At 45.7% G+C, this 52,861-nt stretch overlaps 2 protein-coding genes and 1 pseudogene across 2 annotated transcripts; all 3 read right to left on the bottom strand.

Annotated features, from left to right (window-relative positions):
* Positions 1-4,742: 4,742 nt before the first annotated feature.
* LOC101066838 (odorant receptor 131-2-like) lies at positions 4,743-48,291 on the bottom strand (annotated as a pseudogene).
* LOC115252784 (uncharacterized) lies at positions 18,866-20,263 on the bottom strand. Its single transcript, XM_029848912.1, has 2 exons — positions 20,226-20,263; positions 18,866-19,972 (listed from the first exon to the last, which is right to left on the bottom strand). Exons 1-2 carry the CDS (start codon positions 20,244-20,246, stop codon positions 18,875-18,877), a joined length of 1,119 nt encoding a protein of 372 aa, XP_029704772.1. The 5' UTR covers positions 20,247-20,263; the 3' UTR covers positions 18,866-18,874.
* On the bottom strand, positions 21,978-23,764 carry LOC115252785 (uncharacterized). The gene is made up of 6 exons (XM_029848913.1): positions 23,531-23,764; positions 23,204-23,425; positions 22,614-23,089; positions 22,494-22,514; positions 22,187-22,383; positions 21,978-22,103 (listed from the first exon to the last, which is right to left on the bottom strand). Exons 1-5 carry the CDS (start codon positions 23,639-23,641, stop codon positions 22,353-22,355), a joined length of 861 nt encoding a protein of 286 aa, XP_029704773.1. The 5' UTR covers positions 23,642-23,764; the 3' UTR covers positions 21,978-22,103; positions 22,187-22,352.
* Positions 48,292-52,861: the final 4,570 nt, after the last annotated feature.

Here is a 52,861-nt window from a genome sequence, read left to right as displayed (position 1 = left end):
ACCCAAAAAATAAATGCAAATTATATTAAGGGTTCAGTGTTGGTTAAGGGTTCATTGAACACTTTGAGATTTATTTAAAAACTACTAAAAGTCCTTAACAGGATTAGAGATCCTTCCTACTTTGCAAATCATCATGGTGTTTGAATTCAGAAACATTATTTTTGTGTGAGTGAAGTGTTTTTAAGGAAAACCTTTAAAGATAATGGTGTGTCATTTGTCATATGTTTGATTTGGAATGATTTTTCACAGAAGCAGAAAAGTTATTTGTCCTCACAAACTCTAGAACGTCGCTTATTGGTGGTACTCGTCATGAAACTTGCCAAAATACTCTAACTCTCACTCTCCAAATCTCTGTCTCCTCACAACCCAACAATTTTGAAGAATATTAATGCATCTTATATAGCTGATATGCCATCAAACCACTCAAATCTGTCTCAGAATGCAGTGAAACGCCATGAGCCAATGACACACACTGAAAGGCTGAGCCATTGAAAGGCTTCAAAACATTTTGAAGCAATGAAGCGCGAAGCGAAACAGCGAACGTCATCGGTCACGTGACACTGGTGTTTTGATACAAGCTCCGACACAGTGTTTCGAATCACTCCGCTTTGGGAAGAGTGACACAAGCTCCGAAGCCTCGGTATCATTTGCCCATCACTACCTTTATGGTGATTTTCAGTTCGTAGATTTTCTGTTGTTACTTTGCTAGAGTTGTTTCCGTTGCTACTTTGATTGATTCCTTCGTCTTGCACCTTTTGTTATCAATAAAGAGCCATTTCTACTCTGCATCTGGGTCCAGGCCTCACTGCCCATAACATTCTTCATCTGTGTTCCTGCTGTTCCTCCTCACTGTTTCATCTGTTCTATTTAACAGCTCTATGCAGAACATCACTATAGGGACGTTGAATATCAACAGTAGGAGGGATGGACAGAAGAGAGCTCTGATCTTTGAAGTGGCAGCACAGAAAAAGATTGATGTACCGTTTCTGCAGGAGACACACACAAATGCTGCAGATGAGATAGACTGGGCTCTATGGTGGCAAGGACCTCACTTTGTCAGCCATGGCACCAGCGTTAGTGCAGGTGTCTCCATCTTCTTTAGAACATCTTTAAATGCTGCCATCCTGACCGTCACAGAGGTTGTTCAGGGTTGACTCTTAGTGGTCAGAGCAAAGATAGAGGACACTGTGTTTTGTTTTGTTAATATTTATGCTCACAATTATTGGAACGAGAGGGTGCTTTTGTTTATTTTACTTGAAAAGGTTTTGGTTTCGAGAAATTATTTGCAGGATCATTTAGTTGTAGGTGGGGATTTTGAGTGCACCACTGACTTCACCCTGGATGCTAAAGCTACACTCATAACAACCGAACTTCACGCGGCCATTAGCCAACAACAAACCGGCCAAATGGAGACTGCATTTATTGTTGTGGGTGATTTCAACTACACAAACTTAAGAACAGTGCTCCCCAAATTCCACCAACATGTTTTTTGCAATAGAAGAGGGAGCAAAATCCTGGACCATGTTTACAAAAAAATGGCTGGTGCCTATAAGGCAACACCCCTCCCCCACATAGGACAATCAGACCACCTTTCTTTGTTCCTCACCCCCAAATATTCACCCCTCATCAACCGTGTCAGGCCATCAGTGAAGACCATCAAGGTGTGGCCGGCAGGGGCAGACTCTGTACTCCAGGATAGGTTTCAACACATAGACTGGAGTATGTTAACTCCCCAGGCCAGTTGTGGCACACCCATTGATATTGACAATCTCACCTCTTCTGTTCTGGACCACATCACCACCATCATAGACAGCATCACAACCACAAAGCAGATCACCACGTACCCCAATCGGAAGCTATGGATGAGCAAGGAGGTGTGTCTCCTGCTGAGGGCGCGTAACACTGCCTTCAGATCAGGGGAGGCCTACAGCACAGCCAGGGCTAATCTGAGGAGGGCATCAAAAAGGCCAAGCACACTTACAAATGCAAGATAGAGGGTAACTTTTCCAACTCTGACCTGAGGCATTTGTGGCAAGGCATCCAGGCCATTACAGTCTACAAACCCAACAAGTCCCCCCCCACAGCCATGGACACCACCTTCCTGAATGAGCTTAATAACCTATACGCACGCTTCGAGAAGGACAGCAACAGCACAGACACTGCTTCCAGGACCACTGTCAGCAGACCACCAACCCCTCTGTCACAGCTCCATTCCCCCAGTTCCCTCCTGTCCCTCTGCCTCAGTAATTTTCCACTCTCCCTGCCTCTGCTCCACTCTACCTGCCAGCCACTCCCACCCCATCAGCTCAACTCCACTCACCTGCAAGCACAGCTGCAGCTTATTCCCAATCAGCCCTGCTTATAAGCCTCCCCTGCACTCTCACTCCTTGCCAGATTGTTCTTCAGCATTTCCATGCAAGACTCTCCAGCACTTCTTACCTGCCTGACCTCCTGTTTCCGAACCTGTTTGCCTCTGAACTGCCTGCACCGCCTGTCTCCCGGTAAACTCACCAGCCTTCCGTCACTGACCACGACTTCTGCCTCAGTGTTTCTGGTTCCTGTCTGCTCACCTGGGTTGGATATTGGCCAAGTTCTTGAGAAGGTGATGGTGACTCAATTACTGGAGCACCTGCAGAGGAACAGCCTGTTTGAGATGTTTCAGTCAGGCTTTAGCGCTCATCACAGCACAGAAACGGCACTTCTTAAAGTTACTAATGATCTTCTTATAGCTTCAGATCATGGACTGGTCTCTATGCTGGTTCTGCTGGATCTCAGTGCTGCTTTTGATACAGTTGATCACAGCATCCTGTTACATAGACTGGAACATGTGATTGGGATTAAAGGGACAGCACTAGACTGGTTTAGATCATATTTATCTGATAGATACCAGGGCTAGCCATGGAGTTCCTCAAGGTTCTGTACTTGGACCAATCCTCTTCACCTTGTACATGCTTCCCTTAGGGAACATTATTTGGCAGCATGGAATAAATTTTCATTGTTATGCTGATGACACTCAGCTTTATTTATCCATTAAACCAGAGGAGACAGAAAAGTTAGTGAAGCTCCAGACCTGTCTTAAAGACATAAAGTCCTGGATGTCTTCAAATTTCCTCCTTAACTCAGGAAAAACTGAGGTCATGGTGTTTGGTCGTCAACCTCTCAGGGATAGATTAGCTCACATGATCACTCTTGATGGTATCTCATTAACATCTAGTCTCTCTGTGAGGAATCTTGGAGTAACTTTTGATCAAAATCTCTCCTTCAACTCCCACATTAAAATAGTCTCTAGTAGTGCCTTTTTTCACCTGAGGAACATCACAAGTATCAGAAAGTTATGATGCTGAAAAGTTAATTCATGCATTTGTTACTTCCAGGGTGGACTATTGTAATTCTTTATTATCAGGGTGTCCAAACAACTCTTTAGGAAGCCTCCAGGTGATCCAAAATGCCGCAGGTAAGAGTTCTGACAGGTATTGACAAAACAGATCACATAACTCCTGTACTGGTGTCTCTTCATTGGCTGCTTATGAAATTTAGAATAATTTTTAAAACCCTTCTTTTGCCCTACAAGGTCCTCAGAGGCCTAGCTCCATCCTACCTGGAGGAGCTAGTGATACCTTATCAGCCCAATAGACCGCTCCGCTCTCAGAATGCTGGTTTACTTGTGGTTCCCAGAGTTTCTAGGAGTAGAATGGGGGGCCAAGCATTTAGCTACCAGGCCCCCCTGCTATGGAACCAGCTCCCTGTCCAGGTACGGGAGGCTGACTCCATCGCTACTTTTAAGATCAGCCTTAAAACCTACCTCTTTGAAAAAGCTTATTGTTACTAATTCTGTAGTTCCAGTTACTATCTTAGATAGACAAATTACCATACTTAGGGGGTCGTCTAATCGTTAGGTCACATCTTAGCTATGCTGTTATAGGCCAAGGCTGCTGGGGCTGTATTTTTGTGTGTGTTTCTGTGCCTCTCCTCTCCTCTCCTCTCTCTTTACCCAGCCGGCCATCAGCAGGAGGGTCCCCCTACATGAGCCTGGTCCTGCTCAAGGGTTCTTCCTGTTAAAGGGGAGTTTTTCCTTGCCACTGTTGCTTGTCTGGGGTTAGGCCCTGGGATTCTGGAAAGCGCCTTGAAACAATTTTGATTGTATAAGACGCTATATAAATAAATAAAGATTGATTAAGTGGAAATGGCTGGTGCCCCAGCTGTCATATAGGGGAAGAGTTCTGATTGCCAATAACTTGGTCGCCTTAAAGCTTTGGCAGTGACACCACCTAGAGGCTGGATAGAAGAGTTTCAAAGGACCATTGTGATCTTCTTCTAGTCTAACCAGCATTGGGTGAGAGATGCAGTCCTCTATCTGCCTGTGGAGGAGGGAGGTCAGGGGCTAGTGGACATTGCGGCAAAGATGGCATCCTTCCAATTGAACTAGGCTAAGAGGATGCTTTATAATTGTGGCCCCAGCTGGCTGGACACAGCTCGGCTGCTGCTGAGGAGTTGTGGCCAGCTGAGTTATGACAAGCAGCTCTTCCTCCTTGATCAAGGCGGTGGTGATATCACTGGCCACTGCACTTTCTACTCTTCAGTGCTGCAGACCTGGAAGATCCTTAAGGTTAAATGGACAGCAGATGCGATCCCAGGTCTCTGGGTGTTTGAGGAGCCACTGTTCTTTAACGGCTTGCTCACTCCGCACTCAAATGTTGCAGTCTGCCAGACTTAGTACCTGTCTTCATGAGGCTGGCATTGGGTCACCTGCTGATAGCCAGGGACTCATCGCTGCACCCACACAGAACAAGGATAAAGTCTAAACAAACTCTTTATCGGGTCTGTATCAAGCTTTTGAACCTGGCCTCGCTGTCGGGATACAGGGAGTCGAGGTGAACCAAGGTCTTTGGTCCAGATGTCTCCCCAAAGGGCAGGTGGAGGTGCCTCTATAAGCTGCCTATTGAAAAGCAGACCACTGACCTCCAGTGGAGGGTCATACATGGAATAATAACCAGAAACAGGTACAGGACACATCTTCATCCAGAACTGGGGGAAGAATGTGTTTTTTGCTCACAGGTGCAATCTCAAGAGCACCTTTTTGTTGAATATAGGCATTTCACTGCACTGTTTGATCTTTTACAGGGATGGGTTGAGGGTTTTGGGGAGGTTTTTTTCTTTCAGTTTATTTATTTTTGCACCAAAATATAGGTTAAAACTGAAGCTAGTCCACACTCTGATCAATTTTCTCTCTGCCTCTGCTCAGTTACCCATTTGGCTAACCTGCAGAAATACGATGAATGGTGTGACGGTCGTGGAGCCAGTAGCCATGCTGGAGAAAATGGTGAAAGCTCAACTGAGAGTGGAACGGTCCTATTTTCTGTTAATAGATTGTGTTGAAACTTTTATAAATAAATGGGCCCTTGGGGCGCTTTGCTCCATAGAGGAGCATGGCCAGCTTTTCTTTTTCCTTTTAATTCAGGTATGTCAGGCAGCGGATGAGAACCCAAGAGCGACACCAGAGTTGGGTTGAACACAGCTTTATTATCAGGAACCGAAGGCAGACAGGATATTCCGGGGAACAGGCAAAGCAGAGTCGTCAGAAACAGGCAGGGTCGGACCCAGGAAAACAGGCAGGTAGGACTGCCTAACACTGGAGAGTCATGTGGAACAATCTGGGCAGGGAGGCAGCGTAGTGCAGGGAACTACCGTATTTTCATGACTATAAGGCGCACCTAAAACACTGAGATTTTCGACGGTGCGCCTTATATGGTGCGCCTTGTGTGTGTGTGTGTGGACTGAGTTCCAAAATCTGCTGTGTGCCTTTGGTAGGTGCACTACGGTAAACGCTCCGCCAATCGATTAGCGGCACACCTACGCATAAGGATCCCCTAAAATGGCGCCGGTCAAGTGAGACGCGTATGAGGCTTACTTTAAACTACAGGCCATCGAATATGCAGCTGAAAATGGCAATCGAGCAATCTTAGTGTTTTCGCTTTATGAGGCAGCGGCATCTCTCCATATGCGCAAGGACAACTGTTGCGCAGTGGCTGCCCGCGGATTATCAGGAGAGGGTGGCCATCTTCCGCACCTACTGCCGCGACAAGATAACCGCGCCCAGCCACATCACCAACATGGATGAGATCGCTCTGACTTCTGACATCCCTTTGACCCACACAGTGGAGAAAAAAGGGACCAGCACGGTGGCGATACGCACAACGGGGTACGATGAGTCGTCGTTCACAGTGGTTCTCAGCTGCCATGGAAACGGACAGAGCGCTGGATGACGGAACGCGAACACAAAGACTATGAGACAGCGGCGGGCAAGTTATGCCACCATATGCGGGTGGATTGTAGACGCATGGGCTATGATACCGTCTTCATGTATTGGTAGAGCTTTCACAAAATAAACGCTGAAGTGGAACTGATCGGTGAGTCTTATTCAGATAATGATAATGAGATTTTTATTTGTCTTCCTTGTCAGGTTTTTTTTTTTTTCTCCCCGATGGAGTTGTTCACACATCGGCGCAGCCAGCTTTCGACGGGAGGAGTGGACCAGTGGACGTCTATCTGAGACTACACGTGAGTGGACAAGGGGAGTCAATTAAAAGTGAAAGGGAGCGGTGCCGTAACCAGGAGCTTGGAAAAGATGGCTGGAGTTATCAGCTCGATTGGCCCCTTTGATGATGGCTTTGAGCAATGGAACTCGTACACGGAGCGTTTTGCTTATTTTGTGGCAGCGAACGAAATTGATGATGTCAAGCTAGTGCCCACTTTTTTGAGTGTGATCGGACCAAAGACTTTTGATTTGCTTCGAAATCTTCTACAACCTGATAAGCAAGGAAGTAAAACTTACGAGCAAATTGTGGACACGCTCACGGCACATTTTTCGCCCAAACCTCTGGTCATCGCGGAACGGTTCAGGTTTCACGGACGCAGTCAGGAAGAGGGGGAGTCTGTCGTCATGTTTGTGGCAGCTTTACGTAAATTAGCTGTACATTGTGAATTTGGAAATGTCCTAAATGATTCATTAAGAGACAAACTTGTGTGTGGATTAAGAAATGAGGCAATTCAGAAGAAACTTCTCACTGAACGTGATTTGACCTTGAGAAAGCCATTAATATTAGTGTCACTATGGAAATGGCATCTAAAGAGGTCCAGCAGCTGCACGCCACAGGGAGGGTGCACAAAGTTGGCACTACCAACTCAAACCCTCAAGGCCCATGTTTTCGATGTGGCAAGTCTGGCCACTTAGCTTCTACATGCTGGTGTAAGGAAATGACCTGCCGAAGCTGTGGGAGGAAGGGTCACGTGGAACGAGCATGCAGAAACAAAAATGGTGCAGGAAGAGGCCCAAAGGCTGAAAACAAAAAGGACAATGCAAAGTTCAAAAAGAAAAGACATGTTCACACAGTTAAAAGTCAAATGGAGGACAGTGATTCCTCAGAAGAGGAATTGTCTGCTAAGATTAACACAGTGAAAGTGTTGAGTGTGGATGAAAGGTCAGATGGGTTTTGGATTAATGCTGAGCTGGAGGGACATTCTGTAAAAATGCAAATTGACACGGGGTCAAAGGCGTCCATTGTGTCTTTCAAAATCTACAAGAAATGCCTGAAGCACCTTCAGTTACGACCTTCAGACACGGTTTTCAGAGCCTATACTGGACACCCAGTGCAAATGAAAGGGATGACGGATGTACTGGTGCACTGTAACGGTCGGTCAGAGACACTTCCCGTCTACGTCACCAGGGATAACCTTACCGCCATCATGGGGCGCACCTGGTTAAGGAAAATCTGTCTTGACTGGCAGGAGGTACGGAAGCTATCAACTCATTCGACACAGTTGCAGTCGATACTGGAAAAACATGACCAGATCATTCGTGATGAGTTAGGTAGCATGAAGGACATTACTGTTAAGTTGCATGTCAAACAAATCGAAGAGCACTTGACCTTCTGAAGCCCACGACACTGAGGGAGACAGTTCAAGGTCAGCAGGAGAAACAGGTACAATGCAGAGAATGGCGGTCTAAGGACAGAGTTTTCACATCCGGTGAAACGGTGTTGGCAAAGAACTACAGTGGAGGACTGAAATAGATTCCAGCTACTGTCATTGCCCAGACCGGACCAGTTTCCTACACTGTCCAGACAAATGATCAACTGCTGACGACTTCACCTGTTTCATCAGAGTTGTCTCCAGAACGTTCATTGGATGTACTTGATCCACCACCAGTTTTCACACACACACACACACACACACACACACACACACACACACACACACACACACACACAGGTGCAGCAGTCCACCGTTCCAGAGACAGTTACGCCTGCTGCAGATGCTGCTGGAAATGAAGCAGAGGCACCTGTTGTGGCATTAGCTTCTAGAGACACTGTACCACACATGGACAAGAAAACTGATGTTCCTGCAGGGTGCCGATATCCAGCAAGAGAGTGGCGACCTCCTGTATGACTGGATTTGTAGTATAGTTTAGACACTGACCCAAACCACCAGGGGCAGAATAATCCCCTTGGGTACAGTCTGGGGTTTGAGGTAGTCTACCCTCATCCCTACATAATAGTTCAGAAGTAATATATATGAAAAAAATTCTTTACTTTCGTGTGCTCCTGTTAATAGTGTAATGCTGAGTGAACTATGTTATGGGGTTATATGGTACTCATAGCTAAGGGGAATGCATTATTTTTTTTTAATGTGTTTCATATAGGACGTTTGCTTTAAGAGGGGAGGAAATGTTATGTATTTTGGCTTATAATTGGACCCGTAGTTGGCATGCATCACGTGCACTGGCAAAGACAAAAACATACATATACCAGACTTTTAATGCAGACGAACACTGTTCGAAAAACTCTTGATGCAAGTATTAATTTGTACACAGTAGATGACAAATTGAGGCCCAGTGGTACCAGTTGCAGCAGCAGCAGGTTTTTGAAGCGAAGCTTTACCTGACTTGATGCCAACTTTTCTGCAAGTCACATTAATAAAGGAGAAGGAGGTGGCCACATGACTCAATCTTCTGGTAGAATGTTTTTCAGAGGATGCAATTCTAGCAAGAAAAATTATGCTTGGGCCCAATATGCACAGCCTAATAGTCTGAAGGTTTTAGCATGTCCATCACAAAGAAAGGTGTAGGATAGTGATGTTGTCTTCAGATACAAAACAGTTGTTTTCATAATATTTTCCTTTTAATATACAGTATAAATGCATAAATGTTTGAACACCTAATCAGCGACACATAAAAACATTATTCAAATTCTTCTTAATTAATTCTTACACAAATACAGTCAGCTGCTCTGATAACAATAACTACATACATACATACATACATACATACATACATACATACATACATACATACATACGTGTGTGTATATATATATACATACATACATACATATGTATATATACATACATACACACACACACACACACATATATACACACACACATATATATATATATATATTTGACCTTTATATATATATTTGACCTATATTTGACCTTGAGCTGGAAAGACTGAGATCGTGAGTCGGCAGCAGAGATAGTAAAAGAGGACAGGTCTGATTAGTTGATCTCTGTTGGATTGCATTACCTCTCGTGTGTCACTGCCAATCCGCGTGTTCTTTAAATGAAGACTTCAAGTAAACAAATGCCAATTTCAAAATGTATTTAACAAATAGAATCAATTCAAGATACAAATACAACAGAGCTCCGGGCCAGTTCATAACCCTGCAAACAACAGAGTCAATTGTCAGGGCATGAAGTCTGATAACCTAACTATCCCTTGACCCAGTCTTTTATAGAAAGACATATGTACATTATTGATGCTAATTCAGTCCAATCCAGTCCTTCTTCTTGGATGACCTCATCTTCTTCTTCCAGCCTCATTTGGTGTTGGTGCAGTCCTTCTTCTCCATTATCTTCCCAGATGGCCAGGTCAGAGTTCATTCCTGCCGAGGAACTTATCAATCACCAGTAAACTATGCTGGCACGTTTTACGATGGGGGTCTACCACTTCCTGTCTGAGTATCTCATCCTGGCTCCAACTGTCTAAACGGCATCCATGTCAAGGAAGGGTCAACTGACTTGCTTATGCTTATTCCGACTAAAGATTATATACTATCCCTAACTTCTAAACTAACTGTAACATAAAACAAAAACATATAGTATAACACATGCTAATAAGATAAAAGATGCTAACAAGAAATTCTCTTCATCTCTTATGCCATAAATGAGGGCACTGAGACATCTGGGAAGGATAAAAAAACACACATATAAAACATTTTGCAAACTGACAAGCACTATCCTTGTTACAATTCTCGACAATGGTGCAAGTATCGGTTTAAACACAGTGGAGGACAAACTGAGTCCGAGCTGTACAAGATGCAGCAGTATTGTGTTACAAGCTTTCTGAGATGAAGTCTTGTCTGTGGAAGCTAACCTGGCTGCTACAGTCACACCGATGTAGGAGAAAGCAATGGCCACCCCAGCTGATGCAAACAGAAGGCAGGTGTACGCTCTGTCATAGGTATCATGGGGACAGGGGACCAACAAACAGAGTTATACTTGAGCAATATACTTCCATCTGCAGGCTCTCCATTTCTGGATAATCTACCAAACTAACTTGAATGAGACCACTTAGCAAACTAAAAGCCCAAATAACAAATATCATCAGCCCTGTGTTTCCGATGGTGATGACAGCAGCGTGCCTCAGGGGGTAGCACACAGCTACATACCTCTCCAAAGACATCACCACCAGAGGAGAAATGTCACTTGTGAGAACACCAACCACACTGAGAATACCATGTAGAGGCGGAAGTACAGTTCATGGTTATGCAGTTCATATTATTAAAATGTGTTAAGAAAATGCATAATTCAATAATATAAGCACACAGAGATTTAATAGTTAATCATTTTATTTATAACTTTATAATGGTTAAAAGGGTTAAAATGTCTAATTGAATTCATGTTGTTATGTGATTTCGTATCTGTTGATAAAATTTGTGCTTCTCCTTTAAGACTGCATAGAACATAATTGGAATATAATTTGCAAAATGAAAATAGCCACAAGAAGAGCTATACTGGGCCAACTTACAAAGAAAAGGAACGAACTGTATGCTTTAATGGATGATGATGTGAATGCAGAAAACATTGAAAAGGAACTGTTGACCAAATACGAAGAACTGCTAAAGGATTTCAGTGAAATAAATGAGCAGGTTAAAGACCAATTTTGCCAGGCTGGATGTGAAGAGAATATGAACACAGATCAAAGGGACTGGTTCGAGCCAAGAATTAGAGAGCACACAGACTTTGTGCAAGAGGTGAATTCATGGACACATGCGGCTAAGCTACGCCAAAAGGAAGCTAACAGGCTTAATGATGAGATAAAACCTGAAGATAGTGTGTCAGTCACATCCAAGAAATCTAAAAGGGCCAAGTCTGTCATTGCTGCTTCAGCAACATCGTCAGCTCGTTCAGAACGCTTAAAGCTGGAGCTAGGAAGAGCTGCTCTGTTAGCCAAGTCAGCTATATTGAAGAGGAGACAGGCTTTAGAGCAACAAGCTTTAGAGTTAGAGCTACAGCTCAAGGCTGAAAAAGAAGAGTTAGAGCTACAAGCCGGGCTCGCCGCAGCTGCAACTGGCCGTGTTTAAAAAAATATGAAGGCTCAGAAGCGTCTGACAGAACCGAAGGAAATAAAGTGAATGTTCTAACCTTTACTGCAGCAAGGTGTGATGTCAACTACAGTACAAGTCGTAACAGTGGTGGTCAGCATAGCCACACAACAAGAAGAGATGCATGTGACCATGTCATACAAGCTCCCGTATACCCTGTGGACAGTTCTGTGAGTACAGATAATCTGGTTACCGTCATGCAACACCAAAACGACATCACTGAAAGCCTAATAAGGCAACAGAAGCTCTCTAGATTGCCACCACAGAAAATTCCTGTTTTCAAGGGAGATCCAAAAGAATATTGTCTCTTCATGAGTGCTTTTGAACATAACGTAGAGAGCAAGACTGAAAATAGCAAAGATCGTCTTTACTATTTAGAACGACACACCATTGGACAGCCTAATGACTTAGTGCGCAGTTGCTTTCACATGGACCCACAACAGGGCTATCCTGAAGCCAAGAGACTTTTGAAAGAACGCTTTGGGGATAAATACAAGATATCCATGGCTTATCTGGACAAAGCTTTAAACTGGCCCTTCATAAAAATAGATGACAGCAAGGCACTCGAGTCATACGCCCTCTTTCTCACAAGCTGCAGTAACGCACTGGAAGACCTTGAGTACTTAGACGAGATGGAAAATGCTGCCAACATGCGCACAATCATTGCAAATCTCCCCTACAGACTGAGAGAGAGATTCAGGAGTGTTGTCATAGACATTCAGAAAAGACAAGAACTGTTGGATTGCAATACCTCTTGTGTGTCACTGCCAATCCGCGTGTTCTTTAAATGAAGACTTCAAGTAAACAAATGCCAATTTCAAAATGTATTTACAATAAAATTATTTCAAGATACAAATATTACAGAGCTCTGGGCCAGTTCATAACCCTACAAACAACAGAGTCAATTGTCAGGGCATGAAGTCTGACCGCCTAACTATCCCTTGGCCCAGTCTTTTATAGAACAATATATGTAAATTATTGATGCTAATTCAGTCCAATCCAGTCCTTCTTCTTGGATGACCTCATCTTCTTCTTCCCGCCTCATTTGGTGTTGGTGCAGTCCTTCTTCTCCATTTTCTTCTCAGATAGCCAGGTCAGAGGTCATTCCTGCCGAGGAACTTATCCACACCAGTAAACTATTCTGTCACGTTTTACGATGGGGGTCTACCACTTTCCTTCTGACTGTCTCCTCCTGGCTCCAACTGTCTAAACAACATTCATGTCAAGGAAGGGTCAACTGACTGCTTATCTTTATTCCACTGATTAAACATTCTACTATTCCTAACTTCTAAAGTGCTTATAACAGAAAACAGAAACATATGGTACAACACATGATAATAAAATAAAGACAATTCTCTTCAATCCCCCTTTTGGCCTAGCCTACGCTAGGCCAATACTAACAATTCATTGACCGCTCCCTTTGCTGTAATCAAGAATAATAGAAGTTTAATCATGGTGCCATCTTCTTTAGATGTTCCTGGATCTGTCCAAGCATTCTCTGTGAATTACCTGCTGGGGTACATTGATTCCAGTGATACCAATGTTAGGGTTAATATGTGATGTTCACTCTGCAACAAAGGAACCAGTCCACCTGTGCTCTGACCACTTTCACTTGATGACTCTCAGAAGAACCCAGTCAGCTGTGTGTTGAGTTCCTGGATCCTCACTGACTGTTGTTACAGAGGTTGCCTGTTGGGAGAAAACTGAGAAAGTCATTTTTAGTTGAACAAAATAAGATTTATATTTCATAAAAGTGCTGGGCTGGCCTATGAATTTTCTGCTCCTGGTCCCAGAAAGAGAACACCCCACTCGAGCTCAAAGGGGGTGAATCCTGTTCGGGAGCTTAACAGAGCTTCTTACTGACATCAAGGCTATTGGAAGCGCCTGTGTCCATTTCATTCCACTGTGAGCACATATCTTGCCAATTTTGCTCTTCAGTGTTTGATTCATTCTTTCTACCTTTGCCTAACACCTTCTTTACTTCTTGTAAATCTTTCTTCTTAAAATGAGTTCTATTATCAGACCTAATTTGTTTGGGGAAACCGTGTGTCGGATTAATAAAAAATTTAATAGCTATAAAACTTTTTGCATCTTCTACTTCCACGGGAACCGCCTCTGGGCAGCCAGTGTATGCATCCACTGCCACCAAGAGGTATCGGAACCCATTGACTGGGTCTATCATATCGGTGAAATCTATCATTTTCCTTGCCCTGCCACGGAAACTTGCCCTCATGTGTTCGAATTGTTGATTTTACATTAAATTGTGTGCATATTGAACATTCTCTGCATCATTTGTGGTTTCCCGCAGTGTGTCAGGCTGTGGGCCTCTTCCAGAACGGCATCTAACAGATCGGGCGGGAGAATGGGTCTGCCGTCTGGGCCCCGCCAAATTCCTTCAACTTTCACAGCCCCCCTTTTCCTTCCAAACTGTTTTTTCATGTGGAGAAGCATCTTCTTGATCACAACTAAGTCTTTCCCTGCTGTATCTTGGAAGGATTTCGTGAACTGTTTTCTGTAACAACAACAAATTGTAACTTAGTTTATAACCCGCCGCCTTCTTTGCTGCCTGATCGGCCGCCTCATTACCTTTTTCCCTCTAAAGAGTTCTCCTTGCTGTGACCTTTGCATTTTACGACTGTGACCTCCGCTGGTTCCATGAGTGCCTGTGTCAGTTGCCTCATATCTGCCTCATTTTTCAAGAGAGCCTGATGCTGTGTTAAAACCTGCCCGCAACCATTGACAACGTTCTACCTGGATAGCTCCCACTACATACGCTGAATCTGTATTGATGGTCACTCTCTTTCCCTTTGATATTTCTAATGCTCTAATAACTGCCTTCAATTCTGCAAGTTGTGCTGGCTCTTTACCTGTTATCTTTCCTGTTTCCACTTCCTCAAAGTCCTCTTCTGATTTTCTAACTATTGCATAGGCAGCTTTCAGCCCCTCCTGTGTGTGTCTGAAACAACAGCCGTCTGTGATTAGTATTTCATCTGGATCCTTTAACGGCTCCGCCTTGAGGTCTACTCTGATTCTTTCACCTTTCTTCACTTTCTCCTCACATCTGTGTGGTTCACCCTCTCCCATACCATCTGCCATATTTATCCCTTCATGAGTGTATGTTATGTGTGGTGCAGTTAAAATCTTGTCCATCCTGGTCTGCCTAAGTGAGGTCATGGTGAATGCTGCTGAGCTAACCAGTGATACCACACTATGTGTTGTAAGAACTGTCAGAGCATAACCCATCACTAAATGTGCTGTTTTTTGTAAAAGTTTTGCTACCCCTGCTACATGTCTTACACGTGGTGGCTGCCTGTTTTCAATGGGGTCCAGCATTATACTTGCATACATTAATACTTTCCTTAAACCCCCTTTTTTCTGAAAGAGAACACCATTTACTGTATGTTCTCCTTCAGAAACATCCAAAAAGAAAGTATCATTGTATTCCGGAACTGCCAAATTTACAGCTGTAGTGAGTGCCTGTTTAAGAGTAATGAATGCTTTCTCTCCCTCAGTTGTCCATGTTAGCTGGGCTGTCAAATTACGTGTTCCCTGTTCATTCACCATTGCACATAGGGGCGTAGTCTTTTCTGAATATGTAGAAATAAAATGTCTACTATAGCTTGCGAGACCCAGAAATGACAACATTTCCTTTACAGTCTCTCATACCACTCATTCTGTTCAGCAGTAAAGTCAACATGCGCAGCCACACCTTCAGGCCCAACACACAAACACGGTGATGTAATCATCCAGAAAATTCCCTATAACTTTTCTCTAAATGCATCCTGATACACCTCATTATTCTCACGGTCGTAAAATAGGGTGACATGATAGGGATCAAATGGCGGGGCAAAAGGACTTAGCATCGACAACCAGGACCTCCAGCTCTGAAACAATGCCACAACACCGACACCAGGTGAGGTCTCTGGCTCAAGTTCTCCCAATAAATGTCCGCCCACACCCCCTGTTCTGGAGAGGGTGTCGGACTCATCAGCATTTGTCCCTTCACACCTTGGTGTGAAATACAGCAGTTTAGTTTCAGTCCATTAGGAAATTGCACCACCAGACCTTTGTCTCCACACAGAATAGCTGCTCCTGTCCTCACCAGGAGATCTCGTCCCAACAGGTTGATAGGGCAATGTGGTGAAATCAAAAAAGAGTGCAACACAGTCTGTCCGGCAAAACGAGTCATTAATGGCACCAAAAACGGCAGTCTCTCCGGTCTCCCTGAGAACCCCACAAGCTCGACGGTGTCAGATGAGATCGGCTCCGGTGATAAATTCCATGAGATGGTGGAACACTGCCTGGTACCTCCGGGTAGTTGTGATATGGACAGTCCCTTTGCCAATGACCATACCCTTTGCAGGCGTGACACTGATCTCGGCCTAAGTACCCACCTATCAAGCCGTATCCCTGCCCGCCACGTCTCCCACGCATGCCTCCTCTAGGACTGACCCAATACGGGTTTATCGGAGCAAAATCTTGTTGCGGACCTAACTGATCTGACTGCACCTGCCGAGAAAACTGCTGAACCATCTGTTTCTCTTCCTTTTGTTTATCATTAAGCTTTTTTTCAGTGCTTCATCTAACTGCATTTTTAGGAGCTGTTCCTGGGCTGTCATCACCTCCTCTTTCTTTCCATGTTGTTTAACTTTAAATGTGTTGATGTGGTGTGAAAGATGTCTCTCCCAGACATCCGCCGTACTGCCTGGAAGGTCAGGATTTCCTTCCATGGCTTCTTTCACTGACTGTGGAAGTCCTAAAATTATTGCCTGATGGAACAAAGTGGTGTGTAGATTATCTGAGCCAGGATGGCACCCTGTGGCACACATCCATTCCTCTTTACACCTCATAAGGAACCCATGTGCCGACTCACTTTCCTCCCACTTAAATCTTAAGTTCTGCATTGCTCCTGGAGATACTGGAAATATCTGTCTCATAGCTTCACCAACCCTGGTTGCACAAGGGCCAAAACGTGCAGCGTTAGGTCTGTCTTTAATACCTACTGCTACCTCGACCTTATCCAAATCCCAGAGAGACACTTGTCTCCCTAAGATTCCTCTAAAGTCTCCCATCGCCAGCTGCATGTTCCGTGTTAAGCTAAAAAGGCTGGACATCCACTTGCCGCCTCCCTCTGCAGGTGGGGGCATCTTATCCACCAAACAATTAATGTCTGTGATAGCAAATGGAACATATACTGGTTCCTGTCCTCCTCTTTTCTGTATCAGAGGGGCCTGTAGCTGCGGCATTCCTGAAACGGGCCCCTTACTCCTCGTGTGTATTCCTGTTTGACCAACCTCCTCATTGTTTATGGCCCCTGTCAACGGTACACCTCTATACTCACACTCACTCTCTTCCCCTGATTCTGATTCATAATTTTCCATACTTGAACCTGGATCTTTTTCATATAATTCTGTCTGAGGTTCAACAGGCTCTGTTCCAACATTTATTGGGGAAGTTCCAATTCCCCAATAAATGTAGCTGGAAGTTTGAGGGTGTCTGTCTTACTCTCGCTCTCCTCTTTATCACTGCCATAAATCAGTCTTGCCTTCTCCTCCCTGGGAACAATCATCTGTATAAGATGGGGAAGAAGGGGAAAAAAGGGGAAAAAAGGGGGAAGAAGAGAAGGAAAGACAGAAGTTCGAATCCCACCCGGACCCAAAAATGATAGAATTATTTTTGTAGGAATGGTTTGTAAAACTTTTAATTTATAACAAAGAGAATATGTATGTACAATTGTAAACTTAATACAACTATGAAATAGGATGTAAAACTTGCAGTGGAACTCAAAGGGCAGAACAGCCCACAGGGATAAGTACCGTATTTTCACAACCATAAGGCGCGCCGTATTATAGGGCGCACCTTCAATTAACAGCCTATTTTAGAAATATTTTCATACACAGGGCTCTCCGTGTTATAAGGCGCATAGCATAGAAACTGCGTAGTGCCTGTGGTTTCATGACGCGTTCACTAGATCGAGCTGCGCTAAAAGGAATGTCAATAAAACAGCCAGATAAGTCAGTCAAACTTTATTAATAGAATACAAACCGTCGTTCTCACAACTCTATTCACTCCCAAAACGAATAAACAGCTGTTTTATTTTTTTTCCCGAGTGACGTAGTGTTTTCGCGTAACACAGTTCGTTTAATAACAGCGAGTTATAACAGGCAGTGCAACATTTTTTATCACAAGTGGAGTTTAATAAATCTTCGATTTAGTGCAACATTTTTATCACGTAGTACCGTTGCGGTAAATCAAACGTTAGTGCAAACACAATATACGGTAACTCGAACTCTCGAAGTAGTGCAAAGCGATAGCAATAGCAATATAACAACGTTGTTCAAACGGTAATGTCCATATTCACAGTATGACCAGCCTTGTTAAGTTGTAAACACACAAAAGAAACACGTAAAGATCACTTTATCAGTTCATTCCTCATCCAGGAATCCCTCGAATTCTTCTTCTTCGGTGTCTGAATTGAACAGTTGTGCGAATACGGCGTCCAACATGGCCGGCTCCGTCTCGTCAAAGTCGTCATCAAGGTCGGTGTCGCTGGTGTTGTCTGGCATTTCAGTGACAATCCCTGCCTTCCCGAAAGCTCGGACCACGGTCGATGCCCAGGCATTTACGATCCACTGGCAGATAGTGACGTATGACGCTCGGCGCCGTCTCCCCGTCTTGGTGAACGTGTGTTCGCCGTTCGTCATCCACCGCTCCCACGCAGTTCGCAGTCTAGCTTCGAATGCCCCGTTGACACTAATATCTAGCGGCTGGAGTTCCTTTGTTAATCCACTTCTTGCTTTGTTTCCTCGGAAGCTCCGTTGAGTCTTCTTTACCTGGCGCAGGTCGTCTTGTTGCTTCCTCCACTTCCGCACCATTGATTCGTTCACGTTAAATCCTCTTGCCGCTGCTCTATTTCCGTGTTCAACTGCGTGACTGATAGCCTTCAGTTTGAACTCTGCGTCAAAAGCGCGTCTCTTGCGAGGAGCCATTTTGGGGTCTTTACAGACAGAAATGGTTTGGGACTGAATTTACTGCTGTTACCTCGGCCACGCCTACTGACTACGGTAGCCGCGATTAACCAATATTACCGTAATCCATACAAAAGGCGCTCCGGGTTAAAAGGCGCACCGTAGATTTTTTAGAAAATTCTAGGCTTTTAGGTGCGCCTTATAGTCGTGAAAATACGGTATATTAAAAGTAACAAGATCACATTACTGCCTCATCTGCTTCAGCCACTGTTCTTTGGTGAGGGCCTCAGTGTTTGGACAGTATATTTTTCCTTTATACTGGCTGTGGCCAGTCTCCACCGTCCTGAACTGTCCGCAAGCTCTACAAGAATTAGCAGTGACCGTCCGGTTATATTTTCTTTTTTGTTTCCCATCCGAGACAGTGGAAACATGGGGCTCTGGAGCAGGAGAAGTGTTATCAGAGGCAATGGTCAGCTGTGGTAACAAAACAAACTGCGGCACTACAAACTTCGGCAGAATGGGCCTCTCTCTGTTGGGAGCTGAGGAATCTGGAGCTTGTGTGACCGAGGACTGAAAGAGGGTGGCTGATGGTCCACTGGAGGCAACTGCAGGATCAATTCGCCGTACCCTCGGTTTTGCCTGTCCAGCTGTATTTGCTGGCATATTGTAGGTGTGCAGCTGGTAAGCTGGGGGCTGGTGTTGGTACTGTGGCAGAGAAATAGGTTTTGTTTTTGCACAGGGCAATGGGTCAGCTGCCACTGGCCGTGCGACTGGCAGTTGCACACCTTGCAAAAGAACAGACACCTCCTGACCCTTCAGCCGTTGGTTATACCACTGCATTAGGGTGGTCTGGTTCACTACAACAAGTTGAAGGGTTGTCTGCTCCATTAGCGTCCCATTGCACAGAACCAGCTGCCGGATCTTTTTGTAGTCCTGTAAAATTAGAGACCATCGAGATATGCTGTGTTGTCCTCTTTTTTTGGGGCTCGTGTGAATGTTGCACAGCCTCACGAAGATGGTCTCTATGAGGCGACAGCAGTTTGGCCACTGAGCTGGTGAACCACTTGAGCCAAGAACACACCGTTTTGTGCTTTCCACCCCAGGAGTGAACACAGCCTTCTTTTTAGGAGACCTGAAGCGTCCAGTTAGCAACCGGTCCTGATGCCTTGCAGCATACACAATCCTGTCTTTGTCAAATTTGACAAGACTCTGCCACAAACCCAGAATGGTGCTAACTTGCTGATTGTTCAGGGTCAATCCTGTCTGCTCTCGTAGCTCCACCAAGTATTCAGCCAGTTCATCTACTCGGTCCATTCCAGGAATGTTGCGGTTGTCTACAGCCTGGAAAATAAAAACTGATATTTAGGTTCTGTGGCATCACAATTTCCTTGTCACTACTTAAATTCTTGCAGACAGACAGATGTCAGGGACCCGACGAGAACCCAAATGCGACACCAGAGTTCGACGGAACACAGCTTTATTATCAGGAATAGACAGCAGACAGGATTCACCGGGGAGCAGGCAGGATAGAATAGTTGGGGAAGTTGGAAGGTGATCTATAGATCGACTGAGAATTTATTTATTTATCACTTACATCCTGTTGTGAAGAGGACATGGAAGAAGGAAGCTGGGGCTGAAGCAAAACTGTAGATGACTGCACGGCTGAAGGTGGAGGAGGCACTGCTGAAGGTGGAGGAAGCACTGCTGAAGGTGGTGGAGGCACTGCTGAAGGTGGAGGAGGCACTGCTGAAGGTGGAGGAGGCACTGCTGAAGGTGGAGGAGGCACTGCTGAAGGTGGTGGAGGCACTGCTGAAGGACAAAGAACAGCTGGAGGAGGGTAGATTTCTTTGATGGGATTAGAAACCATCAGATCCACAATTGTTGCTTCACTTCCCAAAAAATCCTCAAATCCCTCATCTGGATCTTTTGGCTCCTCAACATCTAAGTCCTCCATCAACTGGGATGTCTCCTCAGAATTGGGGTGCATGTCTTGTAGAGGTTCATTATTCTGCCTCAGCAAGTACTGCACCCCAATGAGTTCTCCTGACAAATATTAAATTGGGAAATTTTGAATAACAGAACCATCCCAAACTCAAATAAAAACAATGCACACAGGCACTTTTGACACTACCTGTGTATTTTGCAGGTGGTGAAAACCCTGGAATAAGTTTCCTGCCAAACACCTTCTCGTAGTTGCTGTTCACACAATGAACCAACTCACCTGTGTACGTGCGCAAAGTTGAAGGTTCAGATGTGACAGCAGCAGTGGCCCGGTCTTGATTCCAGCGACTGAGTCCTTCCAAAAGGTAGATTTGGTAGTTCAGCAGGTTCGCACTGTTCCCTTGAGAAACAAGTAAAGGAAGTAAAGTGTAAGAGATTCCTGATAAATGAGAAAAAGTGAAGAGTTACACACAGAGAACACTATTTATAAGGTAATAGTTAGTCAGAACCCCAAATCACTGTGGCTCATAGGCCAACAACTTTAAAAGCAAAACACCATTAAATCCCCTGGCCTGAATTCTCATTATAAAGAGTGATCATGAACATTTAGCACAAACCTGGAATGAATCGATTCAAATGGCAGTGAAACGATTCCAGAGACGTGGAACCCCTGGCACAGCGGAATGTTTTTAATACCACTCCTCCCTTTCTAGTGCTCCCAGTCTCCGTGTATAAAGCCAAGCCAGGAGGGTCCTGGATGCACCTCACATGCCGCCTTTGGATGCGCCAGATGTGCTGCATCCTAACAGTGTCTAGAAGAGGAACACCCAGTGCATCATTCCCCTTGCCAGTCATGAGCTCCGTAAGAAGCTGATCAAGGAGTTGGATGGATGTCTCCTCTCCACGGGTCCGTCTCCTGCAGTGCAGCGCAAGCTCATCTTTTGTAATATGTTTGTCCAACTCCTGGTCAGAGAGAGCGGGCCAGCCCTCCTGCAACAGTTGTGCCTTCTTGGCCCTTCTGAGCTCCGCCACATCTGTTGCATCCCACTCAAATATGCAGGCTGACATGCGTGCCATGAAGGTGGGGTACAGCTGATGTGCATCAGTAGTACATCCCACTGCCAAACGACGCATGAAATGCCAAATGTCTAGACGGACAATCAAATTTGGCCACCGCCCAAATTTGGCCTTGATCTTGGTCTCGCCCACCTCTTTACAGCAGCCGTTGTCCACATAAAGTGCAACAGGAGGATCCATACCTGCGCTCTGGTACCTGAGGAAGTCATGTTGGTGCATTTAGTTTTTCATTCTGAATCCATCCATAATGTCACTTTCATTTTTTGCAATTCTGTTAAGCATTTTAGAACTCGTTCTTTTAAATAGCTAATAGTTCATGGCCTGCAGCCATAAGATCCAATGCTGGACCCTCACTGGCTGTTAGGACACTAATGAGTACCTGACCCATTTCGTTCCCCACAGAAGTCAGCCACCGGGCAGTGCCCTTGGCAGTTCCACTGAGCTTCTTGGTGATCTGAAAATTCAAAAACCGTCAGAACATTTATGTAAAGATTGAGTGTATATTATTTGGAAGATGAGAGCTATTCAAATTCTAACCGTCTTAGTAGAGTCCATTTTTAAAATGCATCCATAGACTGAAGTTATCTTAGCCTTAATATCCTCCAGCCTGTTCAGGATATCTTGACTGTACACAACAAGGAGCCACTTATAGCTTGGTAACACCGCTGATACTGGGGGCTCCTGGAAATGTGGTTGCAGCAGTCTAGAGGCATCCATGAAAGCTGCACACTGTGCTGTGTACCGAGCAACCCGCTGGAGCCACTCCTCGCTGTGGTTCTCCTTTAACTGGAGAATAATCCTTGATGGACTGTTCCCCAGGCCACGCTCACGCAGCTGACGGATCACTCTGATGTCACAGGCATATCTTTAAAAAGGAAAAAAAAATATTTTCTCTTTCTCCAAACTACATTTTGATGTGTAAATATGTGTAGTGAGTGCATATGTATGTATTTGTGTCGTGTACCTGCGTGTCAGGATGACCCTAAACTCTGAGCGGTGTTCCAGGTCCAGCTGCTGGAGAATTGCCTGACTCCATGACAAGTGGCTAGTTCTGCACTTGGTGCATATCAGGGTCTCTGTGACCAAGTTGTAATAGCGGTCGACATCAAGGACCTGGCGCACTCTCCTGTGAAGACCACCGCTGGCCAGTGGATGCCCATTACATGCTGGCTTTAAGCAGAGCAGCCGTACCTTCCATAGCCTGTACGGCATCCACAGCAGCAGAGACTGTGCGAAGAAACGGCAAGGGGTTGGAGCCTGGTGGTACACCAGAGATGACTGTGGAGGGTAATACCACAGCTGAAGCTGGTCACGCAACTCCAACTTTCCACCTGAACCAACCCTGAACAAAGCTGATGACACCCACTTGTGGTCCTGCTGTGGCATTGTCTTTGGCCACAGCAGTGGGAGAGCAGCAGAATGCTCTGGCTGAAAGGGGTTCTGTTAAAGTACAGCAAAACAAGGAGACCTGCCTTTTAAGACTCATCCCATGCAATAGTTTAAGGCAAAACAAAAGTATCATCACTTTTATCTATTGATGTTGACTGTTTTTACCAGGTTGCTCACAACAGTATGATCCGTCACAGGCTGAGCAGGTGCTGGTCGCTGCACAGATGGTGGTAATGGGGGAGCAAGGAAGGTGTCTGGGGATGCAGAAACAGTTGGACGAGATGGGGAAGGTTGATGAGGCTGCTTTGGCAATGGGACAGGATCAGGAGATGGGTAGATGGCTGAAGCTGCCCCAGGACCCTCATGTCCCGATGCAGTCACTGGTACCTATGGGGTTATATAGATGTGACATGTTATTGTACATGTTATTATTTGCTACTGTCATACATTTGTATGTACATGCCAAACTTCATAATATGTTCTTATATTCACCTGGGAAGGTTTTCTGGAAACGTTCAGGTTTGGCTTTGCAGCTCTCACATGTTTTCCACCAAACCTTGATCTTTCAAACTTAAAATAACATATATCAAACTCATAAAACATATATCAAAATCAAAAGCCTTGGAAATTAGAGGCAAAACGTTGCATCGCTATGTCATAAGATGTTTTTATGCTTGAAGAACATTTGGAGTAAGTAACTTTGACTAGAAATTAATATCAGTATGTTAAATTTACCATTGAAATATTTATCCTCGACTTTATTGGAGCAGTGGAGACATCAGTAGAGCTGACTGGACTTCTCTGCGGAGGAGGAAGGGTGACTGATGTGTCACCTGCATGGGTTGTTTCTGGAACAACAGAGGGTATCTGAAAAATACAGCACATACAATGAGTCAGTCAGGCATACGTATGTTAGACTGAATTAAATAATTGCAAGAAAATGATTTGGAGGCTTCATTTACCACAGAGAACGAGTGTGCAGGACTTGACACTGCCGAATCACCAGTGGATGCAGATGTGCTCTGGCCAACAATGCATGTTGAGGCAGCAGCAGCAGCAGGAAGCTGAAGAGTCACAGAAACCATCAAGAAATCATCATTTGCCCAGTACTAGCACATGTAAATTAAATTATCAAAAGAGTGTGAGATTAATACTGCGACTACTATTAACACTAATTCATATCAACAATTGTCTTTAATGGATGGTAATTATCATCAAACAGTTATTTTATTGAAACTTCACCACTGTGCTTGATTAGTGCCGTTAGTGCCTGTGGGATCTGTATTTTAAAGCAATAAACTACGTTAGGGTGTTTTGGTTAGTTGAAGATTACAAAACCCAGAATAATATTACCTCCTGATACATGTAATGCCATTCTTCAGGTGAGGAACAGACCATTTATCTTCATGACCCACTGACAGAGCCCAACCGATCCAGGTTGAAGTTAAGCCAATGTTTTTAATATGAAATCAAACACTACAGTCCTCCCAGAAAATCACACACAACCAAAATAAAGTCGAAAGTGTCAATGTCGTATGTTGTTATTGCGGCAGTTTTGCCCAAAGTAATGAAATAAGTGCTCTTTAAGTAGTGTTGTTTAAGGATTTTAATATTTTTCTTTCCAGCATTCTCTAATGTTGCCTGCAATAAAAAAGAAAAAACACACTAGGTACCTTAAACATCCCCAAATCTAACATTGTTATGTCTGTGTTATTAACCCCCACCCCCCACTACTGCTACCCCCACCCCCCACCCCCCACGACTGCTACCCCCCTTGTCAAAATCCACGGATGATGTCCGGAATAAACAGCGGGCAGATTTTTAAATAATAAATCAACTCGAGGATCGATTGACTTTTCCACAGATTGAGACCGCAGTTTAATTTAAGGCGGGACGTCGAAAGATTGAATCGCGCAGATGATTGGCTGTCGAAAGATTGAATGGCGCATATGATTGGCTGTCGAAAGATTGAATGGCGCATATGATTGGCTGTTGAAAGATTAAATGGCGCATATGATTGGCTGTTGAAAGATTGGATCGGCGACACGACTGGCTGTTGAAAGATTGAATGGCGCATATGACTGGCTGGGCTTATACAGCTTTTCGCGTAGCGCCAATCCTCCTGAGAGATCAGCTCTTTTCACTTGTTTTGTTTGATTGCTAGATGTTTTGAAGACGTTTAATGCAGATTTTTGACTGCCCTGTTTTTTAAATGTAGTTTGTTGGGAGATTTTAGGGCAAACCACCTGAGCTTCCTCTCTAAATTCATTTTTTCCGAACTTATCTCCAACCTCTCCCTGTCCCTGTTTGATCATTCTAATCTGTCTCCAAAGTTCCCACACTGTCTCACGTAACTCCTGTATTTGTTCATCTCTGTCCACATCTAACTGACCACTATTAGTAGTCAAAACTGGCAATTGATATGGGGGTAAGGAAGAGGTAGTAGGTAATGATGGGTAAAGAGTGGTGTTAAGTGTCAGTGTCTGGTTTGGATCTTCTAATGGAGGCTTCTCCACATTGGGCACTCGTGTAACCCCCCTAGATCTGCAATAGTGCACCGCTGCATATGTCACAGCCACAACATGTATCCTTCGACGCTTATCTTCCAACTCCTTACCCTGTTTTTTCCATGATTTTCCTGCTATAAAACCTAATTTTGGATTATCCAAATGATCTTGTAATCTAGTGTGAATTTCTGACTCCCACTTACACAATGCTTCAGCTAAATTAACCTTCACCTCTGGAGGGGGAAGTATCTATTGCTTCCGAGCTTTCTTCCACAACTTTTTTATTGCATCCAATTCTCTCTCCCTGTCCTCTTCTTTCATGCCACTCACCACCTGATCAAGAGTCCACTTCCACTGTTCTTCCACAGACCGAGGATAGGGAGAACATTCTCCTTGATCCCAACATGATTTACCACATTCCAGTTTCATCTTTAACTATGCTCCCAAGTGAGATTGAATATGAATGACTCCAACTGTCAACTCAATGCCTCAGTGAAACAAGCTTCTAGATCAAACTCCGTTGATCCGGTTCCACTCTGGGGGTTAATTCCCAAGGACAAAGAGCCTTTTAATTCACGTTCACTCTGTCACTTTTCCAACCCACACACAAACACAAATCTCGGGCGTCGGGAGTGTCCATCCCGTCAACTGCGCTCCGAGTCCAAACCCAATTCTTTTTCATATACAGTGCACTGCATACAGCAATACAGCACTGTACTATTTCCGGTTTACTCTAACCGTCTATTCCCTGTTTTTTCAACAGTACTTCCGGCCTCTAACCATTCAACTTTACGGACTCTAACCATACTTACGGACTCTAACCATTCAAATTTACGGACTCTAACCGTACTTACTGCAGTCGTTTCAATATTTGCAATATTTGTATCTGGAATTTATAACTAGGACACTTCAATTGACAGTGACGACAAATTTTTGGAAATGGCCAATGTGCAGAACTTTTGATTAAACAGGTGTCTGCTTACCTTTTATTAGGGATCCCTTTGTCGTCAGTTGTCCTCCGAAGTAACCGTTGTTGAATTCTTTGCCTCAGATGACTTTTCTGTCTTCATCACGTCGGGGTCACCAAATTGTTGGATTGCAATACCTCTTGTGTGTCACTGCCAATCCGCGTGTTCTTTAAATGAAGACTTCAAGTAAACAAATGCCAATTTCAAAATGTATTTACAATAAAATTATTTCAAGATACAAATATTACAGAGCTCTGGGCCAGTTCATAACCCTACAAACAACAGAGTCAATTGTCAGGGCATGAAGTCTGACCGCCTAACTATCCCTTGGCCCAGTCTTTTATAGAACAATATATGTAAATTATTGATGCTAATTCAGTCCAATCCAGTCCTTCTTCTTGGATGACCTCTTCTTCTTCTTCCCGCCTCATTTGGTGTTGGTGCAGTCCTTCTTCTCCATTTTCTTCCCAGATAGCCAGGTCAGAGGTCATTCCTGCCGAGGAACTTATCCACACCAATAAACTATTCTGTCACGTTTTACGATGGGGGTCTACCACTTTCCTTCTGACTGTCTCCTCCTGGCTCCAACTGTCTAAACAACATTCATGTCAAGGAAGGGTCAACTGACTGCTTATCTTTATTCCACTGATTAAACATTCTACTATTCCTAACTTCTAAAGTGCTTATAACAGAAAACAGAAACATATGGTACAACACATGATAATAAAATAAAGACAATTCTCTTCAGAACGACGGACAAGATTCAAAGATGTGGTAGCATTCATCAACACGCAGGCAGAAATGGCATCAAACCCTGTGTTTGGTGAAATCCCACGACAAACAAAACACCAGACAGACAATAAGACTGGGAGGACCGGCGGAAAGAAAAACATCACAACACTGGCCATCGAGGTAAAACCACAGAAAACTGAGAAAGGTGTTGTGGATGGAAACAATAAAACTCAGGAGAAAGGAACACACGTGGATAAAGCCTTTAATAAACCTTGTATCTTCTGTCAGGGAGATCATACAATGGAACAATGCAAAAAACTTCAAAAAATGTTGCACAAGGAAAAGTTGGAGTTCCTCAAGGGCAAAGGACTCTGCTTGCTTACAGCAGGACACATGAGTAAGGCTTGTGAAGAAAAGAAAAGCTGTCAGATATGTTCAGCGACACACCCTACACTCCTTCACATAAAGCAGAAACCCAAAGACTCATCAAGGGAAGAGGCTTCGAAGATGGAGCTTAAAGACGAGTCTCCTAAAGTGGTCAGCGGATTTATGGATGCAGGGGACACGGGCCTCCAGACTGGGGCCGGGGGCGCTGATAGCATCCTCGCTATCGTTCCTGTGAGAGTAAAGGCAAGGAAGGGAAACAAAGTGCTGACTTGTTATGCATTCCTGGACCCAGGAAGTAATGCTTCCTTCTGCACTAACAAGCTGGCAAATGACCTTCACCTGCAAGGAAAAAATGTGAACATCCTACTCACTACCATGGGAGAACAAAAGACAGTCTCCTGCAAGGCTGTACCAGACCTAGAAGTGAGCAGCCTGGAAGGCGACGACTTTATCGAGCTCACAGAAGTTTTTGTACAAAAGGTTATCCCTGTGAGTAAAGAGAACATTCCGACGCAAGAAGACGTGGATAAGTGGCCACATCTGCTAGGTGTACGAATCCCTTCAATCGAAGCAGATGTCGGTCTTCTGATTGGGACTGATGTGGCTAAAGCCCTGGAACCAGAGGAAGTCATCCGCAGGGTCAAAGATGGACCGTACGCAGTACGTACAGCACTAGGATGGACTGTAAACGGACCGCTGCGTGAGAACATCAGAAGTCGGACAAAATATGGATGCCCACAGATCAAGACAAATCGCATTTCAGTGGCTCGACTGGATGAATTATGGGCTCAGCAATTCAAGTGTGATTTTCCTGAGAACGCTCAGTCAGAGCATTTGGAAATGTCCAAGGAAGATCAGCTGTTCATGGATCGAGTCTCTGAGTCAACCAAGCTGGTCAATGGTCACTACTCAATCAGGTTGCCGTTGAAAAACAAAGATGTGAAAATGCCCAATAATAGAGCTGTGGCAGAGCAACGAGCGCACAACATGAAGAAGAAGCTTCAGAGGAACCAGACGTTCAAAGACGACTACGTCAGCTTTATGAACGACATGATCAACAAAGGCTACGTTGTAAAAGTACCAAATGAAGACCTAAAATGGAGTGATGGAAAGGTGTGGTTTATTCCGCATCACGCTGTTTACCACCTTAAGAAGCAGAAAATACGAGTGGTATTCGACTGTGGCGCTTCTTACCAAGGAACCACACTCAATGAACAACTACTTCAAGGGCCTGACATGACAAGCAGTCTCATCGGCGTCTTAACAAGGTTCCGTCAAGACCAAGTCGCAATAATGGTGGACGTAGAATCAATGTTCCATCAAGTTAAAGTACCACCAGAAGGCGCTGACCTTCTCAGGTTCCTGTGGTGGCCGGACGGCGACGTCTCACAAGAGCTGCAAGAATACAGGATGGAGGTCCACTTGTTTGGCGCCACCTCCTCACCAAGCTGTGTGTGTTATGCTTTGAGAAAATGTGCTGAAGATAACAAGAGCAGTTTTGATGCAGCTGTAGTGGAAACGGTTTTGTGTAACTTCTATGTTGACGACTGTTTGAGATCAATTGCATCCGAACAAGAAGCAGTCAAGTTATATCAAGACCTGAAGGCCATCTGTCAAACAGGAGGATTCAGACTAACAAAATGGATGACCAACAACCAGACTGTGTGGTCAAGTTTCCTACAAGAGGACCGGGAAACAGAAGTCAAAACCCTCGACTTCGACCAGGAATCACTCGCCATGGAGAGAGCCTTAGGCGTACTGTGGTGTATCCGGTCAGATCAGTTTAAGTTCCACGTCAACATCCAGCAGAGGCCTCTCACCCGAAGGGGAATCTTGGCAATGATGAGTTCAGTCTACGACCCACTGGGGATGTTGTCTCCAGTCGTACTGCCTGCCAAAAATATTCTCCAGGAATTGTGCAGACTGAGAACAAGATGGGACGATGCTGTGTCAGACCATCTTGCACAACACTGGTCAAGGTGGATGGAAGAGCTTCAGCAGCTCACCAACTTTGGAGTGGACCGGTGCTTCAAACCACCAGAGTTTGGAGAAACAGTGGAGGCTCAACTACATCACTTCAGTGACACAAGTGAAACAGGCTACGGTGTTGTCACTTACCTGGTCCAGAAGAACAGCAGCAACCAAATACACTGCTCATTCATCATGGGGAAGGCAAGGGTTGCCCCTCTTAAACCCATAACTATCCCGCGGCTGGAGCTGACAGCGGCTACCTTAGCTGTTAAGGTGGTGATGAGAATTGTCTTTATCTTGTTGTTATGTGTTTCACCATATGTTCCTGTCTTCTCTTAGAAGTTAGGCAAGGTAGACTCATTAGCAAATGTAATAAAGAACAGAGACATTCCATTCACAGGATTGTTGTTTGTTCCACTGTAATCTCAGGACCAGTCAGGCAGGGGGTGTTAAACAATCATTGTAAACAGGACATCAGGCTGGGGTTGATGATCGTATTTGCATGAAGAATGGGAACTTTGATCTGGCCACCTGGGAAAATAATGGAAAAGAAGGACTGTACCAACACCAAATGGGACGGGAAGAAGAGGACGAGGTCATCCCAGCAGGGGATCTGGATTGAATTGCATGAACATTGTGAATTTGCATGTGTGTTACTATAAAAGACTGGGCCAAGGGATAGTTAGGTTGTCAGTCTTCATGCCCTGACAATTGACTCTGTTGTTGCTAGGGTTATGAACTTGCCCGGAGCTCTGTAATATTTGTATCTCGAATTGGTTCTATTGTTAAATACATTTTGAAATTGGCATTTTTCTTCTTGGAGTCTTCATTCAAAGAACACGCGGATTAGCAGTTACATACGGGAGGTATTGCGATCCAACAGTGGACACCATAATAAAGAAAGAACTGCAGATTCCACTGTCAGATTCCAAGTTCTGGACAGACAGCACCGCTGTACTCAAGTACATAGCAAGCGAGAAGAACAGATTCAAGACATTTGTGGCGAACAGGGTCGCTATGATCTTACAAGCATCAAGAGTGGGGCAATGGAGCTACATCAACACACGGATGAATCCAGCTGACTACGCTTCCAGGGGTCAAAGGGTGAGTGTGTTCACACAGAACAAAGTATGGATCTCAGGTCCCGCTTTCCTCAGCAAGCCAGAATCAGAATGGCCAGACCAGTGTGTTCACTTGGAGAAGCTTACAGTGGTAGATCCTGAGGCCAAGAAAGGCATACTTGTTAACGCTACTACAGTGGAAAAAAACACTGATGTAATGCAACAACTAACAGAACACTTCTCTTGCTGGATACGGCTAAAAAAGGCGGTGACATGGCTCGCTCGAGTCAAAGGGACGCTGGTGAACCTGTCAAAGAAGAGAAAGGAAATGAATGAATCATACAAGGACCAAGAACAAGTGAACAAAGAAATGACAAGCTATAAGAGGAGTCTCAAACAGACTTACCTGACTCTGGACGATCTGCAACAAGCTGAGCTGGATATCATCCGTCATTGTCAGCAAAGGAAGTTCCAAGAGGAAATGTCTGCTCTTCAGAGAAAAGAGCCCGTCAAGAAAGGCAGTCGAATCTTCAGACTGAATCCAAAACTTCAGGAGGGAATCCTTCGTGTTGGAGGAAGGTTAAGTCGAGCATCCATGCCAGCCGAAGCCAAGCACCCGATGCTCCTGCCTAAAGACCATCATGTGGCTTATCTGATTCTCCAGGATGCACATGAGCGACTGGGACACAGCGGACACAAATGCTGTCTCGCTGTACTATCTGTCGAAGACAACAAGACAACATGGTGCATCAGGCACACAAACGATGGCAGACTTACCGAGAATTAGACTTGTACCGGATGAACCACCTTTTACCAGAAGTGGAGTGGATCTCTTTGGACTAGTGATGGGACGATGATACCTCAAGGAGTGTATTGACACACTACACAAACTGTGTCGGCACTGTATTGATACTGTGTTGGTCACCCGATAGTGACCCCTGCAGTAGTTATAAAATTATTGCAGGTAAAGGAATTCCTTGTTTGCTAAACTGAGTTGGTATGTAAAATATAATAAATTTGAGTTACAATTTTTTACTTATGTACACACATTCTTTGTTAACTCAACTGTTAAATCATATGAAATAATACAAAAAAGTGATTAGTTTATGAATTTTTATTGAGGAACAAAAGTTTTTGGAGTGTCTTTGCTCCAAGGCGATTTCTCCTCTTAAACACCAGCTCCCCAGCCTTAGAAAATACTCTTTCACACGGTGCAGATGACGATGGTGAGCAGAGAGTTTTAAGTGCAAGTTGATGCAGATGTGGATATGTTTTCTGGTTCTCTCACGAGTATCTGCCAATTCTTCATTGCTATGCCGAGCTCTGTAATGCCTCAGCATTGATGAAGTGCTCTTATTGATGTAAGAGAGCTCTGTGGAGCAGAGCTGACACTTCACCTACAATAACATAAAAAGTTACAAACAATTCAAACCACTTACCAGAACAGAGTAAAAACTAAGGTGGTGCATTGCATTCACTTGTTAAAAAAATAGACACCCTATAAAATGAGTAAAGCAACTGTAAGGCTTTTTAACTGACTATCATATGTATCACAGGTCATTCACTTGATAAACTGATAAAGTGAGTGCAATGCGCCACCGTAAAAATAGTATATAACAGTAAACAATGCTGAAAGGAGAAAAAAGATTTCCCTTGTTTGGAGTCACAAGATCAAAATTATTCCACACTGGGGAAAACTTCTTAGAACGATCCATTACCACGCAACTGCAAAACTCCATCCAACAAACCCACGACATGTCGATACAGTTTGTTTCCTTATAAACACACTTTGGCGCGGCACATCCAAACGATACAATTCCTGTATCGGTCACGTGATTCTTTCTTAAAGCGATACACGCACCGATACGGGGTTTCACTCTTGAGCTCTCGGCACAGTGCTGACGCACCAGTGTCGCTCGTCCCATCACTACTTTGGACCATTCAATGTAAAACGAGGAAGATCCTATGTAAAAAGATACGGAGTTATCTTTACCTATCTTGCAAGTCGTGCAGTCCAAATCGAAATGGTGACATCACTGGAAACAGACTCCTTTATTCATGCTCTGCGTCACTTCATCGCAAGAAGGGGTCAAGTGAAAGAAATGAGATCCGACAGTGGGACTAACTTTGTCGGAGCTGACCGCGAGCTCAGAAAGGCAATAAAGGAGTGGAATACTTCACAAATTAAGAACATCTTGCTCCAGCATTACATCAAATGGATATTCAATCCTCCATCCGGATCTCACCACGGAGGGGTGTGGGAGAGAATTATCCGCTCCATCAGAAAGATCATGGTTGCTACGCTGAGAGAACAAAGCTTGGATGAAGAAGCTCTTCAAACGTTCTTCTGTGAATGTGAGGCCATTCTGAACAGCAGGCCTATTACCATGCCTTCAAACGACATGAACGATCTGGAAGCCCTCACCCCACAGCACTTGCTGCTGCTGAAGACTCAACCAAACTTACCACCGGGACTCTTCCAGACAGGTGACAATTATGCACGCAGAAGATGGAGGCAGGTCCAATACATGAGTGACCTATTCTGGAAGCGCTGGACCCGAGAGTACTTGCCTCTACTCCAGAAAAGAAAGAAATGGAACCACCTATCACGGAACTTCATCCCAGGTGATGTAGTCTTGATCATCGACGAGTCAGCACCTAGGGGATCCTGGCTGATGGGAAGGATCATCAAGACTACAGAGGATGAGCATGGAATGGTCCGCAAGGTTCGAGTCAAGACAAAGACTAATGAGCTTGAGAGGCCAATAACAAAGCTCTGCTTACTGCAAGAAGCAGCATGAGAAGGACTGTTATGTACCTGGTTGGGTGATATTTGCTTTGTGTTACTAAAAAGAAAGACTTTTTTCAAATAAGTTGTAATTGTTTCTGCCCTAGAAAGCAATTAGGGGCCAGGTATGTAGAGGCAGAAGTACAGTTCATGGTTATGCAGTTCATATTATTAAAATGTGTTAAGAAAATGCATAATTCAATAATATAAGCACAGAGAGATTTAATAGTTAATCATTTCATTTCTAACTTTATAATGGTTAAAAGGGTTAAAATGTCTAACTGAATTCATGTTGTTATGTGATTTCTGTTGATAAAATTAGTGCTTCTCCTTTAAGACCGCATAGAGCCAGGTGTGCCTGTTTACCGTGAGCGGGCAGTCAGTGCTTGAGAGCTGGAGAAGCAAACGGTTTTCTTACCTCTCTCTCTCTTCCATCCATCCATTCTCTACCGCTTATCCGGGTCGGGTCGCGGGGGCAGCAGCCTAAGGAGAGAAGCCCAGACTTCCCTCTCCCCAGCTACCTCCTCCAGCTCATCCGGAGGGATCCCCAGGCGTTCCCAGGCCAGCCGAGAGACATAGTCTCTCCAACGTGTCCTGGGTCTCCCCGGGGGTCTCCTACCGGAGGGACATGCCCTGAACACCTCACCAGGGAGGCGTCCAGGGGGCATCCTGACTAGATGCCCAAGCCACCCCATCTGGCTCCTCTCAACGCGGAGGAGCAGCGACTCTACTCCGAGCTCCTCCCGGATGGCAGAGCTTCTCACCCTATCTCTAAGGGAGAGCCCAGCCACCCTACGGAGGAAGCTCATTTCAGCCGCTTGTACCCGTGATCTTGTTCTTTCGGTCATTACCCAAAGCTCATGACCATAGGTGAGGGTAGGAACGAAGATCGACCGGTAAATCGAGAGCTTCGCCTTTCGGCTCAGCTCTCTCTTCACCACAACGGACCGGTGCAGAGTCCGCATTACTGTGGACGCCACACCGATCCGCCTGTCGATCTCCCGCTCCATTCTTCCCTCACTCGTGAACAAGACCCCGAGGTACTTAAACTCCTCCACTTGGGGCAGGATCTCCTCCTTTACCCGGAGAAGGCACTCCACCTTTTTGCGGTCGAGAACCATGGCCTCGGATTTGGAGGTGCTGATTCTCATCCCAGCCGCTTCACATGTGGCGGCGAACCGATCCAGTGATAGTTGGAGGTCACGGGCCGATGAAGCCAACAGGACCACATCATCCGCAAAAAGCAGAGACGCGATCCTGAGGTCACCAAACCGGATCCCCTCAACACCATGACTGCACCTAGAAATTCTGTCCATAAAAATTATGAACAGAATCGGTGACAAAGGGCAGCCCTGGCGGAGGCCAACCCTCACCGGAAACGAGTTCGACTTACTGCCAGCAATTCGGACCAAACTCTGGCACCGATCGTACAGGGAGTGGACAGCCCGTATCAGCGGGCCCGACACCCCATACTCTCGGAGGACCCCCCACAGGACCCCCCGAGGGACAAGGTCGAATGCCTTCTCCAAGTCCACAAAACACATGTGGACTGGTTGGGCAAACTCCCATGCACCCTCGAAGACCCTGCGGAGGGTGTAGAGCTGGTCCACTGTTCCACGGCCAGGACGAAAACCACATTGCTCCTCCTGAATCGGAGGTTCGACTATCCGGCGGACCCTCCTCTCCAGTACCCCTGAATAGACCTTACCAGGGAGGCTGAGGAGTGTGATCCCCCTATAGTTGGAACACACCCTCCGGTCCCCCTTCTTAAAAAGAGGGACTACCACCCCGGTCTGCCAATCCAGCGGCACTGCCCCCGATGTCCACGCGATGTTGCAGAGTCGAGTCAACCACGACAGCCCTACAACATCCAGAGCCTTAAGGGACTCTGGGCGGATCTCATCCACCCCCGGGGCCTTGCCACCGAGGAGTTTTTTAACTACCTCGGCAACTTCAGCCCCGGAGATACGAGAGCCCATCTCCAGGTCCCCAGGCCCTACTTCCTCACTGGAAGGCGTGTTGGTGGGATTGAGGAGGTCCTCGAAGTATTCCTTCCACCAATCCACAACATCCCGAGTTGAGGTCAGCAGCACACCATCACCACTATACACAGCGTTGACAGTGCACTGCTTCCCCCTCCTCAGACGCCGGATGGTGGTCCAGAACCTTTTCGAGGCCGTCCGAAAGTCGTTCTCCATGGCCTCACCGAACTCTTCCCATGCCCGAGTCTTTCCTCGGCAACCGCCGTAGCTGCACTCCGCTTGGCACGCCGGTACCCATCTGCTGCCTCAGGAGTCCCACAGGCCAGTAAGGCCCGATACGACTCCTTCTTCAGCTTGACGGCATCCCTCACCGCTGGTGTCCATCAGCGGGTTCGGGCATTGCCGCCACGACAGGCACCAACCACCTTGCGGCCACAGCACCGGTCAGCTGCCTCAACAATGGAGGCACGGAACACGGTCCACTCGGACTCAATGTCCCCCGCCTCCCCCGGGACATGGTCAAAGCTCTCCCGGAGGCGTGAGTTGAAGCTCCTTCTGACAGGGGACTCTGCCAGGCGTTCCCAGCAGACCCTCACAACACGTTTGGGCCTGCCAGGTCTGTCCGGCATCCTTCCCCACCATCGGAGCCAACTCACCACCAGGTGGTGATCAGTTGACAGCTCCGCCCCTCTCTTCACCCGAGTGTCCAGAACATGCGGCCGCAAATCCGATGACACAACCACAAAGTCGATCATCGATCTGCGGCCTAAGGCGTCCTGGTGCCAAGTGCACATGTGGACGCCTTTATGTCTGAACAAGGTGTTCGTTATGGACAATCTGAGACGAGCACAGAAGTCCAATAACAAAACACCACTCGGGTTCAGATCAGGGGGGCCGTTCTTCCCAATCACACCTCTCCAGGTCACACTGTCATTGCCAACGTGAGCATTGAAGTCACCCAGGAGGACGAGGGAGCCCCCAGAAGGGGCACTCTCCAGCACTCCCTCTAAGGACTCCAAAAAGGGTGGATACGCTGAACTGCTGTTTGGACCATAGGCACAAACAACAGTCAGGATCCGTCCCCCCACCCGAAGGCGAAGGGAGGCTACCCTCTCATCCACCGGGGTAAACTCCAATATACAGGCACTGAGCTGGGGAGCAACCAGAATTGCCACCCCTGCTCGTCGCCTCTCACCATCGGCAACTCCAGAGTGGTAGAGAGTCCAACCCCTCTCAAGAAGACTGGTTCCAGAGCCCTTGCCGTGCGTCGAGGTGAGGCCAACTATATCTAGTCGGAACTTCTCAACCTCGCGCACCAACTCAGGCTCCTTTCCCACCAGAGAGGTGACATTCCATGTCCCTAGAGCCAGTTTGTGCAGCCGGGAATCAGACCGCCAAGGTCCCTGCCTCCGGCTGCTACCCAAAACACAATGCACCCGACCCCCTTGGCCCCTCCTGCAGGTGGTGAGCCCACGGGAAGGGGGTCCCATGTTGCCTCTTCGGGCTGCGCCCGGCCGGACTCCATGGGCAGAGGTCCGGCCACCAGGCGCTCGCCAACGTGCCCCACCCCCAGGCCTGGCTCCAGGAGGGGGCCCCGGTGACCCGCATCCGGGCAAGGGAAACTTGGCACCAAAGTTGTTCAGCATCATTAGGGGGTCCTCTCTCTCTCTTCTATAAGTAATTAGTTGCAACAAGTGTGTTAGCCAACCCCAAACGTTTCGTAATTTTGTGGAAATAAACCTGGAGATTTTTTATATTTTTTCTTCACTACAAACGTTTCCTGAGTGGATTTGTGGAACTACACAGCTGAGCTACAGACACCGCCGGTGGAATGCAACTTTTTGCTAGCATTAGACTGATGAGTAAGCCACTGCTAGATCTCAAGCTAATCAAATCTCTACATACCACACACAGGATAAGACATTTTTATCAAACGAGCAGCCAAAATGTAGAGAACCTGACTCATTACCATCTGTATACTGTCTGCAAAAAGGAGGTTAAACAGCAGAATGTAACGGGAGGTCTCGCAGAACACTGCTTTACTCCTCAGGCTGAACAACATGATTCCATTGATGTAGAGGAAAACACAGCAGGGTACTGTAGTCAGACTGGAAAACATCATTCTCTCTAGTAATCCCTGATACTGCTGATCAACAGTGACATTAAATAAAGACTGAATTTCATCCATTTCAGAGAAAATACATCAATTAAAACTATAAAATTGGAAAACTCATTAAAAGTGATTTCTCTTACACAATGTAAATAAAACTAACCTATGAACAGGATGAAACACCTGACAGCATTCAAAGACCCATTTCTTCTAGTGAAGGTGCCAACTTTGTCGTTTCTACCTTTATCAAATACTCTGATCCCTTCTTTACCTCTCAACACCATAAATGATTTCTGTAATCACACCCACATCACCACGTGACACAGTTGCATGACTGCATGATGAGTTTAACAACCATTTGGGAATAGGCTACATTTCATACAATAAAACTAATTTTCAAATGGATGTTTGATATCCTCATTCTCTATCCGAGATAAGGTCTTTTTACATGGGGAACTTGGTTAACTTTGAAGTGTGAATTGACCTGAGAATGGATGGGTTTGCCCACGGCTTTATGGGGAGGATAAGGGGTATTTTGCAAATTTCTGTGTTGCTAAAGAATATCAAAATATTGGCATTGTAATATTTAGAAACTTATGTTGAGACCAACATCAAACTGCTGCCAATAGAGAGGTTGCTGAGCCCTTTTTGACATCTAACTGTCACGTCCAGTTCTTTCTCTAGGGCGGGGATGCTCACACTTTTTCAGCATGCGAGCTACTTATGAAATGACCCAGTCAAAATGATCAACCCATTGTATTTATTTACAATTTATTGAGGATTCTTACAATTTATGTTGATGTACTTTGCATAACCACATATGTTGCACAATACAACATAATTAGCTATGTACAGTTTTTGCCATTACCTGAGTTCACTTTTGTACTGAATTGAATCAGTCAAGGATGCATAGTCTGGACAGTAGCTGCTGACAGCCACATTTACAAATGTTTATCAGTCATAGTGGAATGATATTTGGACTTATTTAGCTTCATATGGGAAAAGGCTGACTCACATTAATAAGTGGAGCCAAATAATGCAAGTCAAGGAGGTATAACATTTTCTCACGTTGGGGTACTTTCCCTCTCCTAGTAAGTTCCAGAATTGTCCATGAGCTCTGGACTTTAGTTCAATGTCGGCTTGTAGTGTCAGGTTCCCAGTTTTTGGGAACTCTTTTGCAGGGTTTCTCCTGGGGGGGGGCGTGGTGGAGCCATGCCTCAGCCGCAGGTGGTGCCAGGGACTGGTGCACCTGCAGACGATCGGTAATCAAGCCACCTATTTATGGACTGTTCTCACGGTTGGCCAGCGTTGGCGTGTCTTGTCTGTTTCGGAATACCCTGGCTATACCCTCCTGGACTATCGTGAGACTTTTTCTTCGTGGATAACTTTTGAACCCGGTTATCGGATTATTGTTTGTCTTCATCCTTCGTGGACTGCTTTCGACCCCGCTCGGGATTTTTGTTGTAAGTTTACATTCCCTGTTTTGATGAAGAACTGAGTTGTGGTCTCCACGCCTTTTTGAGTTGCTCAACGTTCTATAAACTTTAATAAAGCTTCTCGGAAAACGATACGCCACTGTGTTCTGCCTGCTTTCGGGTCCTGATACAACCGCTCGTAACATGTAGTGTCAAAATCCTATTTTTCATTTTTATACCCTATCTTAAGTTTAAGAGAAAAAAACAAGGGCGAAAAATTGTCGGTAACAAATTGACTAGCTTGTTAGCTTTGCTGCACTTGGAGCCGTTGTCTGTGCATGCACAGTGACCCAAGTGTCAAAAAATTCAGATATCATCTGACTGGCTGTCCTATAGATCAAGCAAGTGACGGGATGGATGATAGGTATACGACTGTTTTTTGTTTTTTTGTTTTTTTTTTACTGTCTCCCGATCTATCAATAGTAGCTTGGTAGATTGCGAGCGACGTATTGAGCACCCTTTCTCCAGGGGGTGTGGTGGATTCCTATTAACCGTTCGCTGGTGACTGTTAAACCTGCAACAGGTTATCAATCAACAGCTGCTGCCTTCTGTGCACCAGCATCTGATTGTTTCATTTGCTTTGTGGTAAACGTGGGTCAGCCGTGTCTTCTCGTGATTCGTACCTTCGAGTAACTTTCTGTTTTCTCACGCCTCTTCCTAGGTCACCACTGAAGAGAATTGTCTTTATCTTGTATTATGTGTTTTACCATGTGTTCCTGTCTTCTCTTAGAAGTTAGGCATGGTAGATCCATTAGCAAATGTAATAAAGATCAGAGACATTCCTTTGACAGGATTGTTGTTTAGACCATTGTAATCTCAGGAGCCAGTCAGGCAGGGGGTGTTAAACACCCATTATAAAACAGGACATCAGGGTGGGGTTGATGAGCTTATTTGCATGAAGAATGGGAACTTTGATCTGGTCACCTGGGAAGATAATGGAGAATCAGAATCAGAAGCAGATTTATTGCCATTGTTCATGTAATACACAGTATTACACAAACGAATTTGTCATGGTGTGACGCTGCGACATTCAACATAAAGAAGACCACACTAGAATAAGATAAATAAAATAAGACATATATACAGTATATACATAAATAGTAAGTGGTAAGAGGTAAGTGGTAAGAAATAGTGCAGGTCAATGCAGGAGTAATGTGATGTATTGTTCGTGAGTCCGACTGGCTGCTGTTCATGGTGCTTAAGTAATAAGTCACTTGGTGTTCAGCAGCCTGATGGCAGAGGGGAAGAAGCTGTTCGTGTAGCGGGAGGTTTTGGTCCGAATGGACCGTAGTCTCCTGCCTGAGGGGAGGGGGGAAAACAGTCCGTGATCAGGGTGGGAAGGGTCGGCCGTGAGCCGACCTGCACACCTCCGGGTCCTGGAGATATACAGGTCCTGGATGGATGGAAGCCTGCAGCCGATCACCTTCTCGGCAGCGCGCACGACGCGCTGCAGCCTTAGTCTGTCCCTGACAGTGGCACCAGCGTACCACACGGTGATGGAGGAGGTGAGGATGGACTCGATGATGGCCGTATAAAACTGCGCCAACATCCTGGGAGGCAGTTTGAGCTTCCTCAGCTTCCGTAAGAAGAACATCCTTTGCTGGGCCTTCTTGATGAGGGAGCTGATGGTTGGCTCCCACTTAAGGTCCCGGGTGATGGTGGTGCCCAGGAAGCGGAAGGAGTCCGCGATGGTGATGGGGGAGTCCATGAGGGCAAGGGGGGGCAAAGGGGCTGTGACTTTCCTGAAGTCCACAATCATCTCCACTGTCTTCTGAGCATTCAGCTGCAGGTTGTTGTGTCCGCACCAGGACACCAGTCGAGCCACCTCCCTCCTGTAGGCAGTCTCATCGCCATTGGAGATGAGCCCGATGAGGGTGGTGTCATCCGCAAACTTGATCAGCTTGACAGACTGGTGGCTTGAGGTGCAGCAGTTTGTATACAGGGAGAAGAGGAGGGGGGAAAGTACACAGCCCTGGGGTGATCCAGTGCTGATGGTGACGGAGTCCGAGACAGTCTTCCCCAGCCGCACATACTGCCTCCGATCCGTCAGGAAGTGAGTGATCCACCTGCAGAGGGAGTCAGGCACACTAAGCTGGGACAGCTTGTCCTGTAGCAGAGCGGGGCGGATGGTGTTGAATGCAGAGCTGAAGTCCACGAACAGGATCCTCGCGTAGGTTCCCGGGGAGTCCAGATGCTGCAGGATGGAGTGAAGGGCCAGGTTGACCGCGTCGTCCACAGATCTGTTGGCTCTGTAGGCGAACTGCAGTGGATCCAGGAGGGGGGTGGTGATGGACTTGAGGTGTGGCAGGATCAGGCGCTCTAAGGACTTCATGACTACAGAGGTGAGCGCCACAGGTCTGTAGTCGTTAAGCCCGGTGATCCGTGGCTTCTTGGGGACAGGGACGATGGTTGAGGTTTTGAGGCAGGCTGGCACCTGGCACGACTCCAGGGAGGAGTTGAAGATGTCTGTGAAGACAGGAGTCAGCTCCTCTGCGCAGTGCCTCAGGGTGGAAGGAGACACGCCGTCCGGGCCAGGGGCCTTGCGCGGGTTCAACCTGGTGAACTGCCTGCGCACATCCAGTTCACTGATGGTGAATGAAGGGGGGGAGGAGGAGGGGACTGCCTTTGATGGAGTGAGGTCCATGGGGGCAGTGGCACTGGGGGGAGGGGAGGTGTTGGGCATGGCTGACGAGGTGTCAAAGCGAGCATAGTGGAGGGACAGACTCTGACAAAGGGCTTTGTCGTCCTGACCCTTTGAAGCCTGAGGCCTGTAGTTGGTGATCTGCCTCAGGCCTCTCCACACAGAAGCAGAGTCGTTAGCAGTAAACTGCTGCTGAAGTTTCTCCGAATACACAGATTTAGCTCTCCTCAGTTCCTTGCTAAACCGGTATTTGGCCTCTCTGTAGCAGTCTCTGTCTCCACTTTTCAGCGCTGCTTCCTTTTCTTTCCTGATCTGTCTGAGTTTCGGTGTGAACCAGGGCTTGTCATTGGAATAACTCACCCTAGTGCGCGTTGGTAGAATGCGCTCCTCACAAAAGTGGATATATGAGGTCACAGTGTCCGTGTACTCATCCAGATCATGTGTGGCCCCTTTAAACATGTCCCAGTCAGTTGTATCCAAGCACGTGCGCAGCTCCTCCACAGCCTCACTGGTCCATCTCTTCGTGGTGCTCACGGCTGGCTTTATTAGTTTAAGTTTCTGTCTGTATGTGGGGATCAGGTGGACCATCACGTGATCAGACAGTCCTAGCGCAGCACGGGGGATAGCCCGATACGCGTCCTTCACTGTGGTGTAGCAGTGATCCAGCGTGTTCTCTGCTCTGGTGGGGCATTTGATAAACTGTTTGTACCTGGGGAGCTCGTAACTCAGGTTGCTCTGATTAAAGTCACCAAGCACGATAACCAGAGCGTCGGGATAGGTCCGCTCCACTTGTTGAATACAGTCCGCGAGCGTGCGCTGAGCCTCGCGCACATCCGCATCTGGCGAGATGTAAACAGAGGCCAGAATGAATGAAGCGAACTCACGCGGAGAATAGAAGGGTCTGCAGTTGATGAAGAGGTATTCCAAAGCAGGAGAACAGTGCTGAGAGATCACAGTCACATCAGTGCACCAGTCGCTGTTGATGTAGAAGCAGACTCCACCACCTGCTCTCTTGCCAGAGAGCGCCAGGTCGCGGTCGGCACGGAACAGCTGGAATCCCTCGAGGAGGAGCGCGCTGTCCGGTGTCTCTTTCCTGAACCAGGTTTCAGTGAAGCAGAGAACACACGAGGTGGAGAAATCTTTGAGCCGCATCAGCAACTTCAGCTCGTCCATTTTGTTACAAAGTGAGTTGGCGTTGGACAGAAAGATCCCAGGCAGCGCCGTGCGCGAGCCTCTCCTGCGTCGTCTCGCCAGGGCACCGGCCCGTCTTCCTCTCCTCCGCCGTCTCACCTTTTGGGCCAAAAAGTGAACCAGGTCGGCTGCAGGAGCCAGAAAAACTGGAAGTAAGTCCGTGGGGGTGAGAGTCCTGATGTTTAATAGCTCTTCACGGGTGTAAGAGCAGGCAGACACACAATTAACAAACAAAAATAGACAAGAACGCAGCGAGACGCCAAGGCGACCGCTCTGGGCGCCATTTTAAATGTGAATGAGAAGAAGGACTGTATCAACGCCAAATGGGACTGGAAGAAGAGGACGAGGTCATCCAAGCAGAGGAACTGGATTGGACTGTATGAATATTGATAATTTGCATTTGTGTTTCTATAAAAGACTGGGCCAAGGGACAGTTAGGTTGTCAGACTTCATGCCCTGGCAATGGACTCTAGGGTTATGAACTGGCCCGGAGCTCTGTAATATTTGTATCTTGAATTGGTTCTGTTGCTAAATACATTTTGAAATTGGCATTTTTCTTCTTGAAGTCTTCATTCAAAGAACACGCGGATTAGCGGCTACATACGAGAGGTATTGCAATCCAATACCACGCACCCCTCAATCGGAGGAACAACCAGCACCTCACGCAACTCAGTTTTCACCTCACAGTGCACTGTAAATCTTCGTTCAATTAAAGTCCTGTTTAATCACCATCAGCTGTTTTTTGTCTGCTTATGGGTCCAGCCTGAGCTCTGCTTAACATTAACAATGGGGGAAAAAAAGGCCAATCATGGACTGTTAAACACTTTATATGGAAGCCCTAGACAGTGGCAATTGTTGGGCCACCTGTCATCCACACAGGGATTATGACTGTGGATCAATCTGATTCTTCGCGCCCCATCCTGAAAGGCCACCTATACTCCCTGTCTGTTCGTGAATGCCTGACAGTAGAATACATCAAGTCCTCATAACAAGTAGGAACTATTTGTCCCTCTTCATCTCCTACTGGATGTGGGTATTTCATTGAAGAGGGGAAAGTACAAATTTCTTGGGGCCCAAAATGACCACACTCACCTAAACAATACCACTTACCCTTTTCCACTTATTTCAGCAACCTTTGTTGCAGGGTGCCAAAATCTCAGCATTTAACATTTGAAAATCATCTATGATTATTAATTTCTGGTCATGACATTTGGGTTAACATATGCTCCTGCCATTTCCAAGCCTTCATTAAAGACATTCTCAGGGGCCCGTTAAATAGAAAGGCGCATGTATACCTGGATGATATTCTCCTCGAGCACTGAGAACCATTCAGGGACAGTAAGAGAAGTCCTGACCTGGCTGTTGAACAGCCAATTATATTCAAGCTGAAAGGTGTAAATTTTACCAGTCCCAGGTAATTTTTGTAGGCTACATTATTTCTAAAGGGAAGATGGTGATGGGAATCTGAGCTCAAATAGCCCACTTCAACCTCTCACAAGGAGTTACAGAGACTCCCTGAAATTGATCTTTTTTATCAGAAGATTTAAAGCATTTCACTTTTAGTGGCCACTCCCTTCATACCCTAACACAGCGTCTTTCAACCTTTTTTGAACCAAGGCACATTTTTTTCTTTGAAAAAAATCACAAGGCACACCAGCAGCAGAAAATGTTGAAAAATGAAACTCTGTAGCCTATATTTACTATATAAAGTTGTTTTAATCAAAGTGTCTTCAACAGGAATCAAAGAAAAACAACACATTACAAAAGCATGTTACAATAAAATAAAATATATATGTTTTAGAATAAAATAGAATATTTGGATACGCTCTTTGCAAAACCTGGGCCTGTTTGAATGAAAACAGAGCTGATATACTGACAGGCATAGAAGAAAGACACAAGCACAAAGCTCTTCCTCAACAACTCTGTCTCTGTCTCTGTTTTTAGTTTTTATACCAGTCAGGCTTGAAAAGTTCAACTCACACAGATATGTTGTGCAAAATAGCTTTGTTTGCCAGATTGGGAAACCGCTTGGCAGTAGCCAACCAAAAACTGTGCAAAGGTAAATTTGCAAAGCTTAGATTTACAAAATTCCTTCAGGGAAGAAATGTGATAAGTCTCAACTTCCGGTAACGTATTGCGTCACTTCCTGTCTTCTCAATCGTTCATTGGTTGCACTGTGCATGGTGTGTTGGAGTCACTCTACTTAAAATTGAATACTTGGGACATTCTAGTCCCCTGATACAACAGTGAGAAATAACCCATATTAAACAAATACAGGGCTCCGCCGATTATTAGCATTAGCATGGCCTCACCGTCTGTTTCACCCGGTGTCTTTGTCTGTTCAGCGTGTGAAATGTTTAGTTACTCCTCTGCCTCCTTTAGTGAAGGGAATAGGTGCAGAAAGTGTAGTTTATTTACGGCTATGGAGGCGAGACTTAGTGCGCTTGAGACGCGGTTCCGTAGCTTGGAGTTAGCTGGAGTTGCGTCAGGTAGCCAGGAGAAGCTAGCTGCTGCGGAGCCGCCTAGCGTAGCTACAGCTAGTGGTCCCCCGGCAGCAGCCGAGCAGCCGGCTAGCCAGGGCAGCTGGGTGATGGTTCGCAGGAAGCGTAGCCCAAACCCAAGGCCCACGGTGCACCACCAACTGCTTCCCGTGGCTAATCGCTTTTCCCTACTCGGTGACACATCCGCTGAGAAACTGACCCTGGTAATTGGCGACTCTGTTTTGCGCTACGTGAAGCCGACTCCAGCGACCATAGTTAAGTGCATTCCAGAGGCCAGAGTGTAGAAGCAAATCTAAAGCTCCTGGCGAGAAGTAAATATAAATTTGGTAAAGTTATTATTCATGTCGGAGCAAACGACACAACGCTTCGTCAGTCGGAGGTCACCAAAATTAACATAGAGTCGGTGTGCAACTACGCAAAAACGATGTCGGACTCCATAGCATTCTCTGGGCCCCTCCCCAATCTGGCCAGCGATGAAATGTTTAGTTGCATGTCGTCGCTGACTGTCACAGTGGTGCCCCGAAAACCTGGTGGCCTTTGTAGACAATTGGAGCACTTTTTGGGGAAAACCTGGTCTGATTAGGAGAGACGGTGTCCATCCCACACGGGATGGTGCCTCTCTTATTTCTCGTAACTTGGCTAATTTTATTAGACCCAAAGTGACCTGACAAACCAGGGTCCAGACCAGGATGCAGAGTTTTAGTCTTACACACCTCTCTGCTGCTTCCATAGAACCCTCATCCACCAACAATAATATATTTAACACTATAGAGGTAGTCTCTGTTCAACGGTTAAGAGTTCACCAAGCAGAGCAGGGGAGCAGTCAATCACCATAATCTTATTAAAATTAATACCAAAGCACAAATTGGAGAAACTAACATCACAATTAAATGTGAACTGTTAAATATTAGATCTCTTTTGTGTAAATCCCTGTTAGTGCATGGCCTGATAGCGGATCATCACATTGATTTATTTTGTCTTACTGAGACCTGGCTTCAGGAGGAGTATGTTAGCTTAAATGAATCTTCTCCTCCTACCCATCTTAATTATCATATTCCTCGTGTTACTGGTCGAGGAGGGGGAGTGGCAGCAATCTATCACTTTCGGGCTGCTATGGAACCAGCTCCCTGTCCAGGTACGGGAGGCTGACTCCATCTCTACTTTTAAGATTAGACTTAAAACCTACCTCTTCGAAAAAGCTTATTGTTACTAATTCTGTAGTTCTAGTTACTATCATAAACAGACAAATTATCATACTTAGGGGGTCGTCTAATCATTAGGTTAACATCTTAGCTATGCTGTTATAGGCCAAGGCTGCCGGGGCTAAGAAACATGATCACCTGACAGGCCTCTGTTACCCCACTGGGTCATGAAGAGAATTGTCTTTATTTTATTAGCATGTGTTGTACCATATGTTTCTGTTTTCTGTTATAAGCACTTTAGAAGTTAGGAATAGTAGAATGTTTAATCAGTGGAATAAAGATAAGCAGTCAGTTGACCCTTCCTTGACATAAATGTTGTTTAGACAGTTGGAACCAGGAGGAGACAGTCAGAAGGAAAGTGGTAGACCCCCCATCGTAAAACGTGACAGAATAGTTTACTGGTGTTGATAAGTTCCTCGGCAGGAATGACCTCTGACCTGGCTATCTGGGAAGATAATGGAGAAGAAGGACTGCACCAACACCAAATGAGGCGGGAAGAAGAAAATGAGGTCATCCAAGAAGAAGGACTGGATTGGACTGAATTAGCATCAATAATTTACATATATTGTTCTATAAAAGACTGGGCCAAGGGATAGTTAGGCGGTCAGACTTCATGCCCTGACAATTGACTCTGTTGTTTGTAGGGTTATGAACTGGCCCAGAGCTCTGTAATATTTGTATCTTGAAATAATTTTATTGTAAATACATTTTGAAATTGGCATTTGTTTACTTGTCTGTGTAAATTCTCAGTCATCCAGGTCATTGTATCCAAGGTAGTTTTCTCTGTCAACTGGACTGGGTTTCTTCTCTTGAAGACGTTTCGCCTTCTATCCAGAAGGCTTCTTCAGTTCTGAAATCGCTGGGGAGAGAGCTTGAAGGGGAGGGCTATATATTTTCAAGCTCTCTCCCCAGCGATTTCAGAACTGAAGAAGCCTTCTGGATAGAAGGCGAAACGTCTTCAAGAGAAGAAACCCAGTCCAGTTGACAGAGAAAACTACCTTGCATTTGTTTACTTGAAGTCTTCATTTAAAGAACACGCGGATTGGCAGTGACACACGAGAGGTATTGCAATCCAACAGTCATGGTTTCCTCTCCTCTCCTTTCCTCTCCTTTCCTCCCCCTCATCAAGTAGACTAGTTATGCTGATTCTTGCGTAGTTTTTCTGCTTTCCCCACCCCACCCCCCCTTCTGTTTTCGTTTACAGGTATCGCCGCCTTCGGCGCTGCATGATGATTTCTGGCTCCACTGACCCCCTCGGCCGGCGGCTTGCATAAATAGTGTATTTTTATATTTTGTAACAATTTTGATTGAAAAAGACGCTATATAAATAAAGATTGATTTGATTTGATGTGTTCAAATTGTCCTCCCAAAAAGATTTTGTCTGACTGGGAAACACAATTTGTGGCCCCAGTTCTGGCGAGCTTGCTGCCAACCCAATCAAACATCTGGTTATCCTTCTAAGAGTAAGACCAACCAAGAGATTGAAACATTATCTTGAAACTTGACTCAAATGCTTAACTTCACAAAATCCCTGTGCATCGAATATGCCCAAAATTCCCTCTCTTCAGCAGCATCCACAAGTCTAACCTCTTTCAAGTAGTTTTTGATCGTCAGCCTCCTCTCTTCCAGGGTCTTGAGAATGAAGGGTCCATGGTCTGGAAATCTGGAGGAGTGTGGGTCCGGGTCAGGAGGGCTCTCATCAAGTCCTCTCATTCCTAGATCTTTTCCAACTACCATGATTAACACCATAATAATAATGTTCTGTTGTGGCTCGGGTTTCTCGCCTCCTCCCCCACCTGCAGGATCGGCAGGCAGGGGCGGGCCGGACTCTGATGAGCGTTGAGCCTCTGGCACACCTGCAGCTCATCACCTTAACTCGGCGGCTACTTAAGCTCTCCTCTCTTTGCCTCCGGTGCTGGATTGTTGTCTTTGCTGCAGCGTCTAGCTCTAACCCTGTGATACCTCCAGTTTTCGCCTCGAGTTTTCCCGTGCCTGTTTCTTGTGCCGTGAGTTGTACCAGTGCCTCGTCACTGCTTTACTTTTGAACTTTTCTCAACGGTTTTTGTCCCCTTTGTGGCGATTATTAGTTCGAAGTTTTTGTTGTTACTTTGCTAAGAGTTTATGTTGCTACTTTGATTGATTCCTTCGTGCTTGGCCCTGCATTTTGTTATCAATAAAGAACCTTTTTACTTTTACTCTGCATCTGGGTCCTGGCCTCCTTGACTGTCCATAACAATGTTCAACCCAATTCCTAATTTTGTACATAGTTTGCCCAAAGAAACCTGACATTTCTTTGACTGGACTAACACAAAATTACTTTCAATCAAATTACAAGTCTGTATGACCTCGGGCTACAGAGAGACCTTTTCAGGAGGTGGCTGTTAAAGAGGATTCTTCATTGTTTTTTATTCATAGTATCCCGCACCATGTACAAGAACACACAAACCAGAATTGTGGCAATAGCTTGCCTTTTTTTGCATTTCAAAAGTATTACAACACAGCATGTGCTGTTTGCTTAATATTTACTATCACACTGTTTTGTACCCAGATACAATCCGGCCACTATGGACCCAGCAGAGTCGGACCTGCTGAAGCGGACGCTCTCCGTGCAAGTGGCGCGGGTTCACCAGGTGGAGTCGGCTCTGCGTCAAATGTCGGAGCACATGCAGCGCATCACGGCCGGCGTCTCACAACTCAGCGGTCAGCTGGTCGCCCTGGACGAATGGCTTCCTCGCACACCGGACACCGCCACGTCGGCTCCAGCCGACAGCCTGCCGACCAATCCCTTATTGATTTAACCATCCACATCGATTGGTCTACTGCCACCATCCGCAACTGGAGTAACCATTGCCACGCCCACTGCCTTAAATCCGCTCTGCCACCCAGGCCCACGAACCCATCTCCAGCACCCGAGTAGATCAATTTAACCAATGTTACTTCTGACTACTACAACCTGCAGCAGGTTTTCAGCAAAGCATCTGCCTCCTCGTTACCCCTCTATAGACCTTACGACTGCGCCATAGACTTGCTCCCCGGTGACACTCTTCCCATCAAGAGACTTTTTCACCTGGCCAAGCCAGAGCGGGAGGCGATGGAGAAGTACATTACGGAGTCAGTGGCAGCCGGTCTCATTCATCCCTCCTCGTCTCCCGTGGGGGCGGGGTTCTTTTTCGTAGAAAGGAAGATAAATCCTTACGCCCCTGTATTGACTACACCGGACTAAATGACATCACTGTGAAGAACAAGTACCCCCTCCCTCTGATTGACTCAGCTTTCAGCCCCCTACACACAGCTACGGTGTTTACTAAATTAGATTTGAGAAATGCTTATCACCTCATCAGAATCAGGGAGGGGGATGAGGGGTGTGAGGGTGATGTTTTGGTCACCCGCGCTGTTCGTTCACCAGACTCAGATCAACCACGCAAACAACAGGAGTTCCTTGCAAGGGAGAGCTGAGCAGCAGTTCAAGCTTCCTCTCTCAACTCCGTTCGTCTGCTGCTCGCTCACCTCTTTTATTTGGCGCACACAAGATCATGTCAACCTGACCTCACGATTCCTTCTCTTCCTATCTTTACGACTTCCTCGTGTCCTTGAACATGGTACCTCCAGGTGCTGGGTACACAACAGCTTCAATACTTGATTCAAACACTCATACATTCCTTTTCTTAAACATTCCTTAAACACTCTAAATCTACTCACTATAGCATTTAAACGATAACAACAATAATTCTTCTCACATTTCCCTCCTGTTTATCGTTAAATGCGTCTAGATTCTCATCGTCAGTATTACATCTTTTCATTTCATGAAATTTCAATGCATTACATAATTTTCCTAGAAACACATTTCTTACATTCAGAATTCAACATGTGTACAGCTTAAGACATCTTAAACATTTCATTTACATCTTGTGTCACATTTGTCCATTCTTCTTCTGATTCCTCTTCATTGTTATCCAGTAGAAATCGTTCTTCCACCTGCAGCATAGTACTAGTAACAGCTGATCCCACGAGCCGGCCAATGCAACCCCGAACAAGAGGTACTACACAACAAGCTAGTATGGCTAATACTAGCAGCACTATCCCTATCATTCCTATCTTGAACAACAGTTCCCTCCCCCTTGACAGCATTTCTGTAAGCCAGTCTGGTGGAGGACTACCATCATCAATCATAGCTTTCTGTAGCTTAGTTAAATTTTTCAATGCGCTATCTATCAAATGACCGTCCGCATCATTCTCTGGGATGAACGTACAACAGTAATCTCCTACCATTGCACAAACTCCTCCCTGGGGCGCAACTGTGGTGCAGATCTAGCATTAGCAGCATAAATTATGACTGTGTGATCTTTGAGATGTACAGGAGCACACACTCCTGACCAGTTTGCTGGTAGGTCTGCATACGCATTGTGTCCACATAACCACCATCCCTTATCCACTAATTGCGTGCCTTTGTCTCCTGGCGCGAAAGCGGGATAGTTACATGTACAGTTATAAACTTCTGAACACATCTGTGTTGATTCATTTAAGGTAAAGTAACCACATAAGTACCGGGGGTCATCAATACACTCCTGTTCGCACTGTTCGGAACTTTTATTTTGCTGTAGACACGTTTTCCGATAAGGCCGATTAGTTGAAGTGTTAAACTTCACATCACGACTGACTCCCAGTGTGCATGACGTATAAACAACTTTACAGACATCCTTGTGTAACGACCCCAAATCTCTACCACCACTCCGTGCATAACAGTATGTGTGATTTATCGCACTTAGCACAGGGAATCTGAATCTATTGGCTTTCCCTGTCATTGTCCGTAGTGGCTCTTGGGTGCAGTTGCTGTGAGCCAACCACGTTCCATTCAACAGCTTGAGTGTGAAGTTCGTGTCACGGCTTAGCCCTATGTGGACAAAGCACTGTCCTACACTCCCTGTCATCGGTTCAGCAGTTATTCGCGGTGTATGCACAGAAACTGGTAGCATAGAACAAACGTAACAACGGGAATGATTCCGTGTCCGAGCTGTGAAATTAGCATAGCGCCACCATGTATTCAAACCATAAATGTGTGAGGACTCTGGATTTTGTTCTAACCATGAATGTCTTAAGTGGCTAACTACGGTGCGTTTAGCGCGCACGTAGCTCTCATCCTGTCTCAGAGCATCTTTCTGTCCCTGATTACCTCCCTCCTGTCGGAAGTTCCACAGGCCAAAACTCACGAGTCCTGCCGTCACAGCACTCACCACAATTAGGAAGAACAACTTCATTTCCTTTTAGATCTTCTTCACAGGTTCCGACGGGGTTCAGCCGTTGCTGGACCTATACAGGCCGTCAGCCGTTTACGGAGAGTCCGCCACTGCTCCCTCACCTTCACCTGGAAGAATTTCCTGTTTCTTACAATCGGAAAGGTGTATCCACGACAGTTTCCCGTCCACTCGAACTGCAGTCTTTGTGCTCAGCTGTACTTGATGAGGACCTTCCCATCTAGTCGTGTTCCACCTCTTTCGCACAAACTTCTTCACCCACACGTAGTTGCCCAGTTGAATGGGTTCCTGGGGGGTGGAATCTGTGGAAGACACAGGACTAGGCAGAACATTTACAGCGTTCACACATCGGTTGAGTAACACCTTTTACAGATAATCTGCTATTGTTTCCTCAACATGTTCTAACTCATTTGTTGTTGCAAAGTATGGTAGGCAATAAGGCCACCCATATAATGCTTCAAAAGGTGTGATGCCTGTTTTCTTGTGTGGTGTTATGTGCATCCATAATTTCACCAGGTCAAAACATCCAGATCTTTCCTGTCTCGTCCATACACTTCTTCAGTCTGTTCTTAATAGTACCATTGACTCTTTCAACTAATCCTGCACTCTGAGGGTGATATGCGCAGTGATTCTTCAAATCAATGTCCAAAGTTACTCCGACAGTTTTCACTATCTCATTTACAAAATGGCTTCCATTGTCGCTCCAGATGACCTTCGGGATACCAAACCTGGGAATGATCTCTCTACATAAAACTTTTGCCACTGTTGTGCATCTGCTTTTGCTGTGGGGAAAATTTCTACCCACCTAGTGAATCCATCTAACACTACTAGACAATATTGTTTACCTTCACATGGTGTTAGCTGAATAAAATCTAGAAAAACTGTGTGAAATGGATGATTTGGTAATGGTGTAGTGCCTGCAGGGGCCTTAAGGGCTTCCTGTGGGCTGTGTTTTACACAAATAGCACATTGTGAACAAATTTTTTTTTTTTAATATGTGTGAAATCCTATAGTGTAATAATGTTCATTAACCATCTGTACCATCCCTCCTGTTG

The sequence above is a fragment of the Takifugu rubripes genome, chromosome 15 (assembly GCF_901000725.2).
Source record: "Takifugu rubripes chromosome 15, fTakRub1.2, whole genome shotgun sequence".
In the NCBI taxonomy this organism is placed as follows: domain Eukaryota; kingdom Metazoa; phylum Chordata; class Actinopteri; order Tetraodontiformes; family Tetraodontidae; genus Takifugu; species Takifugu rubripes.
Note: the sequence above shows the minus strand (reverse complement) of the source record. Positions and strands in the feature narration are given on the sequence as shown.

Coding starts and splice junctions, on each gene's coding strand:
- LOC115252784 (XM_029848912.1), bottom strand. CDS start 20,246: ATGTCCTCTTCACAACAGGAT. Junction 19,973..20,225: donor TGTCCTCTTCACAACAGGAT/GTAAGTGATAAA, acceptor TTTATTTTCCAG/GCTGTAGACAACCGCAACAT.
- LOC115252785 (XM_029848913.1), bottom strand. CDS start 23,641: ATGTTTTATGAGTTTGATATATGTTATTTTAAGTTTGAAAGATCAAGG. Junction 22,515..22,613: donor AGGGTCATCCTGACACGCAG/GTACACGACACA, acceptor TCCTTTTTAAAG/ATATGCCTGTGACATCAGAG. Junction 22,384..22,493: donor TATGCCTGTGACATCAGAGT/GATCCGTCAGCT, acceptor CTCGGTACACAG/CACAGTGTGCAGCTTTCATG.